General features: G+C 32.7%; 1 protein-coding gene and 1 long non-coding RNA gene across 2 annotated transcripts; both read right to left on the bottom strand.

Moving 5' to 3' along the window:
• Positions 1-24,095: 24,095 nt before the first annotated feature.
• LOC143082145 (uncharacterized) lies at positions 24,096-37,156 on the bottom strand. The gene is made up of 2 exons (XR_012980294.1): positions 37,028-37,156; positions 24,096-26,217 (listed from the first exon to the last, which is right to left on the bottom strand). It is a non-coding gene; the product is annotated as an uncharacterized LOC143082145 (long non-coding RNA).
• Positions 37,157-51,555: 14,399 nt separating this feature from the next.
• LOC143082144 (nucleoporin NUP35-like) lies at positions 51,556-66,509 on the bottom strand. Its single transcript, XM_076257703.1, has 11 exons — positions 66,389-66,509; positions 65,399-65,508; positions 60,278-60,393; positions 59,380-59,485; positions 58,777-58,834; positions 58,325-58,436; positions 56,901-56,954; positions 56,158-56,227; positions 54,922-55,050; positions 54,334-54,492; positions 51,556-52,903 (listed from the first exon to the last, which is right to left on the bottom strand). Exons 1-11 carry the CDS (start codon positions 66,414-66,416, stop codon positions 52,826-52,828), a joined length of 1,020 nt encoding a protein of 339 aa, XP_076113818.1. The 5' UTR covers positions 66,417-66,509; the 3' UTR covers positions 51,556-52,825.
• Between the last annotated feature and the right edge of the window lie 3,631 nt (positions 66,510-70,140).

Raw genomic sequence — 70,140 nt, 5'->3', positions numbered from 1 at the left:
ACTAATGCTGACCTGATAAATAGTTGAAAGCTTTTTTTTATATACCTATATGGAGTTATTTTCTTTCAGAACGACAGGTCATTCTTTTTCAGAATCAACCCGGACGATACCATGTTTCATTGAAATATGCTCAAGGCATAAAATAATGACCTGTGTGAGGTCATTATTTTCCTTGATAAACATGCAATCTATGATTTACTTCAAAACTTAATTCGTCTAATAGTTTTTTGTTGCCGATTTGGAAATTTATTTTTTAAAGTTCAATCGATGATAGGTGTAAAAGAAACCGTCATTGTAGTCCCGCATTTTAATTTTAGAAACAAATAACGTGAAGTACGTGAAGTTTTGTTAATTTATCGCAACAATAAAAAAACGTTATCATATATGTCAGATAAATTTTAATTTAGACTTTCATAAAATAAATCCAGATTTAACATATTCGTGTGTAAGATTTTGAAAATCTTATTAAGTCAAACTGAATAGGTTGATTGATTTTTGGTTGCTTGCTTTACGTCCAGTGGCAAATATTTCATGCATGTTCAGAACGATACACACTGAATAGGAAATCATACTGTGACCTACATATATTTATATTCGTCTTCGTGTCAGTTCTTAACTTTTTAAAATTTATGTTTACCTTTTACTCTATCAAATGATCAACTAATAAAAAAATCTTATATTCTATTGAATAACATTAACGTAACTCACGAAAGGGTCGGGTGCGGACTGGAGGGTATATAATTATATCCTGATTATCTTTTAATAAAGTTGTATTGCTATTCAAAATACAATCTTTCTGAATTTTTCATTCGATTCAAGTAAAATTGTTAAAAAAAATAACCACTTTTCCGAGATAGAAAAAACATAACAAATAGAGAAAAAAAACATACCCATCCCCCTTTTCTATAAGCTAAGTGGTACAATAAATTACTTACAATGTGTCTTGTATTTGTCATACACCGTTGTCGGATGGTAACAATACATTTGTGTCTTACTTCATGCAGTTACAGTAATATTTTTATTGTGTATGGATAATAATTTTTAAAAGGTTTATATCTAAATTATTTAGTGAGTTTTATTTCACATTCTAAATGAGCCGCAGGGCGTATTAAAACCTGAACGCATTAGAAAGGAATATCCCACTTAAGTGTTGTTGGTAAAATAGGATACTAAATTTTACAAATCTTAATAAAATTAATATTTTTTTGACGGTATATAAGTCAGATAATGCATATTTTAAGGTTTTTCTTGTCGTAGAACACACCTCGGGGTGTCAGGATTGTTCAATCCTGACCCACCTCGGTGTGTTCTACGACAAGAAAAACCTTAAAATATGCATTATCTATAACTTATATTTTATGATGACGAGGACAGTGTTTTAACAGTAAACGTTTATCCTTTGGATGTTTAGTCTGTAGATTATATAGTTATTTTGATAGTGAAATCCTGAAGAGTGGATTAATTAAAAAATATTTGATTTCGTTTCCTAGTATATATTGATGGATACTAATTAACAGCAATTAAGGCAATAACAGGGTCTGTAATTTCAAGAAGTATTAAAACATTGTAAGAGTAATCAGAACTATGCTACTTTTAATTTAAAACAAGAGTGCATTTCTTTCTAACACAAACGATGCAAACGGCTGAGCGCGCACATGTTTAATCATTTGTTTCTAATATCCGTTTGACAAACTATGAACTCGCCAAAAATGAGTCTACAGTTTGTCGTTCATCGTTTGTTATGAGAAAATGGGTGAGGGGTACAAGAAATGAAATTACCAGAAACATGAACATCCCATAAATTATTTTTTTTTTAATTTCTTAGATATGGATTTTTCAATCATTTATAACAAAAAAGTTGAAATAATATGCAGTTTGTTCTTAAAACAGAGAAAAACCACAAATTTGCAAAATGACACCATGGTAAATGTGACACAAAAAAGCATCACATATGATCAAACCTTTTTTATATTAACACCTACCTTTAGTTTTTGTAGTCAAATTTATTCAGATTGGTCCACTTCATGTTTATTTAAAATATGAAAAAAGAAATTGTGAAACTGAGATTTTATTTCACCAAAATAGCCAGAAATAGGTAAAAATTTATGAAAACTTTGAAAGGGCCGTTGCAAAAAAAGAAGTACACCCCCATAAGATTTTTTCTTCACCAATTATTTTTTTACAGTCTTATAAACCCAAAAATCAGGTTAAGAAAAAAAGTTTGATTCTAGAAATTGTTGGCTCCTCAGAGGTGTACATCCTTAAATATAATGTAGATATTGCATATGTTCTTCATTATCAATTACCGTGAGTGACTGTCATCCTTTACTGGGTTAACCATAGGTATAGTGTCCGGCTGGGATTGTTTTGTTTTTCTTATGTGTGAATTGGTTCTTGTTATTTGAGTTTGACTTAGTTTTTATCGTGTAATATTTCAGGTGATCAGAACGATGAACTGCAACTTCGCAAGTATAATTGTTTTCTTCATGATTGTTCATCTTATTCTGGATAACTCTTTTGACAATGAACGACACCCAAAGTCATTTTGTCTTAGTAAAAGTTCAGTGTTTTCCATTGTCCGATGGATGATGATCGTTGTTATTTTTCGGTTTACATGTTGTTTTGACTATGATATTATTTTGTCTGGCTGCTAAGTGTTCTTGCATTTGTTTGTGCTGTATTTCTGGTACGTAATGAAGTAATTTTAGTGATATATTCTAACAGAGACATGTATTATCGATGAAATGCGCATCTGGTGTTAAAACTACCATTGGGTCGATGTCTCTGCTGGTGGACTGTTAGTCCCCGAGGGTATCACCAGCCCAGTAGCCAGTACTTCGGTACTGGCATGAAAATACGGATTTTTTGTGTTATTAAAATTTGCTGTTAAAACATGTTAGAAGTTATTATAAATTAAGGAATGTATCTCCCTCGTGCAAAGTTCTGATTCCTTTCACGGATTTGTCTTTACTTTTTTGACCTTTTGGATTATAGCTCTTCATCTTTTATATAAGATTTGGATTTCAAATATTTTGGACACGAGCATCACTGAAGAGACGTGTATTGTCGAAATGCGCATCTGGTGGAGGAAAATTGGTACCGTTACTGTTATAGTCATATAATGGTAAATGGGAGATTGGCTAGTTAGAAAACCATATGCAATACACCATTTGTTCTTTAATTGTTCTGTACCAAATCAGGAATATGACAGTTGTTATCAAATAGTTTTATATATGTTGACGTTTGTTTTTTGTTCTGTTGTCCCGTTGTTGTCTACTTAAAGTTGGTGTGCTTCCCTCGTTTTTAGTTTGTAACCCGGATTTGTGTTTTCTCAGTTAAGACTTTTGAACACTGGTATACTACTGTTGCCTTTATTGACTCTCCATCATATTGGAGGCCACAAACCAAACATTCTAGAAAGTGTAATACATGCATATTACATTTCAAAATGGCACTAGCAACGACAACGTTGACATGTAACAATAATAAAAAAAAGTAATTATTCTTCGATTTACTTGATAAATTATTATAATAGTAATAATGATGAATTCTTAGGATGCGTATGAATCACAACTAAAACAAAATGAAGAATAAAATGTCATAGTTATACAAACGTAGTTCTCAGTAATCAAACCTAGTTAGTTAGCTGTTAATATGTTTTACTGACTTATTTAAAACTCTATATGATATTTTACTTCATTCACTCTCAGTTACTTGATTATTTATAAAGTTTAAAAAATTAATTACTCAAAATCTACTCATTGTAGATACACAATTATTTCACAGAGTTTAGTTTGATTATAACATTTTTAAAAATTCATTGATATTTTCCATCTGTATAACATGTTTCGGCAATATATATCCAGGACGAGATTTCAACGAGACTGAAACGTCGGAAAAATACATCCTTAAGTGATGTGATATAATTATAACTGACAAAAAAGTTACAAAAATTAACGTCTGTGATTATGATTCATTTAAGCATCACAATTCTGCTAAATTAAAAGATATATAATATGCGATATGTATCATGCTGCTTGTATATCTCTTTAGTAAAAGAGGTTCTTCAATCCAAAGCTGCATCAAATAAAACATTTGTAAAATTATAATAAACGATAGTTGATGTTCGATACCAATTTTCGTTCCCAATTTGAGCATTTAAATGAGTGTCTCTCCAGAGACGCTGTAGACCGAAATAGTTTATTCCAAAACTTCTTAAAACGATGACGAGCTGATAAAAAAAACCAAAAAGTATAGACAAAACCGGGCAAATAATCAAAGCAAAGTACTTGTATTTCGATTTGAGCGTCCCTGATGAGTCTTATGTAGACGAAACGCGCGTCTGGCGTACTAAATTATAATCCTGGTACCTTTGATAACTATTTGCAATAGGGAAATATATTCCTAAATCCAAAATGATTTAAAAAAATAAATGTTACAGCAAGTCATTTCAGCTGGATTCTGGCACAGCAGATGCTTTGATTTGGTATTCCATTTCGTTTTTCCGTATGATAATGGTACAACATTTTTATTTGTCTAGTTCTGTTTTGCTCGGTCATATATGCAAACAAATTTGTCTTCGGATTCTTTTAGGAAGTGAAGAAATCGTTTAAACTCCGAATGGTTATACATTATCCTTGAAAGAGTTGCCAATTTGCTTCTTGGTAATTTTGATATTTTTTTTTTAATTTGATTTTTGGTCAATTCTGGGAGACTTTCATCAAATATTTCAATTTGGTCACTTGGGCTTATATTGTGTAAGCAATCTATGATAGTGTCCTCTAAATCTCCTAACTTCCATATAAAGATATGTTTGTCTGATAATTTTTTTGACAATTCTTCGAAACCAGCTGTTTCTTTCAGAAATTCATCGACAGGTTTGTTCAGAAAATATGAGTAATCTCCTTCATCATCCAGATGTGTGTTAAATTTTGTTATCTCTTCTCTGGTTTTGTCCACTATAATATATTTATCCCGATCAAAAAGCCATTTTGCCGACAAACTTGTCTGGTCACAAAACTTCTTAACTGGATTATCAAATGTTTTAGAACCGAGGACTACCAGTTGATGGCTAAGGATGTCATGATTTACATCGTCATCGTAATCTGAATATTTAAAGGTATGATCAAAAAGACCTTCGATTATAATTTTATCTGTTGTGCTTTCCAAAAAAAGTACTTTAGCAGCGAAAATAAGTTTCTTAAGATTATCAACATTAGTTATGTTCCTATTTATGTCGTGGATTGCCTGAATGCCACAGGAAACTTTAGTTGCCCGTTGTTCATTTTTTCGGAAGAATACGTGAGTTGTTTCTGCAGTAATGCTGTTGATCAGGAAAGGGTTATGAGATATTACAATCACCACTTTGTCCTCATGTAAACTCTCTTTTTGAAAGATATCTCGCATCCTCTCTACCATCTGCGGATGCATGCAACGGTCAGGTTCTTCCAGGCAAATTGTGTGGAAAACTTTATGTGCCATCAGTAGCGAGAACTGTTTAGCTTCGATAATACCTTCGGGTGTCTTCAGAAGTGGGAATTCAGCTCCATGTGTTTCCTTAACAAATATTACCTCTTGGTTTTGAGGTTTCCTATATAATTGATACTCAAATGGACCAGTGAGAAATTTAAATATACGTTCCGCTTTCGTTTGATCTACTTTATCGGATTTCATGAGTTCATTTATAATTTCGGCTCTTTCGCATGCTTCTTTATACTTTTCTTTTCTTATAATCTTTTTACTTCTTGTCCATTGTATCGCACCAATTGCTCTCATAGGCATTGTTGCTACGTATGTGGATTCCAAGTATTCAATAAATTTCATTTCTTTTAACTTCTGGCGAAATTCATCGACATTCGATGTCCAATTTACTTGCAGATCTTCGTCTGTTATAGGCGGCATACTGTCTATTGCGCCAAGAATAATTTCAAGGAGATCATTCTTCTGTTTGTTGATTTGTAAACTATTCTGTTCACTTTGTCGTTTAGTGTCCAACAGTTTTTCCATCGCTTCCATTAGTGTTTCTTCCCCGAACGAATTACCTGCATTCACGGTCTTTTGATTTTTTTCTGTAAGTTCTCCATTTTCCTCTGTTTTGTAATAAATAACGTGAACCAATGTCGATGAAGGTGTGCAATTCCCTCCTAGCCATGCAATTTTTAAATATGTCTTATTGGTTGTCTTAACAACGTCTGAACATATTGTAGATATGTTTTTAACAATTTCCGAATTGGTAAGACGAGGGATATCGTATTGACAAAAAGCATACGCATTTTGAGTTTCCTCATATGATGATGATATCGTAGAGTTGATATTGGTTGACATGCATCTTCTGAGTATTTCTAATGTACTTGTCTTTCCAGACGAATTGGCGCCAATGAAAAAATATGGACCATCTTTGAATGATAAACATTGAAAATCTTTGAAGTGTATAAAATTCTTGAATATCATTTTTCGTAACATCTACAAATAAAAAAAAATGAATTATTTAACATTAAAAACATTCCCCAGCTTAATTGATTTGATAAAATAAGCTTCTTAATATAATCCTGGTACTTTTGATAACTACTTAAGATGTACAAAATATGCTCAAACATGATAAATTACATATCTTGTAGAAGTCTGTATTACATATGACTCTTGCACTGTTCAATCTGGAGAGAATCAGAAATTTAGTAAAGGCCTTGATCACAGAAATGTTTTTGAAGAATTTTCATCATGCCAAATATTTTATATTTAGTATTTTATGTTTTTGTCTAATTTGAAAGCAAACCATATGTAACTATGTTTATTTAAACATAAGGACAACAAACAAAAAAATTTCATCGGTCCCATATGCGGCAAATGAATCCCTGAAGTTTATATCAGGGAGATACATAACTTATTCAAAATGATTTCCAAAATTGTATTATTACAACTATTTATTAATTGATATACGCGCGTTCCCGCCAGTACCAAATCTGTTACTATTACTCGTGTCATAGAATTTCCAAAATTTGTTTAATGCGAAAGTAACCAGTACAAAAAGTAAAATAACAGATATACTGAACGGCTAGCTATAGGAAAATTGTCTTGTGGTGGATTGCCTTATTGGCAATCATACCACATCTTATTCATATGAACTGAATCTCTTATATAAATACCATAGGCTGTTCTTTATTTTCTAATACAATTTGGGTATTTATATTATGTACATTCATCCTATGCGGTAAAGACAGCAACTATAATACATGAAGGTCTTAACATCACATTTCAATCAACAACTCATTGTTATCCATGTTATGACGAAAGAAGAAATATTCTCAATAGAATTAAATCTTATTTATTTTATTATTATATATATTTAGATATAAATGTAACGAAGTAATATAAATATATGTTCCTGATGGTAGATATTATTCCAATAATCATGATAACAAACATGAACATTATACAAACAATAACGAAAGTAGAATTTACTATCTGACCTGGTTCCCCAAGTAATTTTCAGGGGTAAACAGTAAGTGTGATGCTGCCTTTATGTTAAGCTGATCTCGTGTTCCAAAGTTATTGGTTGAAATATTCCTGGTGATAATATTCAAAATGATTTACAAAATAGTATTATTACAACTTTTTATAAATCAATATACGCACGTGCACGCCAGTACAAAATTTGTGACGCTTGCTCATGTCATAGAATATCCCAAATTTGTTTAATGTAAAAATAACCGGTGTAAAAAGTAAAATCACAAAAATACTGAACACCGAGGAAAATTCAAAAAAGAAGGTCCCTAATCAAATGTCCAAAATCAAAAGCTAAATCACATCAAACGAATGGATAACAACTGTTATATTCTCTGATGTAGACAATGGTTGATTAAACATGTTTTAAGTTAACCGAACCTCTAATTTGTACGACATATTGCATATTCTAATGAAATCTGATTTCTACATTGCTTCCCAATTTGACACATGCATTTATATGACGTGTTGTTTTTATTTTTTACAAACAGAGTACAATTGAACGGCGTGAAATGATTACATCACGAGTAAGCCGGGTATGTGAAATTTCAATGATGACCCCTCTATATTACCCTTTTCAATCTCATGCATAAGTTAACAATGATACTTAAAATAAAGGACGAAAATTATAATCAAACAAAAATCCGCATACCTTACAAGACACTTGTCCTTTTAGCAATAAACAATTTGCACCATAGCGAAAGTTGATATCGATATACTTATAATGTGCATAATTATATAATTAGATTTAGCGTGTTGTGATAGGTTATATATATAGATTGTTTTCTGATACATGATATCTAATCGAACAACAATCTACATTTAAATCGTTGAAATATGTTCTCAATTGATGTGTTTGAAAGTCTTTTGTCCGAAATAATGTGTGTTTATATCGTCGATCTTTCTATGTTAAGATTTCATAATAAATGAAAACACTGTAACTTTGGGGGGAAATATAATTTCAGGTACTTTTAGTATTATTATCGTTAATTGTATTAAATGTAGTATTCTTTGTATGTCTTAGTATGGTTGCATTTTGGATCATCGCTTTTGATAATTTACCACAAATAATTCCATTGTTTATTCCAGACCTAAATATTGAATAGGAGTCATTAAAATTTTATTCATTTGTTTTCATTTAAAAAGTGACTCGATCTTGTAAGAACAGAACTTCCTCAGTTAAAAAACCTATTTTAAAAGGACAGTCATAAATTTAAATTAGACAAACTACAAACATGACCTTGACCAAAAGAAAAGAAATTAAATTTCATCAAAACATTACACAGACAAAATCAAATATTTAAACAATATGGATCTATCTCAAAACATACACAGGAACGCCACGCAATTCTGCCACCACTGACAGCACCCAGTAAAATAGGAATCCGGGCATTAGTCACAGAATTCAAATAAGGTGAAAATCATAACTGGTAACATGAGAAAGGAATGTGTGTGAGACAAATGGAACAATATATTTATTGCCATTTAGACAATCGATAACCCCCTTAAATGTTCAAAACAATTATTTCACATGGACAAATAAAGGCAACAGTATTATATTTTGTAACATTGTTTTTTGTTCCAAACTTGTATGGTATGTCCCATTTTTAGTTAAGAAATAATTCTTTCATGCAATGCTCTACATTTTCATCTTAACATTTTAGGCATTTTTTTTTGTCAATTTCATTCCATCGAGCTTTAGAAGGTCTAAAATGTTGACAAATATAATGCCCATGTTTAAATTAGCATAGAGCATGGCATGATAGAATCATTTCCATTCTAATAGGGGAAAACATATCTTTTTGTAATTTGAAAAGGACCTATATAATACACATTGAAAAGGCATCCGTTTTGTCTTCTCGAAGCTAAAACGTTATTGGAATCAAAACAAACGTCCATTTTGATTTAATGCCTTGTTCAAAACACAGTTGACATTTCAATTAATAAGTTAATCACGCGCAGGACATGCTTTACTGAAACTTCCAAAGCAAAAGAAGGAAGTTATATTGGAACCAAGATCATAGTGTTTTGATTATATGTATTCTTACAGCCCTTTATATTTTATATGTTCACACCTGACTAACACAGCTCCTAATAAATGAAGACCAAAATATTAAATATTATCTATTAGACCACTTATGCCGAGAAATGCCTATAGTAAATCAGGAATATGACAGTTGTTATCGTTTAGTGTGTTAGAGCTTTTGATTTTACCATTCTATGAGAGACTTTCTACAGATCAACATATGCATTGTTCCTAAAATTTCCTTATCAGTATCAAGGACATATATATATACTTACATTGACCTTAATCACTACATGTTTACTGAGCACTTTCACAGTTTTAGCAAACAAAGCAATTGTTAACTTATTTTTGTTTTAGCAACATAAAGTTTTACGCAAAAAGGAGCAATTTATACACTTTATTATGTCCAATTTACATGTTTACACATTCTCACTATGTAACATGTGTCCTAGTTAAATTAGAAAATTAAAGTAGAAGCATTAAATAAAGTCATATATTAAAGGTCACTATATGGTCTTTAATCAAAGACATGGGTCTTTGGAGATTTCAATCTAAACTAGAACACACCCGTGAAATCGCGGGCATATACAGCTTGTGAACAGTTGTAGGATGATTTTTGTCGAGCCTGCAACTTTTGTTGCAGAAAGCTCGACATAGGGATAGTGATCCGGCGGCGGCGGCGGCGGCTACGGCGGCGGCTACGGCGGCGGCGTTAGCTAACTTCTTAAAAGTTTTATATTTTAGAAGGTGGAAGACCTGGATGCTTCATACTTTGTATATAGATGCCTCATGTTACGAAGTTTCCGTCAGTCACATGTCCAATGTCCTTGACCTCATTTTCATGGTTCAGTGACCACTTGAAAAAAAAGTTAAAGTTTTTTGTAATGTCGAATTCTCTCTTATTATAAGTAATAGGATAACTATATTTGATATGTGCGTACCTTGCAAGGTCCTCATGTCTGTCAGACAGTTTTCACTTGACCTCGACCTCATTTCATGGATCAGTGAACAAGGTTAAGTTTTGGTGGTCAAGTCCATATCTCAGATACTATAAGCAATAGGGCTAGTATATTCGGTGTATGGAAGGACTGTAAGGTGTACATGACCAACTGGCAGGTGTCATCTGACCTTGACCTCATTTTCATGGTTCAGTGGTTATAGTTGAATTTTTGTGTTTTGGTCTGTTGTTCTCATACTATATGCAATAGGTCTACTATATTTGTTGTATGGAATGATTGTAAGGTGTACATGTCTAGCGGGCAGATGTCATGTGACCTTGACCTCATTTTCATGGTTCAGTGGTCAAAGTTAAGTTTTTGAGTTTTGGTCTTTTTATCTAATACTATATGCCATAGGTCAACTATATTTGGTGTATGGAAATATGTAATGATCTTTATGTCAGTCGCGCAGGTTTTATTTGACCGTAACCTCATTTTCACGGTTCATTGCACAGTGTTAAGTTTTTGTGTTTTGGTCTATTTTTCTTAAACTATAAGTAATAGGTCAACTATATATGTTGTATAGAAGCATTGTTATCTGTACATGTCTGCCTGGCATGGTTCATCTGACCTTGACCTCATTTTCAAGGTTCATTGGTCTTTGTTTAGTTATCTTGGTTAATGTTAAGTTTATGGTACAGTTGTTATAAAGCTTAGCTTTTAACTTAGGACTATCAACATAATATCAATGATTAGTATAGAAGGCGAGACATTTCAGCGTGTGCACTCTTGTTTGTAAAAGATATAATGTATGGAGAATTTCATAAATGGTATCAAAAGCCCTCTCCCTTTTCCCAAAGTCAGATATTTTTTTCCTTTCTGTTAAATTCAATTATTTTCGTGTTTCTGGCCTCAGACTACAGTTATTCTCCTTCTCCTTTGCTACAATGTATATTTTGGTAAAAGTCAAATTAAATTAAAAATTTGCACCGCTTCAAACATGAAATAAATGTAACTATTTATATATAGACCATTATAAAATATGCTTCTAGGACAATCCATCAGTGCCTTTTCTTTTGAGAGCCTTATTAGCATGCCAATGGTAGGATATGAATTTTGTATAAATAACTAAGACCGAAGTCGGAGGGGTCCAGATCCCAAAATCCCGGACTTAAAATCATGAAATCCCGAGATGCAGAATTTAAAGAAATTCATATCCCGAAATACCGAAATCGAAAAATATATTTCCGGACCCGTAAGGATCAATCCCCAAATCCGAGCTTACAATCACCCGATCCCGACGTCCGAAAAGGTCCTCTAATCTCTACCCTACTTTCATTTTTGCCAAATCGCTACTTTCACTTTCAACAATAAATTTTTATGCCCCATTTATGGGCATTGCTGATGTTTTCTAGTCAGTGCATCCGTGCGTTCGTTCGTTTGTTCGCCCGACCGTCTGTCCCGCTTTAGGTTGGAGTTTTTGGTCGAGGTAGTATTTGACGAAGTTGAAGTCTAATCAACTCGAAACTTAGTAAATATAGTGCCGATGTGGCATCCGTGTACTATGGAAACATTCTTGTTTCCACATGTTTTACGTATTTTTATATATATGCAACTGGTATGACCCCTTAAATTGTAAACATTTCAAAGAAAACAGTAGACAGAATACAGAGAGTCTCTATATATTAAAGTTGTATAATCGTAGTTTACATGTAGATAAACGCGAAAAATATTTGTCCTCTTTAAGAAAGTATAATAGTTGTGGTTTTTGTGATCTAAACACCATGATATGGAGAACGCTCTGATTGGCTTATTTATTTTTCATTTAAAGTCCTCTAATCTCTACCCTACTTTCATTTTTGCCAAATCACTACTTTCACTTTCAACAATAAATTTTTATGCCCCATTTATGGGTATTACTGATGTTTTCTACATGTAGTCAGTGCATCCGTACGTTCGTTCGTGTGTTCGCCCGACCGTCTGTCCCGCTTTAGGTTGAAGTTTTTGGTCGAGATAGTATTTGACGAAGTTGAAGTCCAATCAACTCGAAACTTAGTAAATATAGTGCCGATGTGGCATCCGTGTACTATGGACACATTCTTGTTTCCACATGTTTTACGTATTTTAATATATATGCAACTGGTATGACCCCTTAAATAGTAAACATTTCAAAGAAAACAGTAGACAGAATACAGAGAGTCTCTATGAATTAAAGTAGTATAATCGTAGTTTACATGTAGATAAACGCGAAAAATAATTGTCTTCTTTAAAGAGGTATAATAGTTGTGGTTTTTGCGATCAGCCTTCTCTTCTAGATTACTCTTATAATTAAAATTAAAACAAACGAATAAGATAACTATAAACATAACAGGAATAAAAAAAAACTATAAAGTTTAACGGAAGTGGAATAAAAGTAATCATATTAACATAAGCATAAATTGCATACCTTGCAACTGAAAATGATCTTTTTACTACAACATGCAAACGCACCATAGCGACAAGATATACAATGGATTTCAATAATTAAGAAATGATATGCAGTTAAAGGTTGCAATATATACACAATTCAAATCACTGCGACGAGACACAATGTGTAGCTCGTATAATTATGTGCATTATTGATCTTTGTATACATTAAGTATATTTAAAGTAAATATTACCCCAGTTATAAAATATAAAATGGCTTTACTGTAAAGACGTCAGGAAAAAAACCATGACGTTCTGCAACGCCAATTAAGATACAAATATTAACAGATTGTAGAGACACGGATGGTCATATTTTTATATGAAAATAATAGTTATTAACCGGATTTTTGTGACAAAAATGTCGGTTATTGATTTGGGGATGTACGGCGGGCGGCCGGGCGGGCGGCAATCAAATGTTGTCCGTGCATTAACTCATGAACCGTTCAACCAAAGCTTTTAAAATTTTAATATGTTATTCCTGACAACTATACGAAGGTCAAGTTCAATAATGGCGATTTTGACTTTTACCGTTCAGGAGTTGATGGTTCTTGAAAGATTGAAAAATGGAGTTGTCCGTGCATTTACGCATGAACTGTTCTACCAAAGCTTCCCAAATTTTAATATGTTGTTACTAATGAAAGAATGGAGGTCAAGTTCAATAATGACGAATTTGACTTTTACCGTTCAGGAGTTATGGTTCTTGAAAGATTGAAAAATGGAGTTTCCAGTCGTGTCCGTGCATTTATGCATGAACTGTTCTACCAAAGCTTCCGAAATTTTAATATGCTGTTACTGATGACAAAATGGAGGTCATGTTCAATAATGACGATTTTGACTTTTACCGTTCAGGAGTTATGGTTCTTGAAAGATTGAAAAATGGTTTTTCCCGTCGTGTCCGTGCATTTTCTCATGAACCATTCAACCAAAGCTTTTGAAATTTTAATATGTTGTTACTGATGACAAAATAGAGGTCAAGTTCAATAATGACGATTTTGACTTTTACCGTTCAGGAGTTATGGTTCTTGAAAGATCGTAAAATGGCGTTTCCATTCAGGTTGTTGCATTTACTCATGAACCATTCAATCTAAGCTTTTCAAAATGTTGATACTGATGACAAAATGGAGGTCAAATTTGATATTGACGATTTTCACTTTCACCATTCATCAGTAATGGTTCTTGTGATATTGCCAGGACACAAATAAATGTTAATAAATCCGGTTTGCTGTCGTTGTGACAGCCTCTTGTTTTTATTTTAGTCTACTGATAACAAAATCTATACTTAAACCAACAAAAGAATTATTCAAGATCTAAATATAATGTTGAATAGGTAACTTTTTAGAATAAATTTATTTAAAGTATCGATAAGGTTACCCGGATCGGTAAACATCTTCTCCGTAAAAAATAGGATTTTTTTTACGTTTAACAGGTACAGGTTGCATTTCTGTAAATATTGACGATGATATTTCGCATAGGAACTCCTTTTACGGCTAAAACTGTACCACTTTTACTATGAAGTTTTGAAAAAAATCTTATCCTAGAATTGAAAGTTCATATGCACTACAATTTTTTTCAAAGGTCAAAATATAAGGCTGTGCGGCATATTTTCAACGTTTATATGCCCTGAACTTTTCAGAGTTTAAACTAACACAAATTTTCTTAACTATCCCCTACCTCGAATGAAGGGTTACCACAGATTTCAATGTAAACATATGCACGTGTATATTTACTGGTAACATTCCCAAGTTATGTCTCTATGAGATGGAACACAGAGAGCATAACTGGGAACCAGTATGTAAACAAAATTAATTGTCTATGAATATTCTAAATCTCCCCAAAAGAGGCAAGGTTTGAGAAACAGCTGTATTTACAAAGAGCAACCTACAACAAAAATTCAAAAAATTATATTTATGGTAGAATTTAGTTAAGATTTTTTAAGTAATGTGTGGTAACGAAAAACTAACTTAATGAATCCCGTAATTGTGCAAAACTTTTTGGAATTGTGAGTCATCAATGCTCTTTAACTATATACTTGTTTTACTTTCTGACTATTTTGATCTGAGCGTTACTGATGAGTCTTGTGTAGATGAAACGCACGTTTGGTGTATTAAATTATAAGCCTGGCACACTTGATAACTATTAGTCTGTCGAAATATTGTTTATTAGTGTATTTTTCTGTCCTGAATATTCTTGCCTTTATTTGTACTATACTCCTGTCATGTTATGTTGTCCTTCTAGTGTTATATCTAACATTGCTATAAAAGCGCGAGGTTTGGCTTGCCACAAAACCAGATTCAATCCAGCATTTCCCCCCTTAAAATAACCTGTACGAAGTCAGGAAAAGGACAGTTGTTATATTATAGTTCAATTCATTGTGTGCTTCATTGTTTGGTTTTTGTTGCACTTTAGTGTTTCTGTTGTTTCGTTGTTTTCCTCTTATTGTTGATGCAGTTTGGGATCGGCGATTTGACTTCAAATGTGGTTTCCTTTTAAAAAATACAGATCCCCAATATCCACCAAAAAGAACCAAACATTCTGGTCAAGCAGATGACAAAAAAATAATTTTGAATCCAGATTTTCCCCATGCCTTATAATGACTGTTAAAATTAATATTGACAAACAATAATTGATTGAAAAAAAAATGAATTAACGGCTAAAAATAAAAAGCCAAACATACAAATAAAAATACAGAAGACACAACATAGAAAACTAAAGACTAAGCAACACGAACCTCACCAAAAACTGGGGGTGATCGCAGGTGCCCCGGAAGGGTAAGCAGATCCTGCTCCACGTGTGGCACCTGTAATAATTGTCATAAATATTAATGTTATTAAAAAACACTTTTTCCTTCAAATATACATGATAAAATTAATGTTCTAAATATCTAGTTTTGTGTACATTTAACCCACAAAAGGCCTACATTTCTATTGACTGCATGTATACAAACCATGATTTAAACTACATGTAAACATTGAGTTTTATCATTGGGAATGTAATTGTGTTTAGTTTACGTGTGAAGTACACTAATACAACAACGAGTTTAGGTCCATGTGAACATGGCCATAGAAAAAGATTTCAGTGGTGTGTCAAACTGTTAAAATATAAACATTAATATATAAGATAAGCCAGGGTAATTTTCACAAAATGTGCATATTTGAGACTTGCAATAAGAAAAATAAACAGTCTAAAATTAAATTTTCATTTAACATACCAAAATGTGTCACTATGAAGAAAATGTGAAATAAAAGAGCCAATAAAATCAACCAGTTCTTAAATATATCAAAAGACTAAAGCAAAACAATTTTACATTCAGCTCATTTGACAAGAACTTCAATGAGAAACTAACAGTTAAAATCAAAATGATGAAATGTATTGATTTTCCAGCGGGTTTTGTAACACTGTCTTAATTTTATTAAATCATTCAAATTTTAAAAACTGCATTCCTTAATAATGATTAAAATGTAAAAAAATATCGCTATACATTTTTAAATTCATAAAGGTAAATGTTTGGATACGTTCATACGTGCATGAATGTATAATGGAGTGAAAAAATAGTGAAATTTTCTGTCGTGCACATACAAGAGTTCATTTTAAAATATATAGACCAAAGAGCAAACTGTCTACCAAATATTAATAACCCTTACTACTATTGTTTTTCTTTTGATAACAGAATCTATAATAATCATTATGTTATTCTACTTGTGTTTTTGTTGATTAATATAAATTAATTATATATTAATATACTACAAGTATAACATTAAGACGAAAACAAATATTAATTTACTATTTGTTAATCTGAAGCAGTTTACAGTTGTCTTTTTGATATTGTTTTACATCCCCCTTTTTCATTATCAACATTGTATTTGAACGTATTTTGCTTAAAACCTTATATGATTGAAAAAGAAAATAAGCTAATGTTTGCTTTGTTTGCGCAGTAAAGTGATCAAGGCCAATGTTATTATGTATATATGTCCTTGTTACTGATAAATCAATTTTAGGTACAATGTACATGCTGATCTGCAATTATAGATCATTTTTAGTGTTTGATCGAGCTGTTTAAATATTGACATATGATAAACATATACTATGCGATTATGAAAATAATTTTAAAGATATACCAATCAAATATCTACCAACAACATAGTAAATAAATGAATAAAACAGGGGAAAAGATAACTATCTTCGCAAAACTGCACCTGTTATTGGTACTTGAACGTTTGCATATTTACTGATGAAGAAATGCATATGTACACAGCTATACCATAGGTCGTGTTGTTTTATTCATTTACATGCAATTTTTACTTTGCAAATTCTAATATGACGTGCGTCTTTAGCTTTGTAAGTTAATCATCCGGTAAAGATGAATATTCATTACCACCCTTGGTGGTTAACGTCCCTCGATGGTTAACTTTAAGTGCCGACCGTTAACAACACTGTGATAAAATTCTCGATAAAATATACTTAGCGCAGACTCAGAGATATACATAATAATGGATGTTACAATATACTTCCCACGTAAATCTACACGTATTTAAACCTATTTGCAGACCCTTAGCTGATTTTATTGTTTTAAAAAGTGCAATTAAAAAAAGACAAAATAACTTTTATTCTAATTCGTAGCTCATTCTTTATCAGCAGATCACCTTGTCTTGCCATTATGATACCATCTACTTCTTTCAGCAAGTCTATTCCAATTAAAGTATCATCTCTTATGGGGGCAATACATATTTGCCAAATTATCTCGGTTTTACCCAGTTGAAGCTTTGCAACAACGTTCATGTCAGCCTCCATTTCTTTCTCATTTTCCGAATTCAATTAGCAAGCTTTAATGCCACAAAACCAGGTTCAACCCACCATTTTGTCCTTAACAAATGTCCTGTACCAAGTCAAGAATATGGCCATTGTTAAATTATTTTTTTTTATAATTTATTTTTTTTTCTTCATGAATTTACAAGTATCAACATATATTTATCTTGTGGCACAATAAGCAAGCAAGTGAAATAAATAAGCATAATAAGCATTCTCTAAACTAACACAACTAATCTATGGATTAAGTATAGTAATAACATTTTCATTCATATAGTAATAGTAGTGCAAGAAATATATCAGCATACATATGGTATGGTATAACAGTATACAAATAAAATTTCAAATGCTCATATACATACATGTTTATATTTAATTAATGACCTTAGCCCAGGGGTTCCAGTACAAGTTGTGTTCTTCCACACTTAAGTATTTTGAAGAAATATGTTTCTCTAAAATCAAGTTTTCTTTTATGTAATTTTGAAGGCCTTTTATATTAGGTTTTATATCTTGCATCTTACATCTGTAAATGAAGTACTTCGTCAGTAAGATAATTTTTTTTTAATAAAATTCAGTTTATAATTTTCATAAAGGCCAAAAAATGACAATTTTCAAATTAATTGGAATTTCGATAAGAACCTTATCGAAAATCCATGAATTTAGATTGTGCCAAATGTCGGCTACAATATGACAACCCCAAAGTAAATGTTCTATAGTTTCAGGTTCTTCCTTGCAAAATGTACACAAATTACAATTAACAAGCTTCATTTTAAAAAGTAAAGCATTTGTCCCTAAAATATAATGAATAATTCTATATTGAAACCAACATAACCTAGTGTTTTTTGAAACCTTGGTAACACACAAGTGTATTTTTTTCCAATTTTCTACAACTTTGTTGAGAATACCTTCCCATTTGTTTTCTGCTACAAAATCTGTAGGTAAAATTCCTTGATTTAAAATAGTATACATGTCCTTTGAGCCTTTTTCGGACTTGAAGAAAATATTAATGTTAAAAGGTATAATAGCCTGATGTTTTTTTTCTCTTTCAGTGTTGATTCCAATGTCTTGTAGCCACTTTTTTAGTGCTAATATAAGTCCATAAAACTGTAGAAACATGGGTTTGAAATTATACATAATTTCAAATTTTTCATACGTTAATATATTTCCATGTTCATCTAACAGGTCATTTACAGTCCATACCCCATGATGTGCCCAATTTTTATAGTAAACGCTGACATTATCAATTTTGATATGTTCGTTATGCCATATAGATGTAGAAATGACTTCCTCAAAATAAAATGGATGTCTGAGTTTTGACATAGTTTTCCAGGCATGAAAAACTTCATCCCAAAATTTGTTTTTTGATTTTTTAATAATTCCAAAATAAGCCAACTCTGTAAAATTTATATTTTGGGTGGAGGTAAATAATTGAATCCATTTAGATTTTGACCTAAATAATCTTCTAACCCAAGTAAGTTTTAACCCTTGTATAAAATTTCTCAAATTAATCATTTTTAGGCCCCCTCGGAAGTATTCCTGACATAGACGATCCCGTTTTATCTTGTCAGGCTTATCATCCCAAATGAATGAATAAATTTTACTATTAAGTTGACTTATCATATTATCATCTGGACCTGGGATGGACAGGAACAGATGATTAAATTTTGATATAATTAATGACTTTATAATTGTTATTTTACCAAACGGGGTAAGTGACTGTTTTGACCATTTTTGTAATATTTTTTCTATTTCTTGTATTCGAGGAGCATAATTTAGATTTAACATTCTATCCATTGTTAAATTATAGTTTGTTTCTGTGTGTGTTACGTTGTGTTTCCGTTGTGTCGTTTGTTTTCTCCTATTTTTGAGTGTGAATTCACATTACTATAAGACGTGTCACGGTACTTATCTATCCCAAATTCATGTATTTGGTTTTGATGTTATATTTTTTATTCTCATAGGATTTTGTCCAATGCTTAGTCCGTTTCTGTGTGTGTGTGTGTGTTGGTGTGTGTGTGTGTGTGTGTAACATTTTAATGTAGTGTCGTTGTTCTCCTCTTATATTTAATGCGTTTCCCTCAGTTTTAATTTGTTACCCCGATTTAGTTTTTTGTCCATGGATCTACGAGTTTTGAACAGCGGTAGACTACTGTTGCCTTTATTTATCCCGGTAGTACTGCTCAAACCAATAAAATTTGCAAATGATCTTGAAAGTACCGTTACATCTGCTCCTGTATCAATTGCAGCATCGACGTAATTGTCATTGACTTGAATTGGAATGAGTAAATGTTTTCCTCTGCCTATTTGATAAACGTATCTCCTTTCACAATCAGCACCAGCATTTGTCTTATTATAGGGCTGGGGAATCGTGATCTTTTTGGACAATCACGTTTGAAATAGCTGTTGTCGCCACAAAAATAGCATCCCGTTGACGGTGCTGTCGAGGTAACTGGTTTGGAATCATTCAGCATGGCCCTTTCTAAACGATCTCTTAGTGCTTTGATTTCATTCTGTAATATTTGATTATCTGGTTTCCGGAATGAATTTACCAACTGCCTAACGCTTTTCATCCTTTCATATTGGCCATTACTGTTTTCCTCTTCATCTCTCGACGTAACAAGTCTGGCCCTTTGTTTTGTATTATAATCAACATCCCTGCCCAACGTAGGATGATAATTGTATTGTAGTTGTACAACAATATCTAGTGCTGAAGATACAGTCTTTGGTTGGCGATTTAAAGCTTCATATGCTATTTTGAGATTCTTATGGCCCTTTAAAAAATGTTCCGCTGCTAGTTCCTCTTGTAACTCGATACTACTTGTTGAGTATGCTCTTGGAACTAATCGTCTTACTTTTTCAGCAAACTCTTATTTTTTTTCATTGTGTTGTCTACTTTTTTTTTGGTGCAGTGGATGGGGGCTCTCTTCGGTTGAACCTTTTTTCCATGTGACGCGACAGGGATTCAAAACTATCTCTCTCCTGTCTAGGTATTGCTGTCATAAATTTACTCGTCTGTCCTCGCAGGCATTCGATGTACCTATCTAACTTTTCCTCTTCTGTCCATTCGTTTCTCCTAGCTGCCCTGTTGAATGGAATAATAAACCCTTCATAATCATCCTTTCCGTCAAATGTTGAAAGTGTTTGATGGGGAACATCATCCTTTGATACTTTCTGTCTTATCTGCTGTGTATTGCTACTACTGTGTATTGCTGCATTCTAACTAGAAAACGAAGGTTGTGTGTTTCTGGTCGACTCCTGTATAATGTTTGTGCTCATAGGAGTTGATCTAGACTCCCATCTTTGTATAGTACTTAATAACGGTCTAAAATGGGAGGTGTTGTTGTGTCCCTTGGTGTTGACGACAACAGTGTGTGTGAACTTACAGTCGGCCTGGGATTGTTCCCGCGACCAGACTACACACTCCCGGTCTGTCTGTCATCATCTAAATTCTGCGACAATGGCCTGGGACTGTTTCCCTGGCCGACTGCGAATATCTGTTTGGTTTATCATTTAAACTGAACAGAATTGGACTGTTCCCAAGACCGATCTCTGAATCTGTTGTCAGCTTATATTTTGATTGAAAGGATGTGGTCGGGGACTGTTCTAACGACCGAGCTGTAAATCGGCTGTCGGGTTTCTATCTTGATTGAAAGGAGGTGGTCGGGACTGTTCCCACGACCGAGCTGTAAATCGGATGTCGGTTTACTATCTTGTTTGGGTGGGAGTGGTCTGGGACTGTTCCCACGACCGAGCTGTGAATCTGAACTCGACTTATTATCTTGATTTAATGAGAATGGTCTGTTACTATTCCCTTGACCAATCTGGAAACTGTCAACTGGTTTGTCTTCACATAAATTAGGATCTAGGTGTTCATCATTGACATCATATAATCCGTACTTTGGGCATGGATAATTTCCTAGACAATCGTCAGCTGTGTAACCGGAAGTACTGATTCCTGTGCTCCTGAGATCCGATTTAATTGTCTCCCGGTTCTGTAAAACGGTATTGTTTAAATCTTCTATAGCTCTACTTTGTAAGTGGAGTAGTTGCATTGTATTGGCAGACATTTCATCCTGTTTCCTTAACATATTAGTCATGGTGTCAGTCTAAGCATTTGTATGCCTAACTGATCACCATTTAGTTGGGAATCTTCGCTGAATTTTCTATCAGAATTCGCCTGGATGACTGTATCAAATTCCGTTTCCCGATCGTCATTCACGTCTACTAAATACTTGAAAGATAAAAGTGTATGTCCGAAAATTTGGTGACGAGGTCGGAGCAACCTGAATTGTTTTTATTTTCAGATGCAAAGTTTTGTAATTATGTTTGGGATGTGATTGACGAGGATCCGCTTCTGGATTACCCAATCGTCGACTCACGTGGTTTTCCAAACTAGCAACTTTCCGATGAATTTCCAAACTTCTCAGTCAGAAAATAACACAATAATCACTACTTCTGACACCAGTGTGATGTCTAAAGCACTTCTTTAGTAACGTGGGTCCTATTTGGCACTACAAATAGCAGAAATCAACAAAAGCTTGGCTATGACAAAAAGACGTCTGCAGTACTTAAATTTTATTGATAGAACGAACAACATAAAAACTAGTATTCAATCCCGAACCCAATAACCGTTACAGTATCAGTGATGATTTTATTAGATAAACCCAACATAGGTACCAATATTGAAAATTCGATGTCAGATGCGCGTTTTGTATCCAAAAGTCTTACCTGTGACGCTGGAGTTTAAAAAGTTAAGAAGGTCAAAGACGGTTAGAAATTTAAGAGCGTTGAGGACCCAAAATTCCGAAAAGATGGTAGTATATCATCAGATGATCACGGATGAGTCTATTGGAATTTTCACTATAGTAGAATTATCCCATTATTAAAAAGATGGTGACGTCAATATCGGTCACAGTATCTGCTCTGTTCCAAAACAAAAAATGGAAATAATACCTTATTAATTTGATCTAGCTTTAAATGACACAGGCCAAAAAAAAAAACAACCAGAAAAAAACTTAAGACACATTGTTACCATAAAACCAGGTTCAACCCATCCATTTTTTTCTTAAAATGTTAACCAAGTTATGAATAGGACAGTTGCTATCAAATAGTCAATTTCTATGTACGTAAGTCTTTGATGTTTTTCCATGTCAATGTTTCTATTGTTCTGTTGTTTTCCTCTTATAGATGATGTTTTTACATCGGTTTTGGTTTTTGACCCGGATTTCTTTTTTTTTTCAATCGATTTATGACTTTTGAACAGCGGTATATTTATAAATATAGTATATTGTCTTTTTTTAAAAGAAGACGACGAAATGCAAAAAGCTGACATCATCAACAGACAATGTAAAAAAGCGTACGACATCAAAACCTTCCTAACAGAAATCCTAACTCACATTTTGTTATAAGACTGCAAGAAATGTTTTGAACAGTATTGTTTCCATTTTGTTTACCCTTGTATTTATATATAACCTCACTCGTAATTATTTCAACAGGGTTTTCGGTTTCACAAACTAGTCAAAACATCTACTAAATTTTATCATCGGTACAAGCACATCATTTGTAAATATAAATGAAAATGCAGACATCTTATACATTTAGGCATTTTTCACCCAATCTTTTATGGTAATATTCTTTACAAAGCACAAAAATGTCTCATTCACCCCAAAAGCTAACCAAACCTTTAAGCAGACTTATTCAATAGGGATATAGTTACAATACTGTTGTCATGTGATTACAGATGGCATATTATAATATTAATATTGATTCACTCATAGGGTTTTTGCATCGGAAATTAACACATTTATTCTAAAACCAATTGTTGATATGACACGGATTATATTCTGCTCATACTTTTTATGATGGTATGATACTCTCCCCCTAACAGAAGGGATATTTTTTGATTTTCATATGACGAAGACATACTCTTATAATCAGTATAATTGAGGTCTGTAGCTGACAGTAAATGTCAGTAACTGATAGCAGTCCTTTGTTAAATTATGTGTCATCGTCATTTTGATTAGTTTCTTTTATTACCTATTTTGATATCGATCTCGGGCTTCTTTAAAAACGAGTTTACCGTGCGTATTGCTATGCATTTTTTAAATTCTATATTGGCTAGAGGTTTAGGGGTGTGTTGAGATCTCACAAAACATGTTTAACCCCGCCGCATTTTTGCGCCTGTTCTAAATAAGAAACCTCTGGTTGATTTTAATTATAGTTCATTTATATGCTTTGAAGATTAGTGTGACGTCCATTATCACTGAACTAGTAAACCTTTTTGTTTATGAGCTAACTGAAGTACGCCTCCTTGTGCTGGATTTTCTCGCTGTGTTAAAGACCTGAAAAGGAATATGGTGGGGTTATAATAATTCAATATGTTTTATTTCTTCAATAATTAGCGAAAGCATTGATTTTTATTAAAACATATTAAAATTATACGAATCTATGTTGTTCGCTCCCATTGTTAACAAAACTTATTTTACAATTTTTACATGTGAAAATTGCTACTTCAAGTAACTGCAACTTCTTTAAAACGATTGCTGAAACTGTGAGTTATATATTGGGTGTTCTTTATTCCAATTTCAAAAATTCGAAGAATCGTTTAACTTCGTTCGATTGTTGGCTATGATACATTTCTTTTGCCAAGGTTGCTAATTTGCGTCTTTCCATATGAGTAAGTTTATATTTGATCGTCTTTTTAAATTCTTGTGTGGCTTCAATTGCCTCTTTGGTTGTTTTATCAGACAGGTTTGGTGCAATTACATCGAATATTTGTTGTTGCTTGACTGCATTTAAGGAATCTATGATGGTGTCTTCCAAATCCCCGAATTTCCAAATAAATATTCCTTTGTGAGATAATTTGTCAGACAATTTGTCAAATCCATTTTTATCTTGTAAAAAGTCTTCGATCGGTCTATCCTCAAATTGTGAGTAGTTTCCATAAGAATCTTTAAGTGATTTAAATCCCGCTATCTTGTTTTGGGTTTCGTCCAACGTAATATATTTGTCGCGATCAAAGAGCCATTTTGCAGACAAACCTGTCTTTTCACAAAAGTCGAAAATAGGAGTATCAAATGTTTTTGAACCAAGGACTATCAGTTGATGGCTTATGATACTATGCCTCTCATCGCGTGGTAAATATGTAGAACCAACAATATAATCAAACAGACCCTCAAAAAGAATCTTATCTGATATCCCTTCTATGCAAAGTATTTTAGCTGCAAAAATGAGTTTCTTTAGAGTGTCAACATCCGTTATGCGTCTGTTTATATCACAGATTGCATGAATACCACAGGAAACTTTGGATGAATATTTATGGTTTTTCTTTCGGAAGAATACGTGTGTTTTCTCTGCCGTGATACTGTTCATCAGGAATGGGTTGTGTGATATTACAATCACTACTTTGTCCCTACTTTCGCTTCGAAAGATATCTCGCATCCTTTCAACCATTTGCGGATGCATGCATCGGTCAGGTTCTTCTAGGCAAATTGTGTTGAAATTCTTATGTGCCATAATTAGTGAGAACTGTTTAGCTTCGATTATACCCTCTGGTGTTTTCAAAAGATCGAATTTAGAACCATATTTCTCTTTTACAAATATTTTGTTCGGATTTTGTGTTGGTTCGAATTCATATTCGAATGGATTAGTCAGAAATTTGAATATACTATCCGCTTTTTCATGATCTACATCTTCTGATGTCAGTAGCAAGTTTATAATTTCGGCTCTTTTACACGCCTCAATATAATTGTCATCCTTACAGGCAAATTTCGTACTCCTAGTCCATTGCAAAGGACCAATTGCTCTCATGGGCATTGTTGCAACATACGTTGATTCCAAATCTTTTAGAAACTGCATATGTTTTAAATTATATTTAAAATTCTCAGCAGTTATATCCTCATTTGTCCAATGTCTTTGTATTTCATCGTCTGTTATAGACGGAAATGTATCTCTAGATTCCAAAACGCATTGGATAAAGTGTTGATCGAAATTAGTTTGTACATCTGATGTTGAAGCAGACGAAAGGCTTGCAAGAATCTCAGTAAGCCTTTGAGATGTTTCAGCATTTGTTGTCACTCGATATTGCTCTGTAAGTGTGTCATTTTTTATATTATCATAATAGAACATTTGAAGCACTGACAATGGTGATTCGCGCTTTTTAAGGCATATGAATTTGACAAATGTTTTATTTGGTCCAGGTGTTTTTATCACTCCTGAATATACACTAGATATGTTTTTAAAGTTTCTTATTGTGGTGCTCACTTTGATATGAAATTTACAAAAGGCATAAGCATTTCTACTTTCGTCATAGGATGATGATATCGTAGTGTTGATATCAGGTGACATACATCTTCTGAGTATTTCTAATGCACTTGACTTTCCTGAGGAATTAGCACCAATGAAAAAATGAGAACCTTTTTCGACGGTCAAGCATTGAAAATCCTCGAAATGGATAAAATTCTTGAAAACCATTTGCCGTAACATCTACAATAAATGAATTTTTATATTTAGTGGGATATTCTTATCTTAAGGCTGTGCTACAAAAACAAGTAAAATAACTAAAAAGTAAAACCACAAAAATACTGAACTGCGAGGAAAATTTAATTGTAAAGAAACTTATCAAATGACAAAATCAAATGATAAAGCACATAAAAAGGAATGGACAACAACTATCATACTCCCGACTTGGTACAGGCATTTTCCAATGTATATGACAGTCGCATCAAATTCCGTTATATTAACAACGATGCGTGAACAAAACAGACATAATAAACAAAAGTCAACATTTGGGTACAGCAGTCATCACTGTGTTACAATCTTAAAACAAACAGTCATTTGCAAAAAGGCACAAAAGCATCTATCAAATTTAAAAAATATATGTATTGCTTCACGTGTCTGAAGTCAGAAAATGTAAATGTCACATAGGATAAAAAAAAATTTGTCGTTCAATGTTTATTCAAAACAGTTATAATTTCACGTTGGAAATGGTGGTATACAGGGTTAAAAATCAAAAGCTATGAATTTCAGACATAGACCGAGATTTAAAATTTACTAGAAGTTCTTAAGAATTTTTAAGAATTCAAATATGGTTAATACCTTTACGCGAGTAAAATAATTTTGTCGTTTGTCGTTCAAAGTATTTTCAAATTGATAATAGAACAAGAACATAATGACGGTATCCTTTAAAGTACCGAGTCATGTTTTAAGAACCAAAATAACAAAAAGTCGCATATACAAAACACGCCAGCAAAATGAATAATACAAAGACATTGACGGGAAGTATAAGTACCGAGCCACGTCAAATGGAACGTCACAGAACGTCACAGAAAGCAAACCAAACAGTACAAGTAATATAAATAATAGAACAAAAACAAACGAAAGAACAAAACAACACATCGTTAAGATGATAAACAACGTCAGTACGCAGAATCTATACACCAAGACCATCATGTATTATTGTTGAAGTTGATACGGAATAATCAACAAGGTCTTGGTACCTTCCGATGAACTTTTTTAGAAAAACGACGAGACGTTCCTTGACATACCCCTGGTTCATCATCTTTCTGCTCAGACACTGGTGACGTTTATTTTTACTAAGTCTGAGTAAAAGCTGCAAGCTCTTGAATTTCGAATAAAGTGAGAAATGTATATCACATTTGCAGATGAAGTCGGTATATTAATGCTAAGGTGTGGGAAATTTATAATTTCAACATCAAAGTCGTCTCGTTTGTCATAGATTCTGGTACTGAGTTGACTGTGTATATCAAATTCGAGATATAAGTCTAAATATGAGGCGGAAGAAGCAGTGTCTGTTGGTTTTTTTTAATTTCTAGTTCTGAGGGATATATTAATGGAAATACCGAATCCAAGGAAATTCACAACGGAAAGCCTTTTATCAAATGACACAATATAAAACTTCAACACAATACACAAATAGATAACAACTGTCATATGCTTTAATAATCACAGGCATTTCATTATGTAGAAAATGGTTGATTAAAAGTGAATTGATAGCAAGCTTAAAATCTCATTTGTATAACAGTCAAAATATAGTTCCATTAAATTGACAACTATTTATGAGCAAAACAAACAGACTTAACAGAAAAATATGTAAAAAAATTGGGGGGTTGGGGGAGCAGTAGTCCATATTGTGTTATAAAATTAAAAAAAACATTTCAACAAAGAAAAAAAGAAAATGGCATATAGACACTAAAAAGAAAAAGTACGTAAGCTAAACTAAAAGACAAAAATACAAAAATGTGCATGGCACAATACCAAAATGACGGGATGTATGAGTACCAAAAGTACATGACAGCAAAACATACAACGTATTATTCGTAATTAGGATGATTAACATCGTCTTGTTTAGTATTAAGTTCAGTGTATTTAAAAATATTTCTGCTTCAAAAATATTTTTGCATTGTCTCTAAATCTTTGAATTTTCAAATTAAGATAGCAGGTTTTGTAAGAATGCGAGCGGAAAAGATGTAATGGTAGATAGGCTTACCATGAGAATTTTAAAACAAGTTTTACCTATTATTTATGTTGGTTTTCACACATCGTTGTAAATATAATAAATTTGATGTGACTGTTAAACAAGTGAGAGGCTAAGCTAGCTTCAAAATTAGGTTTAATCCAAAATTTTATACACAAGAAAATGCCTGTACCAAGTCAAGAATATGACGGTTGTTAGTCATTCGTTTGATGTGTTTGAGCTTTTGATTTTGACATTTAGGGACTTTCCTTTTTTAATTTTCCTCGGAGTCCAGTATTTTTGTGATTTGTAGCTGGCAGAATATGTATTGGCACTAGAGAATTTTGTATATCTTAAAAGAATAAATAAAAAAACATCCTTAAACATGGAATCACACAGGTATGGTAAAAATGTAAATTATTCACGCCTTTTTTGCAACTTTTTCGAATACTCTTACAATTAAAATTAACACAGACGGAATCAGAAAACAAACTATTAACACAAGCGGAATATAAAAACTATGAAATTTAACATAAACGTAATTACAGAAGTATAATAATAAGTAAAAATTGCATACCTTGAGGGTGAAACCGATCTATTTACGTAAACATATACACTTACCATAGAGACAAGATATACAACGGGTACTAACAATTAAGACATTTTGTATAGTTAAAGGTTGTATTATTTTTTTTACAATTTTAAATCACTACGACAAAGAGGAAATGTGTTTGCACGTATAATTTATGCATTTATGATCTAAGTATACACTAAGTACAATTAAAGTAAATATAACCCTGTAATAAAATATCTTAATATTTTGATTTTGTTAAGATACATTCATCATAGATACCAGGATTAATTTTTTTATTTACGTCAGACGCGCGTTTCGTCTACAAAAGACTCATCGGTGACGCTCGAATCCAAAAAGGGTAAAAGGGCCAAATTAAGTACGATGTTGAAGAGCATTGAGGACCAAAATTCCTAAAGGTTTTGCCGACTACAGCTAAAGTAATCTATTCCTGAGAAAGAAAAGCTTTAGTATTTCCAAAGATTCAAATGTTTTGTAAACAGTTAATTTATAAATATGACCATATCAATGATAATTCATGTCAGCACAGAAGTGCTGACCTCTGGGCTGGTTAAAAATACAGTTGTTACATAAAGCATCATATATATTTGGTATTGAAAAACCTAATAATTATAAAAGCGTTGTGGTATGATTACCAATGAGACAACTCTCCACAAGGGACCAAATGCCACATCAATTTACAAATATATATCACCGTATAATCTTCAATAAAGAACAAAAACCATGCTACATACTCACATTTAAAGGCTCCGGAATAACAAATGTAAAACAGTTCTCACTAACGGAAAACGAACGGTCTGATTTATGTACAAAATAATAAAGAAAAACAAATATGATACACAGAAACAACAGACAATCACTGAAATGCTGACTCCAAACCTCGAACAGGCGCATGCAGATTTTCCGGGATAAACTAGTTTAAAAGCACCAACCCTTCCCATATACCAAACAAATATGGTAGAGAGCAACCGCATGTTACGTACGATATGGTTTTACAAGATCTGCAAATATGAATGAAACATAATTAATGTGCATACCTTGCTCGTTTTGTATCTTCACTTTAATAGCTATAATATGAATAAGCTAACATATGCTTTTTTTTAGTAACACTGAGGATAGAAGAAGTGCAGATGTATATGTAATAATAGACAGATGTTTAAATATGCGTCTTTGTCTCTGATAATGAAATTATTGATTACAATGTACATGTATGTATGTATTATAGATTAGGATTTAAGTGGTGTGTCAAACTTAAAATATTGACAAAAGATAAGCCAGGTAATTGTTTTTTAAAATGTGCATATTTGAGACTTAAAACAGAAAAATAAACAGTCTTAGCTTAAAATTTTCATTCAACATACCAACATTTATGATCATAAAGAAAATGTGAAAAAAAGCGAATGCAACAATAACAAAAAGGGCCTGTTAAAATCCATAAGTTTTTCAATATATTAACACACTAAAGCAAAGCAATTTTGCATTCAGCTCGGTTGACAATAAATACAATGAGGAACTAATAGCTAAATCAAAATACTGAAAAGTATTAATTTTCTAAAGTTTTCGTAACACTGTCTTTTATGCTCACAGGGTAGCTATTAAACCATGAATTCCAAATGGTGAAGTTGAAATCATCCCTTCGTAAATTTTACGGACGCCATCACGAGTTGGTTGACTGTTATGGAATAACCGTTTCACAAATGATATCGGATATGTTCCTTACGTCGCCACTACCACCCCCTTCCCTTTCATGGATGTGGCGTACCGAATTAGACTATTTACCGGATTTGTTATAACATGAGCAACAGGTAGCAATACACAGTTAGGAGTTTAGTTTCGCATTTTTGCTCCGGTGGATTGTTCAAATATGAAAGTTATATAGTTTACAAAAAAATGAGACGAAAGACATATGATTTTCATTGGATTACCTGAAAGATATATGTAAACAGCTTCAGAAAAGGTACTACTTCAAGCGATTGAAATTCTACTTTCATCCAAATTTTGGGGAAATATGTGACATCTTTTCCCCCCTTTTTGCAATATTTATAGCAAATAAATGCAGTTTGTTGCCATGGATACACCCAAAAGAAACTATTTTTTACCATTTTATATACTAGATATAAAATCTATGGAAGATGCTGATTCCATACATATGACACAAATAGTAAGCTTAATATTGCAAGAAAGCAATGAAAAGGGGATGGTAAAATTAATGAGGGCAAATTTTGATATTTTTTCCTAACTGTTTTTTGCTACCACACGACGGGTGCCACATGTGGATTAGGATCCGCTTACCCTTCCGCAGCACCTGCGATCTATCACCCCTTAGGTTTTGGTGGGGTTTGTGTTGCTTATTCTTTAGTTTTCTATGTTGTGTCAAATTCTTAACAATTTAAAAAACGTATAATTCTATACATTTTTATATTTATAAAGGAAAATGTTTAGATACGTTTATACCTGTATGAGAGTATTACTAATATGGAGTAAAAAAACAGTGAAATTTTCTGTCGGGGACAAACAAGATTTCATTTTAAAATGCATAGACCAATGAACGAAACAAAATTAGCATGTTGTCTACCAAATATGAATAATTTTTATGACGACAGAATCGTTAATCTGAAGTAGTTTACAGTTGTCTTTTCAACATTATTTTACATCCCCTTTTTGGTTTATTGATATTGTATTTTATATTATGTCATAGATCAAATTTCTTTTTTCTGTGTATGTTTACTTCTTTTTTGTCATATGTCTTTTTGATCGAGTTAAGCAATTTCAATTGATGTTTCATTGTGTGGCTTTCTTATTGTAATTGTTATTGTAATGTTACATTAGGGCAAAGGTTGGAGCCTGTAAAAACGTTTAAACATGCTGCATTTGTTTGCTCCGGTTGAATCCCTTGTTTAGTGATTTAATAGTTGTTGTAGTTTGTTGATGTGTTTCTCGTTTTTGTTTGGTATGAGCCAAGGCTAAGTTTTTAATGTCTAACTTTGAACTATAGATGTTTACTTTTTACACATTGAGTCTTGTATATACAGCTGTCTTAAAGGCATTCATACCACATCTTCTAATTTCTAGTGAAGAAGTGAATATATTATTTTTTTCTATCTTTATTATAATGAAGACGAATGTTTCAGTCTAGAATTTTCGGTATTTTTATTATTTTACTTTTTATAAAACAAGGAGTTAAAAGTTTTAGAATCTAATCCATTTTCGTCGTGTTATGATTCTTGAATAATGGGCTTATCAAAGTTTTGCAGTCTTCAAAAGACTTGGATTTTATTACAGGTTTTAGTTGTCAGACCTCTATATTTGTGTGGTGTTAGAAGACACTCTCTACGTCTTATTTCAATATTAAACAAGGAAACATGTTATACATTGACGAATGTGCAAACATATAAATTAGACATAACGAATTGCATAAATTGCTCCTTTTTGCCTCAAACTTATATTGCTAAAAAAGAAAATAAGCTTAAGTTTGCTTTGTTTACAAAAACTGTGAAGGTGCGCAATAAACATGTAATGATCAAAGCCAAGGTTATTTATATGTGTATATGTATATATGTCATTGTTACTGATAATGCAATTTTAGGTACAATGTGCATGTTGATCTGCAATTATAGATCATTTTAGGTGTTTGTTTCAAGCTGTTTAAATGTTGACATATGATATACATATACTTTACGATTAGAAAAATAATCTAAATGATAGATATGTCAATCAAATGTCGAGTAACAACAAATGTATAAAACAAGAAGAAAGATAACCAACAAATCTTCCAAACACTGCTCATTGATAGGTTGTATAACTTAATTTCATCCAAAACAAACATGCGACCACAAACTTCTACTTCAACATAAAGATCGACATGCTTCATCCTCTTCATAAATTTCTTTGATTGGTTTTAGATTTTATCAATCAAGCAAGAGAGTATATAAAGGCAACATTTTAGACGCAAGGCAACGACTACGTTCTTTATTTTTTTCATGGAAACATTAGAAAAGTCACGTATAATAGATCACCATATAGTCTTTATGAAGACAAGGGTCTTTACCATATTTAAGATCTGATTTTCTGAAAAGATGAACATGGGGGGGGGGGGGGGCACATATTTCTACTTCCTTTCCCCTTTTACAAATTTATTCTACGGACCCTGCGACAAAAAAAACAGTCTTAGAAGCGTGTCTATCACAATCCTATTGGTTGATTCATCGTCTTCTTACAGTTCCCACTCCCTCTGCCCTTGATCTCTTGATTCAAATTTTCATCTCTTCTCCGTGTTTATTATACAGCAAAGAATTTATATATTACTTCATATAATCATTATTTGTTTTAATATAAACAATACATTAAAGGGGCACTAGCTACGAGATACATAACAAATCAAAAGTATGATTGTTTGTTCAATCATTAATGAAAGTGAAATAGTGAAATAATTATTTGCTTTTTTCAGCTAAAATGGTTCAGTTGTCAAATAAAGCTAATAAACATTGATAATGAGTTATTCACTTGCAAGTGAATAAGTCGACCTCATTAAATCTGTATTCATTTAAACTCCAATTAAACTCCGTAGAAAGAGATAGAATAACGGATGCATTGTCCGTATACGGGTATTTAAAGGAAAAGAATGTCAACATTGAAAGTGTCACTGGGTAAATAACTTGATTAACTGATTCGATCCGCACAAAATCATTCTTAGGTAAAAACGACGATAAACATATTTTTTTTTTATCTATAATACAAATTAAACAGACCTATAAAATCCAATAGTACGAGTTGCTTGATCTATTTATATCTATGTTTATGTTTACATCGCGTATATGGTCATAGGAGGTCAACTCGATAGTTAATTAGATGGCGTCTTGGCTAAAATTCACACGAAACGAAGCTACATCTTATTGCGACCATGTCCTGTAAATTGTTTATTTCATACTTTTGATAGTTTGGAAAAATGTTTAACACTGTTATAAATAAAATATGAGAATTTGAGTCGAATCGGTGAACATAAATTTGGCAGCTTATAGTGCCCCTTTAAAATAAGAATATTTTATCACACAAATAATCATTATTTTTTTGTTTGTTTGTGTAATATAACTATACATATTATCTAAGTTGTACCATATAAAACATATTTTCGTATTGTTTTTATGGTTTTTACCTGTATGAGAAATAATTTACATGTGAAATTTTTCAACTAATTTCAAATCAAAGTCAACAAAATACAGCGATTATCCTCATACGTTTCTCTTAGAATGAAGGAGCAAAGCGTTGAATCAGGCAGAAACTGTGCAAAGTATGTTGACGTTACTGTGAGTACTCTTATGAACAGTACTTTGTGTTTGTCTTTATATTTGTACAACCCAATTAATCAAGAACGGATATGGTAGACAGCAACTAATAAAACCACTACATGACAGGTATTTTGTTTAAACAGGTACACATTCATTTTGTAAAAGAGGGACGAAAGATACCAGAGGGACAGTCAAATACATAAATCAAAAATTAACTGACAACGCCATGGCTTAAAAATGAAAAAAAGACAAACAGACAGCTGTGATTGCTCAATATTACCCTTACCTGTAACAGTGGGTATAATTAAACATCACAACTTCAGAACAAACCGTACAAATCAGCCTATTTGATGAAGAAGTGCATTTCCTTTGCTGTATTTGGCAAACTTTAATAAATTTCTGGTCCTCAATGCTTTCAACTTAGTACTTTATTTGGTCTTTTAACATTTTTGATTCGAGTGTCACTGATAAGTATTTGATAGACAAAACGCGCGTCTGGGACAAAATCTATTTTTTTCCTGGTATCTATGATGACTTTGTTTGCATCACTAGTGAATAGTTGTTTGATACACCATAATACTATATTTCTTAAGTTTTATATTCAATCACCAGATCAAACAAATATATTGGATTTTCGTTTTTAACCCATTTCTCTGACGTCAGTCTATTGTTCTAACAGTGGATTATTTTTCAAGAATCCACTGGCCACCATGTTAACTTAAGATAACTTATATCATAACTTTAAACTTTTAACTTACGGCATGTGATATTCTCAAAAACGAGTGACAAATGAAAGATTTGAACTCGCGCGTATTTTCGTCAGTAAAGTCTGTAGTCTATGCATGATACCACTAGACCACGAGTGCCGATATAAATTACTAATTAAATATCACTCTTATATCGTATATCTGTCAACGCATGTCAATATACTGTATTTCAGTCTTTTTGTCATCTAATAAAATATCTACACAGGTGATTTTTAAATCAATGAATTGTAAATATTACTTATTAGTACAATTCCGTAATAAAAATAAACATCCAGGTACACATTACACTTATCACTTTTAATGTACAAGGCCTTTCCCTTTTCATCATGGCAAATGCTTAATTTTGGTTTTAGTATTAAAATGATATCCTACCATGATCACTTAGTTTTTCTTTGTTTGATTATATGAATCAACATCTTACTGACTCTAATTTTAATAAAGAGTGATAAGCTTTGACTATAAAACTACTTCTTTGGCGGCAAACCTAGATACAAAGTCGTCAACTTTATAGTAAAAATGAAATAAAGATACCCCTAAGATTAAAAACAATATTATGGACTTTCCGAATTGATTTCTCTGAGTTCAGTATTTTTGTGTTTTTACTTTTAGTAGAGAAAAATATTGCAAAAAACTAGGCTTGAACTTGGCACTGTTGGTATCACAATATTTTTTTTTACCATGCCAACGACTAGACGATCACGGCTATGAACAGCTTACATGATACTCTGCAAAATTGAATACTTTATATATTGTACATTTGTAATAAGAGCAAGTCTGCTTGGGTTTCAGAATGAGTACCACAAATAATACTAGTTCATTAACTGATTGTCGATGGATGCCAAATGAAATAATGTTACAATAATCAAAAGACAATGAAAGGGAACCATTTTACACAAAATTTATATATAATTTTTTAAATAAGACTAATCACTTGTATCTATCTTATCATCAACTAGTTTCTAGAGAAGTGATGTTACTGTGACATTTTCACTTCAAGAAGATTTAAAATGTTTAAGTCATTTTTAATGTGTGTTGTAAACCTAATCAATTGGGAGATATTGACGACATTAACTGCTCATTCCGTTGCTAAATACTATATATGTAAATATTAAATGTTGGTAGTCAAATTTTTTCAACTTTCAAAAAAAGATTTAAAAAATTACGTCTATTAATTATATGTCTTTTGAATGAATTATAAATACTAAAATCTAATCAATATAGATTATTTGTAATGCTTAAACCTAGAATGAAATAATTATTTACAAATATAAAATCTGGTAATAAAAAGGGAAGATAACAACACATTTAAGTTAAATTTAACTTATATTAAGTTATATAAAAATGTGAACCGTGTGGATCTAATCATTTCCAGCTATCAGAGAATAAAAAAGACAAAATACGAAGTTATGTTCATGAAATTCCGTTGATTCATTCTCAGATCATGAAACAGATAGTCGTTTTACTAGAAATGGGTTAAGCTAGAGAATTGATAAGAAGTAGTGGATTCGAAAACGATAATCAACTCGCGACTAAAGTCGCTCGTTGATTATCGTTTACGAATCCACTACTTCTTATCAATTCTCTACTACATCTTTTGTTTTAGTTTATATCAGGTTAGTTTCTCAACTCTTTTGAATAGACAACTTTCGAGTTCGATGCAATTCCGTCAAAAACTCTGGTTTTAGTGAACATCATTCGTGCGTTTATGTGCGTCGTCACTTCCGTTCCAATGTTGAGCGAGCGGTTAGAAAAATATAATTCTACATTGTACGAATTATTCGGCAAATTGAATTCTCATAATTGATAATCAGCACTGCTGTCATAAGGGAATTGTGATTAAGTACCTAAAAAACACCATTATTTCCAGTTTATCCTGCACAATGACGATCACTAAGACGCTTGATGAACCGTAATAGTGTAGGGATACACGCGACCCCCTCTATCTGGTAAATGACGCGCATAATTGACGAGTTCTTTTCCGGTGACGGATGAACTCGAAAGTGGTCTATTATTTCACATGTTGTATATACAGGTCAATAAATATCCTACTTAAAGTTGTCTCATTAGTTGTTTTACTGCTAATATAACTTCTTGTTTTTATATTCTACAAAACATACTGTAAAATTGCGAACATTGGAAACAATAAATTTCAACGAAACAAAAGTAAAATGCATACCTTGCTTCTTTCGAATGTTCAATGGAATTGCTATACAAGAATAAACTAACGTATGCTTTGTTAAGTAACAATACGCATAGTAGAAGTTCAGATGTACATGTAATGAAAAGACAGATGTTTAAATATGCATCCTTGTATCTGATAATGAAATGTTTAGTACAATGTACATATATACGTATGCATTATAGATAAGCTACACAGGGAAGTGTCAAAATGGTAAACTATTGATTAAAGATAATGCTAATTTTCAAAAAGTGTGAAAATTTCAGATTTGCTAACTGACAAAATATAGTCTTGGATTAGAATTTAATTTTGACTTAACAAAATGTGTGACCATAAAAATAGTTGCAAAATTAAAGCAGAGATAACATAAAAAAAACCATACGTTTTAAGATCAAATAATGTTTGAATACATTGACACATTTAAAAAAAAAGGAGTTCTGCTTTCAGCTCGGTCTACAAATAACTTTCGATGGGGAACTAACAGTAATAATTACACCTGATATCAGACTGATGGATTTTGATTGGTTGGTAGCCAGTGAATTTTCGCGTATTCTAACATTTGTTTCTCATTTAAAACGATTTTTTCCGAGTTTTTTCTACCACTGCCGATGATTCTACCTCAATTCTCTTTCTATGTTAGTGTATTTGCCAATATATTTGTTAAACAAAGACAGCGCTTATGCATATACGAACATATATAATTACTGCGGTACTTTGATAGCCTCTACTAATCCTGAAAAGAATGCATAGTCATGTTTATTGATTTCAGCTTACTACTAAAAAAAAAGATTTCCTCTCACCATTGTTCACTTGTACAGACAGTTTCAATCAAAATATATACGGTGTAATTACACAGATATAACATGTTATGGTGGGGTATGTCCTTGACTGTTTTTTTCCACAAATATCCCTCAATTACATTATATATTTGTTCAAAACCAAAATAATGAACAAAATAGTTTTTCACAATCTTATGCTTTGCTCACTCACAGTTGTAACGCGCGTCTGACGTAAGTACAAAATTTAATCCTGGTATCTTTGATGATAAAATTGAGAATGGGTTTATTATACAACCACTGGGTCGATGCTACTGCTGGTGGAGTTTTAATTCCCCGGGGTATCATAAGCCAGTAATCAGTTCTTCTGTGCTGACATGAATAATCATTGATTATGTCATATTTATAAATTATAAAACTTTTGAAATAGTAAGGCTTTTTTCTCTCAGGAATATATTACATTGGCTATATTTGGCAAAACTTTTAGGAATTTTGGTCCTCAATGCCCTTCAACTTCGTACTTTATTTGGCCTTTTTGGATTCGAGCAATAAATTGTAGATCTATAATAGAGATTGTTTTGAAAAAGGTGTCGTATTAAGTATGTATCAATGTATAATGCCAATGTCAGATTTTCTATCTTATAATGCTACATGAAGTTAATTTGAGATCTTAACTCTACCTTTCGAATACGTCAAAGTAAATTCCACATAGCAATGCAGTAGATATTGCTATAAAACCTTTTTGTAGTGAATTTTGACGTTTTAAGAACAGATTAGTTTCTCTTTCTTTATTATTCTATAATAATTGAGTATTTGTTGTTTCTGTGATCTCTATGTAATTGTTGTATACTATACAGTGGCGAATGTGTAAACATTTTGGACATATTTAAGTTGATCCTTTTTGCATAAACCTTCTATTGCTAAAAAGAAAATAAGCTAACATTTGCCTTGTTTACTAAAACTGTGAAATGCGCAGTCAACATGAAGTGATCAATGTCAATGTTAATATAAACAAGTCCTTGGTTTTAATTATGAAATATGGGGTACAATGTACATGTTGATCTGAAATATAGATCACTGATATATTTTTGGTATCAAGCTGTTTAAATATTGACAAATATTACTTTACGGTAATGCAAATAATTTAAACGAAAGATATACCAATCAAATATCGACCAACTTCTTCTTCTTCTTCTTCTTCTTCTTCTTCTTCTTCTTCTTCTTCTTCACGTGTTACATTCCAATTATGGAACCACTTCTCATTTGAATTATTTCGGATTGAGGAGTTATAATAAGGTTTGTGTATTCTGGTAAACGTGTGTTTAAAAAAAAGTCAAATCAAAGTTATCACTTGACTTCCAATATGCAATAAATAACAAAGAAAGGATTGCGCAATGTTCTAAACTCTATGCTTAAAGCTTTCTAAAACTATGTGGAACTAAACGCTATAAAATCTAAAAGATTATTATTCGTGTGAAAATAGGTGCGTCTCTTGTGCTGTACAGCTGAGGTTCAAACAAATGAATAAAACAGGAAGATAGTATAATAAAGCAAAATGTAATACACAATGCAAAGACTATGTATACATATACATATACATATTTATTTGTTTAAATATAAACAACATATAAAAATAAGAATATCTATCACACAAATTATCATTATTTTCTTGTTTGTAAGGTAATATAACTATCAGACAGAAAATACTGCAAAGTATGTTGACATAACTGCGAGTACTCTTATGAACAGTACTTTGTGTTCATGTTTATATTTGTACAACCCATTTAATTAAAAACAAATATGTCAGACAGCAACTAATAAAACCACTACATGCCATGTACTTGTTTTAAAGTCACATATATATAAAGTATGATGGGGTTTAATATGGTTATGATTGCTCGACATAACCCTCACTTGGTACAGTGGGTACAAAGAACATACCACAACTTTAGAACAAAGTGTGAAAAAATTCAAAAGAGTATAAAAACAAACTTTATTTAACTATAAAAATAAACGAAAAACAAATAATGTTGATTGATCTGTTGACTGAATTTAAAAAATTAAGAAATTTATCATTATGGTCAATAAAACCACTTTCACCAGAGATGTAACTAAATCCACGAACTTCCTCATTTCGGTTGATTTTAACAGTTTGTACTGAAGTTGTGGTGTACCTGTCTGATTTGGTTTGATACATACAGGCATTGCTTATGTAGAAAACGGTGAATTACACCTGCTATTATAGATAGCTAAACCTCTCATATGTGCTAGAGTCGCCAATACTGTGTGAAAAAATCAAACCTCTTTTAAAACGTACTTGCTAGTGGATGTACCAATCTTCAGTCAATTATCAATAGCAAATATAAGATAGTAGTAAGGGGCGTACGCTCCCTTTCAACGCACAAAATATATTTAATTTCTGATGATACGTCTTCGGTAATATTATCAAAGTGGGTTTAAAAGACTTTTTTTATCTGATTAAAACTGGACAAAAATCATAAAGGAAATATAATCCTCATTCATATCGACTTGAAAGTTTGTTTCAATATCATTACAAGATTCATATAAGTAAACTGCTGGATCATGGGCACAGAAGATATTTTTTACTAAATGGGACATATTCATTACAACAGTCAGTTATGGGTACACTGTGGGCATGATTGCAAGTAACAGCACATTATATTTACTAGTAAATATAATCATTTACTAATAAGCCGATAATGAGAAAAAATAAAAAAAAAAAATACTCCTGCATTTTCATTTACACGAATTGTGATAAAAAGTTTAAAATTCGTTTTATATCCCTTTCCACAACAACTCTTACAAGTTTGTCATACTCCATTGAACAATATGTACTTCGAGTATATATTTGTCTCTTTGATACAATCCCCATTTCCAGTCTCAATTTTATTAACGCTGTGATATAACAATCTCAATTAACTTTATCTACAAATATCACAATTGTTTGGTTTGGGTTTAAATCAGCTCTACCTTGCTCATTGATACATGTCACCTATTTTGAGGACTTGTTGCACAATTTGGACGAATTCTTGTCCCAATAATGATTGAAATACTGCGTACGTTTATCTTTAGTTCTAATTGATTAAAGTTTTAGAAATTTTGAAAACCTGATACCTTCCTTACTCTCTATATCTGCATTCGCGAGAATTTCCAATTTGTCGCCTGTGATGTTTAATAGTTTCTTTTTATTTTTTGTTTGGTCAATCCTGGGAAACTTTCATCAAATATATGGCTTTGTTTCTCTGGAGTTACTTTGGATAAGACATCCATGATAGTGTCCTCCAAATCGGCAAATTTCCAAAAGAAAATCTCCTTTTTGTATAATTCTTCTGACAATTGATGGAAACCATTTGAATGATGAAGAAGCTCTTGAATCGGTTTGTTAAAAAATCTTGAGTAGTCTTCGTCAGCATCCCCATATAGGAGAATTTTAACTAGTTTGGTCTGGTTTTTGCCGTGGCTCAATTGGACATAGTTGTCCCGATCAAAATCGAATTGACAAGGCAAACTTTTTTGTTTGCAAAACTTCCTGACAGGATAATCGGACGTTTTAGACCCAGTGTCTATCAGTTGATGGCTAATCATATCATGTTTTTCATTGGGTATGTAATTTAACTTTTTAGAAATAAGGTCAAATAAACCTTCAATTAGTGTTTTGTCTGTTTTGCCTTCTACGCACAACACTTTAGTTGCGAATAATAATTTCTTTAGATTATCCACATCAGTTATTTGCCTACTTATATCTTCAATTGACATAATACCACATTGAACTTGAGATGGCGTTTGTTGGCTTTTTCGGAAGGACACACGAGTATTTTTTGCTGAAATGCTGTTTATAAGGAAAGGATTATGGGATATAAATATTACTCACTCTCACTTTCACTTTGGAATGTATCTCGCATCCTTTCGACCATCTGTGGATGCATGCATCGATCAAGTTCTTCTAGGCAAATTGTGTGGAAAACGTTATAAGCCATAATAAGCGAGAACTGTTTAGCTTCGATAATACCTTTAGGGGTTTTCAGGAGAGGAAATTCAAATTTAGAATATTTTTCTCTTATAGTTATAAGTCCTGTAGGCATAAGAGTAAACATGTATTGAAATGGATGAGTGAGGAAACTAAATATACGCTTTTCTTTTTCTTTACCGTTATCTTTTGACGTCATTAGTTCTTTAAGAATTTCGGCCTTTTTACATGTCTCCCGATAATTTTCGTCTTTGTTTTGAATTTGACCACTCTTCGTCCATTGCAGAGGACCAATGGCTCTCATAGCCATTGTAGCAACATAAGTTGATTCTATATCTTTTAGAAACTGCATACATGCCAAATTCTTTTTGAATTTCCTTACAGTATTAAATATTTCCTTCTGTCCAATATCTTTTTATTTCCTCGTCTGTTATTGACGATAGTTTCTCTCCGGACCCAAAAATTATTTTGATAAAGTTTTGTTCAAAATAAGTTTGGTTATTTGTTGTCGAAGATGAGAAAATGCTTGTTAGAATTTCATTCAGTTTTTTCGATGTTTCCGCATTGGTTTTCACTTGGTATATTTCTGTAAGCTTGTCATTGTCCCCGATAATATGAGCGATAACTTTAATAACGGACCTCTGGAACTTTTGCTTTTTGAGGCATATTATTTTGACATAACTTTTATCTGTTGTTTTAACCACACCTGAGTGGACGCTGGATATGTTTTTAAAGTTTTCTATTTTTGTAGAAGATGGTACATCAAATTTACAAAAAGCATAAGCATTTTTATTTTCGTTATATGACGATGATATTGAAGTGTTGATATCGGATGACATGCATCTTCTGATTATTTCTAATGGACTTGTTCTTCCAGAAGAATTAGCCCCATTGAAAAAATGTGAACCATTCTTAAAAGTTAACAATTGAAATTCTTTGAAGTGGATAAAATTCTTAAACAGCATTTGCCTTTACATCTACAATATATAAATAATTTATATTATTAGTCTTATTTTTTCAGTCTTTGCGGCTTTGGTTCAGATTGCATGTTATATTTTACTCTTTCTTTTCCTTAACCATCCAAAATTTATGTTTTACACTTTCCTATTCGAGGCACTAAATATTATTAGTAACATAGTGTTCTTGTGATCTAATACGATACAAAAGGGGTTAGTAAATTTCATATAAGATGAGATCGAAGTTTACTAACCCCCATACATGTCGTATTAGTTAACTAGTACACTATGTAACGAGCTTCTATTATCGACATTCTAAACAGGTGGCACGAAGACTAGTGGCTTATCGCAGTGACAAGGTCTTCAATACTAAGAACTTACTGCCTTTGTTATATGCTTAATAGATACATTAATGACATTCTTTTTAAGTCCTAGTTTTTTCCTTTAAAAAAATAATAGAGGTCTGACGCTGACATGTAAGCTACTGTCAGTAGTCTCCTAATATTTATATTGATCATTGTCATTTTGCTCACTCTTTCGTTTTGCCTATTCTTACATCGGACTTTGATTTTATTTTATAGGGATTTACTGTGTGTATTGCTGTGCTTTTTGGTTGTTCCACATTGGCTAGAAGTGAGGAGGGAGGGTTGAGATCTCACAAACTATGTTTAAACCTGGCACATACTTTTTATTTAACCTAACTTAGGAACTATGAGTCTTTGTTAGCTGTTGTCTGCTCTATGGTCGGGTTGTTGTCTCTTTGAAACATTCCCCATTTCCATTCTCAATTTTATTGTGTATCTTTTTAAATGGTTCATATTTATGTTTCGGAGATAAGTGTGATGACCAATAAGCGAAATTGTATATATAGATGTTAAAGGACCAACTGAAGGCCGCCTCCGTGTCAGGAATTTTTGCACTACGTTGAAGAACCATTAGTGGCATTGGGTTGTTTTTGAGTGGGTTATCTCTTTATTCTAACATCGGACTTTAATTTAATTTTTATTGGGATTTACTGTCTGTTTTTGTTTGTTCCGAATTTGCTAGATGTGAGGAGAGAGGGTTGAGATCTCACAAACTATGTTTAACCCAGACACACACTTATTATCTAACCTAAGTTAGGACTCATGAGTCTTTGTTAGACTTGTGTATTTTTTCTAAATGGTTCATACATATGTTTCGGAAATAAGTGTAATGACTAATAAGCGAATTTGTATACATGTATATAGATGTTAAGGGACCAACTGAAAGCCACCTCCGGATGAGGAATTTTCTCTCTGTGTTGAAGAGCCATTAGTGGCATTTGGGTTGTTTTTTATCAGGTTGTTATCTCTTTGACACATTCTCCCTTTCCACTCTCCATTCTATTTTACCTTCAGATGGCTTGTTCAAATATTTGAAGGATACACACTTTAACCAATTTACCAACACTCAAAGATCAATCATTTCATACAATATAACACAGTAATATTATCCTACGATAAACGGTTTAATCAAGGAGTCTCGATGAAAACCCAAATTATGAAGGCGCTTTTGCAATTCATTGAATGAATTGAGAAAACTATAATATATATGTCGTGTACAAGTTGCGATTTTGTACAGGTTATAACATGTACAAAAATATTATACATGTTATAACTTGTATAATGCAAAAATACAAGTTATAACATGTACAAAAGTACCTCATACATGTTATAACCTGTACAAAATATTGCTTAAAAATGGTTTTAACTTGTACAAAATTTAAAATAAATCTTAATGAAGTAAAATATACATTTAAATTCACCAATGCATAACATGCATAAAGAACAACAATAAATAGGCCAGAACGTGTCTTTTTCTGTAGAGGACAATGATCACAAAGTTTCAGAAATATATGTTTCATGACTTATGTTGGCAACATGTGTTTTCATGTAATTGTATGTTTTATGCAGTCCATCATGGCTCAAATAAGTGTGACACTATTTACTAAAAGCTTGCATTCCTCAATGACAATTACATTAGATACTAGTAACTAAATTCTTCCAAAAAATTTAAGAACGATTCCTAATAATTTTGGGAAATACTCCTCCCTCTCAATTTTATAGCATGCAAAGACTAAAACAATGTCTTATATGCTTACTCTGTAAAAGCAAGAGAGAGCTGAAATAGTTTTCATTGGACCACGCTTCATTATCAATATCTTTGGATCTACTCTTCAACATTTTGGCCTTCAGCATGACTTATGTACATTTATAACTCAATTTTTGTTTATAATCTATAAGATCATTGCATGAGGCGAATGTCATTTTGATGTTTTACATAAAATATATCCTCTACTTTGAAAGCATGTATTTGTGGCCTTTGGATGTTGTCTGCTCCATGGTCGGGTTGTTGTCTTTTAGACACATACCCCATTTCAATTCCCAATTTTATTTGTAGACACATCTATCCTGGCTATCCTCATGTCTTTGAGTGTCAACTAGAATGAAAGTATTTTACTCTAGCCTTCAAAGTGGACACTCACAATTATAATTCATCAAATAAAGATATGTAATAAAATTGAGAATGGAAATGGGGAATGTGCCAAAGAGACAACAACCCGACCATAGAAAAAAAAAACAACAAAAAACTGCAGGTCACCAACAGGTCTTCAATGAAGCGAGAAATTCCCGCACCCGGAGGCGTCCTTCAGCTGGCCCCTAAACAAATATATACTAGTTCAGTGATAATGAACGCCATACTAATTTCCAAATTGTACACAAGAAACTAAAATTAAAATAATACAAGACTAACAAAGGCCATACGCTCCTGACTTGGGACAGACGCAAAAATGCGGCGGGGTTAAACATGTTTTTGAGATCTCAACCCTCCCCTATACCTCTAGCCAATGTAGAAAAGTAAACGCATAACAATACGCACATTAAAATTCAGTCTAAGAGAAGTCCGAGTCTGATGTCAGAAGATGTAACCAAAGAAAATAAACAAAAAAGACAATAATACATAAATAACAACAGACTACTAGCAGTTAACTGACATGCCAGCTCCAGACTTCAATTAAACTGACTGAAAGATTATGATTTCATCATATGAACATCAGGCACAATCCTTCCCGTCCATAGATAGTCATAAGAGGATCATAAGACATGTCCTAAGATATATCTTATGACAGGTCTTAGGCATGCTTCGTAATACCGACCCCTGGACATTAATTGTATCAAAAAAGGACAAAACACACTAACATGAAGGAATAATGAAAACAGTTATGAAAATGTTATTGAGGTCAATATCATCTGTTGCGATTATAGAAAACATCCTTATTTTTCAATTTTGTACAAGTTAAAACCATTTTTAAGCAATATTTTGTACAGGTTATAACATGTATGAGGTACTTTTGTACATGTTATAACTTGTATTTTTGCATTATACAAGTTATAACATGTATAATATTTTTGTACATGTTATAACCTGTACAAAATCGCAACTTGTACACGACATATATATATATAGCATACTTTGCAAACAACTTTCTCTATTATCTTTCAAAATATAAACGCCCCATATCGCATAGAGACACTATATACAATGATTAAAATAATTAATAAAATGTACAGTTGTATAATTGATTTAAATAGATATGATATAAGCCCAATGAACAGCCTGAATAGAGAAGGGCATAATTGATCTTTGTGTTGAATAATTACATTTAACAGTTGTATGAACCCAGTCTTTCTTTGGATATAAATGTAATAAACACATCTTGTTTTGATATAATTGTTCATTTTTTAATTGTAAGAAAAGTGACATATTTTGTAGATCTGGTGCTGCTTTTGTGTGCTGTCCTATGTTGTTTTACGTGTTCATTTTTATTCTGTGGTTAGCATGTTGAAATGAACTATTGTGTTGTTTATTTGTGTAATTCTCAGACCTGAATGTTCTTGTATTTATTTGTACTGAATTCTTGTCATGAAATGTTGTAATTTTAGTGTTATAACATTGCAATAAAAGTGCCGTTTTTTCTTAAAATGTCATGTACCTAGTCAGAAAAATGCATAAGACACAAGGAGAAACGACAAGGCAAATGCTGTTTCAGAATTTTTTAAAAACATTCAAAAACTCACATCTAATATTCACCAACGGTCTTTAGACGAAAATATGAGGCTTTACCAAGTGACAAGCTCCGACTTGTCTTGTGTACAAACCATCACTATGTTCGCTATGCCCGTGTCTGTTGTGACGTTTTTGATTTTAACGAACGCAACCTATGTATTACTGGTAAATGATTAAACCAGGGATATCGTTACCATAAATTACTTAAAACTTTTACTAAATTTTTCCATCGATATAAAGATTTGGTTTTGAAGTTTGGTTGTACCTGTAAAAACGTATTTCAAACGGGATAGCACAACCTTATTTTTACGGGAATGTTGATAACCGCGCCCGGAAATTTAGAAATGATCCATGTAAACTTGTCGCTCCTTTAAATAAACTTATTCTAAAAGGTTACCTATTCAACACTGTTATAAGATAATTAAATATTGTTTTTATTGGTATAAATATTGATTTTGTTATCAGTAAATTAAAAGCTAACTAAATATACATATGCATGGAACTACAATCTGTCGATACCTGTAACTTGGCATTGCACAAGGTCATGTTTTTCTCTGGCTGTTTATGACGTCTTTACACTAAATTCATTGGATGTTGGATGTGTACGGATTGATAGTTTCGTCTTAGTTGATTTTTTTTTATTAGTTGTTAGTGGCTTTGAACTAGCTGTCAGATAACTGCGAGTACAGATCTGTTTATTGTGTCTTTTTGTGTCGGGATGTATAAGTACCTGGCCACGTCCAGGCACTGTATTTTTGTCCATCTGATGAGTTAAGCCTTTTTCAACTGATTTTTATAGTTCGTTCTTATGTTGTACAGTTATACCACAGTCCCAGGTTAGGGGGAGGGTTGGGATCCCGCTAACATGTTTAACCCCGCCACATTATTTATGTATGTGCCTGTCCTAAGTCAGGAGCCTGTAATTCAATGGTTGTCGTTTGTTTATGTGTTACATATTTGTTTTTCGGTCATTTTTTTACATAAATAAGGCCGTTAGTTTTCTTGTTTCAATTGTTTTACATTGTCTTATCGGGGCCTTTTATAGCTCACTATGCGGTATGGGCTTTGCTCATTGTTGAAGGCCGTATTGTGACCTATAGTTGTTAATGTCTGTGTTATTTTGGTCTTTTGTGGATAGTTGTCTCATTGGCAATCATACTACACCTTCTTTTTTCTACGTCATCAAAGTTAATCAAAGCACTGTAAGCGCTGTAGGCATTTAACCAATAAACAGCTGCATCATGATACGCCCGACGTCTTGTGTGGACGTTTTATGCAATAATCATAAATAGTTTCTAAGAAAGTTTAAAGCAATACTCATATATTCTTTTTGAGACACGGCGGGACATGTGAAATCCCCACACCTTGTTTTTTTTATTTTTTTAACAAAAACCTAAATATCACTAAAATAAAATTTTGAATCAAAACCAAAAAGTATACAGATCTTACGATTAATATAACAAAGAAGTGTGTAAAGTTTTAAGCAATAATCATAAATCGTTTTTGAGATATGGCGCGACATGTAAAATCTCCCTCCCCCTTTTTTACAAAATACTCAATAACTCAAAAATGTAACTTTGAATCATCTCCAAAAAATATACAGATATTAAGATTAATATAACTAAGAAGTGTTTTAAGTTTTAAGCCATAATCAAGAATCGTTTTTGAGATACGGTGCGACATGTGAAAAAAACACCCCCCTGTTTTAGTTACTAAGTGCCGTAACTCAAAAAGTATTAATCTTATTTTCACCAAAAAGTATACAGATCATTTGACCATCATAAGAAACAACTATATTAAGTTTCATGAAATTTGGATAAGTCGTGCTCAAGTTACGGTGCGACATGTTTACGCCGGACAGACAGATGGACGGACACCGGACATTTGTATACCATAATACAACGATTCAACGAACATTTAAGGTTTTTCTAAATAATAACAATGGCACCTATTTCAGCATTTATTGGGTAGAACACAAATCTAGGGTTCTCGCATAAGGTAACTTAACTGGCTAATGATGTAAACAAATAATAGAAGAACCAAATCCTTGGTCTTTTGATCTTGAACTGCTATCTCCCTGATATATTAAAAACATCTCTTTCTTTATATATAAGTTGCTTAAAAAGTATAAAAAAATAAAATAAAACAAGAAGTAATTGTAACAGAATGCTGTTACGAAGTATCCCAAACAAAGCTCCCATAACTCGACAGTCCTATCGTCCCATCCATTTACAAGTATTCAAACAGGAGGGGTTGGTGGTGACCACCAGGGACTTTGATTTGTTTTACTGTCCGATACAAGAATATATATGGTTTAGGGGTGGGGATCTCAACCATTTAAAAGTTTTTCATACATGTGGGGCGGGGGGACTCCCATGGACTCTCCCAATATTTCATTTGATGTGTTTTATTCTTCCGTACAAGAATATATATGGTTTAGGGGTAGGGTGACTCCCATAGACTCTCCCTATATTTCATTTGATGTGTTTTATTCTTCCGTACAAGAATAAATATGATTAAGGGGTGGGGATCTTGACCGTTAACAAGTTTTAAAACAAGAGGGGGGTGGGGCGACCCCCTAAAGACTTCCCTTTTATTTTATTTTATTTGTTTTATCATTCCCTACAAGAATATATATGGTTTAGGGGTGGGGATCTGGACCGTTTAAAAGATAATAGCACATTCTCAAATTGAACAGGTCGGGGGTGACCCGAGGGACTTACCTTGAATTTCATTTCATTAGTTTTATTGTCCCCTACAAGAAAATATAAGGTTTAAGGGTGCGGATCTGAACTGTTTACAAAATGATAGCACATTCTCAAACTGAACCGGGTGGGGTGACCCCCAGGGACTTCCCTTTAATTTCATTCGATTCCATTCAAGAATATATATGGTTTAGGGGTGGGGATCTGGACCGTTTTACAAGTTTTCAAACAAGAGAGGGTGGGGTGACCCCCTAGGGATTTCCCTTTTAATTCATTTAGTTTGTTGTATTGTCCCCTACAAGAAAATACATGGTTTAGGGGTGCGGATCTGGACCGTTTACAAGTTAATAGCACATTCTCAAACTGAACGGGGTGGGGTGACCCCCAGGGACTACCTTTTTATTTCATTTGATTTGTTTTATTGTCCCCTACAAGAATATATATGGTTTAGGGTTGGGGATCTGGACCGTTTACAAGATAATAGCATATTCTCAAATTGAACGGGGTGAGGGTGTCCCCCAGGGACTTCCCTTCAATTTCGTTTGATTTGTTTTATCATCCCATTCAAAAATATATATGGTTTAGGGGTGGGGGATCTAGACCGTTTACAAGATAATATAATATTCTCAAATTGAAGGGGGTGGGATGACCCTCCAGGGACTCATCCTATATTTCATGTGATTTGTTTTATTGTCCTATGAACATTGCTGAAGATTGCGTGTGTTTATCAATTAAACAGTTTTCAAGTTATATTCATTTGAAAATTTTAGAAAATAAAATCCCAGAGGGTTCTATAGTAAACCCCTCCCTCCTTTCTGCCCCCCCAAAATACCACTTAATAGACCCAAATGCTGCGGACAAGCTCATTTTTAAAAGTGGTGGAAGAAAAAGAAGAAAAAGAAAAAGAATAATAATAAAAATAATAAGAACTAAGCAAAAACAATAAGTCTCCAAACTTTGTTTGGGAGACTTAATAAATCGAAAATGGTATTGCTGCTTTTCCTTTATACTAATGACATTAACAAGGAGTAGAGGAAAGTCTTGATGACCTAGAATTAAAAACACTACTTTTCGGAGTAAATAGATTCAGTTGATATCGAAGCTTGATCTTGGAAGAAGAAAATGTTGCCTTAGGGAAAGTTTCAATCCTTCTAAGAATAATGAGAAAAATAACAACAATAGCCAAATTCTACACATAAAACTAAATATTGAACAGTATGAACCTAGCAAAAAACAGATGTGATGTCTGATCACTTGAAGAGTCAGCAGTTCATGATCCACTAAGACACATCTGTTGTGTTACTCTTGATCAAAACTATCCGATATCTTACAAGAGGATTTGGATATGACAATAGACAAGTTTCCTGACGTAGATCATGTACATAAACCTGCATGTTCTTAGAGATCTCAATCTAATTAACAGTAAAATAGATAATTTAGACCACAGAATAAAAGAAACAATACTGGTACTTATCATCATAGGTATCAACAGATGTTTGCAGTATCAACAGATGTTTGCAGTATACTGAAGTATGGTATTGTTTTATCGCATTTGAATACACTGATGAGGTGTAAGGCTCAGAATTAATAAAGAATTTGAATGTATTGTGAATATTGTCATCAGTTACTCAGAATTAGCTCTTCAATTCTCAATATCATCCTGTAACGCCAATTCATTACACTTACACCCCAACAAAAATCAGTCTAAGAAATATTTACAGCACATTATAATTACCAATGAAAAATTTCAAATGTACCGCGAATCCCGAAACAAAGAAATATATAAGAGCGTCCTGTATCCAGGTAACAAATTGACCAATCAAAATAAGGAATACTCGGAACAATTTCTTCCGAGTAAATGTAAACAGTGATTCACGTGGTAATTATCCATTTTTATAAAATCAAAAATTACACCATTATTTACACATATTCTTCTCCTGATTTCCCTCTCCTTATTGTGTTTGCTACACAGCCATAACTATGAACATTCAAAGAGATATATTACTTCATATACCGGGTAATCATTTATTTGTTCAAATATATACAATACATTAAAACATAAAAGAATATTTTATCACAAATAATCATTATTTCCTTGTATAGTAATATAGCTATATATATACTATCTAAGCCAGCATAAATTTAAAGTTTTATAAGATAAAAATTATTTTCTTGTTATATGGTTTTTACCTGTAGTAAATATCACTTACTGGTGATTTACCCATAAATTTTAGCAAAGTATAAAAACTGTTAAGCAACAGTTGGGAAAGTCATACATAAATTACACAATTTTCCAAGGAAATTAACCTCAATATGAGATGAACTAAGGATGAATGATAAATATATTAAGTCATATTTAACATCAACAAATACGTAAACTTGGGTGAAATATACATGATTTAATAATATAAAATATTAAATTAGGAGGCAAAAAGAATGTAGATGTTTTATTTTCCATGAGCCAACCCTGATTTATGTATACCATACATCTGGTTTTATTTGTACATCTTACAGTGTTACGAACATATTAGTCAGGGAAAAATGAAAAAAGTTTAAAATAACCTATTATAATTTGAATGCTTAAAACATAAAGAGATGTGGTATGTTTGCCAAAGACACAACTGTCCTATAAAAGAAAAGAAAATTCTCAATAAGTAAAATTGAGAATGAAAATGGGGAATGTGCCAAAGGGGCAAGGTGTAACCCCTTGCAAGTTCCAATTAAGTAACAGCTCAGTGTCTGACATTAATCTATAAGAGTTACCCTAGCATGAAATATATATCAAATTGACCTAGTTTTTACATGGACTGTAGCTTCTTTACAATATATGCAAAACTTAATGAGTATGTGTGAACATACGAAAGGTCAGTAAACAGAAGAGTTGTCAATATACTCAGCCTCCAACTCTTACATACACCCATGATGATCGATGATGCACATAGCAAAAAACAGCATACAGCATTAAAGTTCTGACAAAGGATGTGTCCATCAATCAATACTTATATAATTGTAATGTTTACATTAATACATTATTACTTGTTTCATTTGATCTTATTCAACTAAACATAATTTACATCATCTTTGATACATGGTTAGTCCTACTCTAGCAATACATGAAAGCCCTTTATTAACTCCTCATACTTTTGATTGATTTACATGATAATATATAATCTCAGCTGACATTTTTCACTACAATACAAAGTTTGCAGATCAAGGTGTTTTCGATGTAAACTTTTCCCCATTGCACAGAACCCTGTGAAAATGTCACCGTGTTATCTTCGTCACCAACCAAACATATACTCCATAGCCTTGGAGGCAAATGTATTGGACTTCTGAGGAACTTGGTTGTTTCTTACTACCTGCAAAAAATAAAGAAAGATTTTGAAATAATCTTGCAGGTCTTAAAACTCATATTCATTAACCTGAAATATATAAAATAAACAAAAGGCTCTAAAGAGCCTGTAACTCTCACTTTGGTCTATGAGCATATCATAAACGATTAAAAAATTTACAAAATTTACAAAATTTATGAAAATTGTTTAAAATTGACTATAAAGGGCAATAACTCCTTAAAGGGTCAACTGACCATTTTGATCATGTTGACTTATTTGTAGGTCTTACTTTGCTGTACATTATTGCTGTTTACAGTTTTTCTGTATCTATAATAATATTTAAGATAATAACCAAAATCTGCAAAATTTTCTGAGAATTACCAATTCTAGGGCAGCAACCCAACAACAGGATGCCTAATTGGTCTGAAAATTTAAGGGCAGATAGACTTTGACCTAATGAACAAATTAATCTTGTCAGATTTGCTTTAAATGCTTTGGTTTCTGAGATTTTAGTCAAAAACTGCATTTTACCCTATGTACTATTTTTAGCCATGTCGGCCATCTTGGTTTGCAGGTAGGGTCATCGGACACATTTTAAAAACTACATACCTTAATGATGATGTGGACCAGTTTGGTTAAATTTGTCTTAGTAGTTTCAGAGGAGTAGATTTTTGTACAAGATAACTCATTAAGGGGTCAACTGACCATTTTGGTCATGTTGACTTATTTGTAGATCTTACTTTGCTGAATATTATTGCTGTTTACAGTTTACCTCTATCTATAATAGTATTCAAGATAATAACCAAAAACCACATAATTTCCTTAAAACTACAAGTCTGAGGCAGCAACCCAACAACTGGTTGTCTGAAAATTGTAGGGCAGATACATTTAAACCTGATGAACAATTTTCCCCATGTCAGATTTGCTCTAAATGCTTTAGTTTCAGAGATATAAGCCAAAAACTGCATTTTACCCCTATGTTCTATTTTTAGCTTTGGCGGCCATCTTGGTTGGTTGGCCAGGTCACCGGACACATTTTTAAAACTAGATACCCCAATGATGATTGTGGCCAAGTTTCGTTAAATTTGGCCCAGTATTTTCAGAGGAGAAGATTTTTGTAAAAGTTAACGACGCAGGACGACGACGGACGCCAAGTGATGAGAAAAGCTCACTTGGCCGTTTGGGCCAGGAGAGCTAAAAAAGGTTTTGGCACATCTTGAAATATATATATATATAATTTTTGTTTATCTATTTACACTTGAGAGTATATTGATGAAGATAAATATCAACAAGAAAAGCAGTTTCTTTGTAAAAATTTAAAAGAAGAAGCTGCACAACCATTGAATATTCAGTGATTTGATTTTTTCTCAAACAATTGATTTCTAATCTAAATAAATATCTTTTTAATTCAAAATATTAATGGAACTGAATTCAAATGCCAAAAAACCAATAGTTACATCATTTTCACTCCTTGCTGATTTATAAGCAGCTGTCAATGGTCTGATAGGTGTTCCCTTTGATGTCCCAGGTGTTCCTTTTGATGTTACAGGTGTATCCATTAATCCTAATACAGGTGTTCCAGAGAAAGAAGGATTCTCCTTATCTTCCATCACAGACTGAAATTAAACAAGTTAGGTTTTATACTAAATATATAATGTGTTCCTAATAAATGGAAACATCTTGATATGAATTAAGATATATAAGAAGGAATGCTTTCCCTTAGATTGTGATATAAAATTAGATACTACATACACAAGGTGTTTTCTTTGTATATTTGGTTCAATCAATCTGACTTGATACTTTATACATGTATTTAAATGTATAACAAGGATAACAAAAGAGCCTAGGGTTGAAATACATGAAACATCTGCAGATTTTTTTTAATCTTAAATGAAGCATCATCACGATTTTTTCTGAATAATTGCCTAATTGGCAATCATACCACATCTCCCTATTTTTATAATGGGTTTTTCATTTTGGTTAACTGAGATTGACTTTTCTCTTTATTTGGAGCCCCCAAGTAGTTTTGATGATAATACACTTACTTTATCAATGCAAGGAGTAACGCCAACCATTATATTACCAGCAAACATTCTACCATTTTTACTTAGAGCTTTTTTTGCCTGTAACTTGGACTGGTAATGTAAATGCATCCAATTTCCTTCAGTAGCTATCTGCAAATCAAGAATTAAAATGTAAATACATAACAATATGTGTTAATAAATAATACTTGAAAATAACAATTAAAATCAGTAATAAACAAATAGTGCACACCCTCAAAAGTCTCGCCTACTTAACTGACCATGATTGATTTTATTCTGAAATTCTTAAGAATAAAATTTGTAAGGGTTCCACGGAACCTGGTGTCTCGCCTACTTTTGCTGTAAATCACAGGCTCAACAAAAGTGAGGAAAAAAATCAATAAAAATATTCCTCTTGATACTATCTTTTGATTGTAATAAGCTTCTGTCCAAGTTTGGTAAAAATCCAGGATAGTTTTTGAATCTAATAAATGTTTTAAAAACTTTAACTGCAGACTGTATGTAATGTTAACTGGAAGAAAATCTAAGTCCATTTATAAGTAAAATACGGAAAAAATGGATTTAATTTTTTACAAAATTTACTTCTGGATACTATCTTATGATCATAAACAAGCTTCTGTCCAAGTTTGGTACAAACCAAGGATAGTTTAAGAAAGTTATTAAGATTTTAAAAACTTTAACCACAGAGTGAATGTAAAGTTTCCCCGCAGAAAAACTAAGTCCATTTTAAAAAAAATACGGAGAAAATGGATTTATTTTTTTACAAAATTTACTTCTGGATACTATCTTATGATCGTAAACAAGCTTCTGTCTAAGTTTGGTACAAACCCAGGATAGTTTAAGAAAGTTATTAAGATTTTAAAAACTTTAACCACAGAGTGAATGTAATGTTTCCCTGCAGAAAAACTAAGTCCATTTATAAGTAAAATACGGAAAAAATGGAATTTCATTTTTACAAAATTTACTTCTGGATACTATCTTATGATCATAAACAAGCTTCTTTCCAAGCTTGGTAGAAATCCAGTATAGTTTAAGAAAGTTATTAAAATTTCAAAAACTTTTAACCACAGAGTGAATATTTGTGGACGACGCCAACGACGACGGAATGTAGGATCGCTTAGTCTCGCTTTTTCGACTAAAGTCGAAGGCTCGACAAAAATGGAAATCAAAGGTTAAGATATTCACAAACACTTTTGTAAGTTAATCAAACTATTTTGAGCATTATTATTCATCACTTACCACATGTTTGACAATGTTTCCATACTGAGAAAACTGCTGGAGTATAAAGGATGCTGCTGCTGGTGGAAAACTGAAACAAAATAATTATCTCCCTGTTAAAACTATCCAGGCTTTATAGCTCAGAAAACAGATATTTAAATGTATACAACATGTACAAAAGAGAATTCTGCTGCTATCAAAATACAGAAAAGATAAATTAGCTTCCCTGTTAAGCTTCTCTTATCACTAGAAGAATGCCTATTTTTATACCAGACAATTCTGCTTCTATCAATACATTAAAAAGATAAATCTACTCCCCTGATATTGTGCTCTTTACACAAATATATAAATTAACAAACAAAAAATCAGATATAAAAAACATACCTTTGATAAATTTTCAATACTTTCTGTATTAATTTAGTCGGCTATATAACCTACACAATGGACTTGATGGTAACAAATGCTCAACAAACCACAAAGAAAAAGGGAAGAAAAACAAAGAATGATTAGCTTGAAGTGACAACAATTTGTCAAAACACAATCAAATATGTCCATGTGAACTGTCACTTTGTGACCTAGCATTCTGTAAATCTGACTTAATTTGTCAAGTTGACAGACCTTATGTCAAAGCTAAGGATGAAATACAGAAAGTTGTTGAGTTTTAGCTAAAAAATCACATAATATCAAAAAATGGTAAGCTATTATCATTATTATCGGTGTTTTAGATAATATTTTCGTTAAACATTAATCACAATTTAACATACCCAAAAACTGTAATCCAGGTTTCATCTAAAATATCTTCTGATGTCAAACTTTCCCTTTAAAACAAATAAATATAAAAATTATAAATCATGTTTATGGCTTGTGTAGAAGCAAGAATTTGTAGCAGGATTTTCTGATATTTCAGTAAGTATAACCACAGACCATTTGATTTTAGATACCATAAAGAATGGTTACAAAATTGAAGTGATACATGTAAATAAACAGATAATGCCCCTGCTTGCATATAATATAAAGTTATAAAGGGACAAAACTGACAAACGGTAAAAGTGACACTTCTCAAATTTGTACTTGATCTGAGTTTTGTGGTAATAGGCATTGTTTATAAGTTTCATAACATTTGGTTGAGGTAAACATACTTTAAGTTAGAGAATGGAAACAAAAAATTCAGCAATTTTTACATTTGAAAAGGGGCATAACTCTAGAACGTTTAAAGTGACACCACCAAAAGATCTGTGTTTTGTTGTATTGAGTATAAGTTGCATAACATTTGGGCGAGGCAAACGAAAGTTAGAGAACGGAAACCAACTTTGGGATGTATGTACCTATAGACAAGGGTAAAACTTAATGCTCCATCCACACGGCGGGGGTATAAAAACTTAATCCATTCTGAAAATTAAAAATTCTTTATTTAATGAAGAGCAGAAACTTTTGCGTGAAAGTAGCATTGATTAATCTTTTGATTGATTGTTGGTTGCTTAACGTCCAGTGGCAAATATTTCATGCATATTCAGAACGAGAACAAGTTCACAATAAATACAATAGGTAGGTCTTGAAATAATAGAGGCCATCTGGGATGATGGTTGGGAAAATTTGGACTGCCACTGGCAAATGAGGGTATATTGGATAGGAACAGAAATTTTCCCTTGCAACAGGCCACCTATGGACCCCTCAAAGAGTTGTTGCAAGGGTTCTTAACGTGCAAAGAGCGTGGCACTCTCCTAACACGAGGCATCGGATTTAACGTCCCTAATCTGACCGGACGTGACTGCGAACTTGATATATCCCTCACAGCCAAACAGACGCCCCACTTCGACAAGCGTTTACTGCCGGTCGGAAGAAGACCAAGTGACCATATTTCTATTCCCCAGTCACCCTTAGGGGTGATTAATCTTTTGATAAATCTGACCAGTTTATTTCTAATATGAAGTAATTTATATGTTTTGAAGTTTGGTGTGAAATCCATTTTCATTGAACTAGTACACATTTAAATAAGGGACCAGCTAAAGCCAACCCCTGGGTAAAGGATTTTCTTGCTGTGTTGAAGATCCAATGGTAGCTTTTGGCTGTTTTTCTGGGCTTCAGCTGTTCTGATTTTTTATCAGGTTGTTGTCTCTTTGACACATTCACCATTAAGGTTAATTTACCCCTGATTATAGAATGAATCCATCTAAGCAGGTTTACCTACCCCTGAGTATAGAATGGGTCCATCTGAGCAGGAGATGGGGGTAGTTTAGTATTTGCTGCCAAATGGAACTGTGACGTGTCATTCATATTTTCCATTATACTGGAGGAAAGACCTGAAATTAATAATATCAATAGAATAATTATTCTTTTAAGATATAACAAAAAAAATCATTCATGTAGCCCTGACTTTGAAACTATGTCAAGGCAACCTGATGTTATGGTATTTTTCAGATTAGCACAATAATTCTATAAAACATCTAAATAAAAAATAAACTGACCTACTAACCTTTATTCTTATCCTACTACAATGTATAACAAACAATTATATTTGTGCATAAAGTTATATATGATATATACTAACTTTAACTTCACTTTAATCATGATAATAGGAAGGTCAGGTTTACAATACAAAAATAGAATTCCAAAGAATGTGCTACATTAAATAAAGTATACCTGATAGTGGTGGGGCACAAGCACTTGTCCCAGGTGTATGGAATCCTCGTGAAGGTGTCTGAAAATAAAATGTAGCAATATGTCAGATCATGTACACAATCAGCATAATATTATCTTAAAGTTAATAAGGATCAATTGTTCCAATACTTCAGGTTTTGTATAAAATCAAATTAAGAATGAGGAATTCCATCAGAAAACTACATCATGCCATGCATACCAGTACATTATAATTTAGTGGTTGTCATTGATTCATGTCTGTCATATTTTTTTTGGTAAATTGTGTATTGTAATAAATTAAACTATCAGTTTTCTTGTTTTTCTTTTTCTAACTATTAGGTATTGGTTTTTCTCATTCTTAAAGGCTGTATGCTTTTATCATATATTTTTTTTTAATTGTACTGTGAGAAATTCTGTGTTTTGATTCAAGATAGTCTTAGTTGAATTCTCTCATCTATTTTTTTTATACTGAGGATGTTTTATAACTTGACATATTGTCTATTGCCATGATTGTTGGAGTCCTTACAAGATGTCTTTTTTCTATTTTGTATGACACAGCCTTGGGTTGCTTCTTACCCCACACTTTTTGTTATTGATAATAATTACCTGATGGAATGAAGTAGCGAATGGACTAGCTGTGGATGGACTGCTATATGACATCAAACTCTTTGTAGGTGGTGCACCAGGTCTCTCTTTTGGTCTGATTGTCTCTCTACAATTATTATGATTATATCATTAATTACTGGGGTTAAATCACACTTTCTAATCAGTCATATCTACATGTAATATGTCTACATGGTCTATTCTTGATGTTGTAAGGTTGCGGTCTCATTGATGTTAACCTCAGTCTTTTATGATGGATGGCTGATGAACATTTAATGGCAAGCTAATTCATATAAATTCAGGTGGATATGATGATGTCATTTGGAAATGAACCCTCCTTTTCTAAAATGACATGCAGTGCCATATTTTTAACTTGCTAGTTCAAACGTACCATTCTCCTTGACACATAACTTGAATAGTCTGGTATTCATAGTATTAGGTTGTAGTGTTTCAGTTGAGTATAATACATTTTTTACACTTTTTTAAAACTTTTTAAAAAGTTTTATTGGTATCTTTTATGTCTTCAGGTCATTTAAATCCTGACCAATGTCAGGTAAGAACCAGGTAAGAAAGGCACAGAATATTTTATAGCAGGCTATAGAAGAAGAAGTAATAAAAGCTTTGTTCCTATTTCAACGTGTAAGTCATGAAGATAGTGCATCATATAACTTTCTTTTTCAAATATTACACCCTAAAAGTATCCCTTGGTCATGCAGCAATACAAAACACGAAAAAAGGACAAAATTACATTTTACCTGTATTCCAAAGTGTTGGTGACTATCAGATTATGACTTGTCTGCCATGGTCTTTCTGACATTAAACAACTAGAACTTACATAATTATTTTATTGCACATGGATATTATCTAGCTATACCAAGAGAGGGGTCAAGTCATGTCTTACCTGGGTCCTGGTGATGTGATATAACTGGCACTCAATGGTGAAGTTATATTGCTACCTCTGTGTGCTGACTTAGGAGGACTTGGGCTTGTAACTGCTGACCATAAACGTGTACTAGGCTGTAAATAAAAGTATACACGATCATGTTATATTCATTTACAAATTGTATACTCATATTATTTCAATCTAATTAATCAAAGAGCTGAAAGCTCTGAAGAAAAATGACGCCACTGTCTCTAATATTGGGATAGTTTTTATGCAAGTCTTGATTTTCACATACCGTAATTAGTTTAACAATGCAACATGTCTCGTAAGCATATAATTGATATTCGTATATATGTGTGTGTGTGAAGTGAAGGTGACAACTGGCTGTTTTTTTAAGACAAATGAATAGGTCAAGACTACCTGATTTGTACAAATAAATACCGTAGAAAGGCTTGTATATTTCTCACTGGTACATAGTCTGAATCCGGGTCCGTTCGCGCCCACTCATGTTCGCCCCCTTTCACTTTCACACCCTAAATGTTCGCACCCAATCTTAATTGGTTTTGTGTTTAATAACTCTGTAAGCAAGTGTTTTCTTATAAGTATAATTGTTGTCATTGTCTCAAAATAAAGTGAGACAGCATTTTTATTTGTGTTGAATAAATCTTAATCATGTTTTGGATAGCGTATTGTTAAAAATAATAATAATCCTTTCTAATTAAAGTGGTATTTTGTCAACGTTTTATTTTGTGTTGAATAACTCTTAATCATGTTTTGGTTAGTGTATTGCTATAACTTTGTTTCATTGACTTCTTTCAAAATGAAGTGAGATTCTGACTATGTTTTTTTCTGTGTGTTGAATAGATTTTATCATGTTTTGGTTATAATAGTGGATTGCTATATTTTGGTTCCTATATTTTATTGTTTCGTTGTTTCAGATCAAAGGGACCAAGCTGTTAAAAACAATTATCTTTTGTGTTTTTCCTTTAAAATCTTCAATGTTTTACTCATACCAAGCTATAAATACATTCAGTATTTACACCAAAGCAATTTAAAACAACAATCATGATTTTCCAATTATTCAACTTGAATTTGAATTAAAATTGAGCGCGAATGAGTAGAGTGCGAACGGACCTTGGGTGCGAACGTGCGAGGTGCGAACCTGCAAGGTGCGAAAGTGTATTGGGTGCAAACAGACCTGATACCACAAAATATTAAGTAAATAATCTTTTTGTTATTGTTATCAAAGGTCTAATGAAACTCAGGTAATTTCAAACATTTGTCAACGAATTCTAGTCAAACCGGCACCTGGTTAAATTGGCACCTGGACAAATCAGCACCTGGTTAAATCGACACCTGATATAGTCAATTCGTCACCCATGTTAAATATATATTTTAACAGTATTTTAAGCAAAAAGAGTAAAAATAAGTAAGGGGTTGCCAGAATTTTTTTCAGTATTTAAGCAAAAAGAGTTAAATACTAACTTTCACATTTTTGGGTGTTCATTGTACATTTTGTATATATTTATTTTTCTCAACTAAATGACATTTTTGGTGTATTTTTAATGATATATATATGAGTAGTCAAAATAATTATTACGTCTGGCAAGGCTTTTTTAATTTTATTCTGGGACACCTTTCTATGACCGCAAGGCTATGTTAATTTATTTCTGGGACGCCTTCCTAAGAAAGCCTTCCTACGAACTTCGTAGAAAGACGTCACAGAAAAAAAATAAAATAGCCTTGCCAGACGTCATAATTATTTGGACTAATACATGAGATATTGGATATTTTTATGCATTATTTAAACCAGTTGAGCATTTTACAGGATTGTTTGTTTAATGCTTTTTAAACTTTACTGAAAAAAAAACACCTTACATTTGCTTATTATTTGGCATGAAAGTTTGATTTATTGAAAGGGACTCATAGTTTTCCATTTTTTTTTAATAATTGTCTAATTGTTAAAACAACAGCTTGGGTAAGGGCTTCGTTGTTTACCTTTATACACAACAACATAATTTCACTTTGGTTTCGTTGTTTACCTAAATACACAACAACATATTCACTATGTACTTGGTAACAGTTATTAATTAATTGAATAGAAAATATTATAACAAATATTATTGGATGCCGAACTGACGTCAAATAGGTGCCGATTTGACTAGATGCCAATTTAACCAGGTGCCGACTTGACTTGTACGTTTCAATTCCTCTGCGATCGTTTGCGGTATTTTCTTGAGAAAAACCTATTTTCCATCATCAAAGAGAAGAAGAAACTGCTTGAAAATGATTCTGGAACGCTTCATGATTGTTAAAATAAGTTAAATTCACTCAAAAACAATTTTAAAACTTGCGATGTTTAAACAGGAAGTTTCAAAAGCACGGGTAAAAAAAGAAATTAACCGGTGAGAGTGGAAATCCGTACATAACAGATATCACTATAGTACGACTTTGAAAGCAAAACAGTTCCATCCTTTTGTAAAACAGTCTTTAATATACCTATCACATTAATGTTTGAAGGGTCTTAAGCTTATTCAAACCATAAAAGTCGGTATGAAACACCAAAACGGAATGAACAATAACCGATTACGTTTTGTAGTTTACAAATTCTAAACTGGTTCCCGTCAAACTACAACACTTTGTCCGAGTGTAGTGGAATACAAGCAGAAACCAGTTAGTTTGTAAACTGGTTCCTGGCTGATTACTACACAATGACCTCTCATGCATAATTAATGATAACACAAGCAGATTCCAGTTTGTATAGAAAATAGTAAATACGAAACCAAGCGCGATAGGCAGAGAAATGTAATGAAGTTCAGGTCGCCAGTAATGGAACAATGACTGCGTCATTTTCCAAAAACCGATCTCTCATCGCTCCTGTTTCTGATATGTCGCGTGGGAGATCTAACGAAACCGGCTTTGAGGTCAAATGTGAGTGAACTAAAAGTCATGAATTTATAAAGATATGCAAATGAGTTGACGACCTATTAATAAGCCAATCAAAACAGTTTATGAATTATTATGACTGACGATTTCGTCGTAAATAAAATGAGTTACATCCCTTTGCCTTACGTTAAACTTCCAAGATCGTGGAAGACTCAATTTCATTGGTCGAAAAAGACACACCTACGAGGTCACTCACATGTGACCTCAAAGCGGGTTTCGTTAGATCTCCCACGCGACATATCAGAAACAGGAGCGATGAGAGATCGGTTTTTAATTAGATTGATATTATTTAGTACAAAAATAACAATATATCAGTTCTCTTGTATTGAAGGCTATCATAATATTGAGCTCATCTCCTCATTTTCATTTATCAATGTTTACACAAGAAAAAAACATGATAGTTGTTTACTTCTATGTCATTTGGTATCTGTTGCCATGCTGGAGAGCTGTCTCATTGGAAATCATACCACATCTCTTATTTTTAAATTGTAGTTTAAATTTAAAAACCATGCTAAAATGTACATGTACATGGTTAGCAACAACTATCAAATTCAATGCAGTCATAATGGTATTTGTTTCTAATTCATCGTATCAATAGAAAAAAGAAAAACATTTAATTTAACAAAACCACAGACTGAGATGACAACTGCGTTCTGATGATACTGAAAAGTATGCATGTCGTTTCGTAACCTGATAGTTTCGTAACTTCATCGATTTGTAACTGAGACGTTTCGTACCTGGTGTAGTTATATATGGTTATAAAGTGTTAGTTTAAATGAAACAGTTAAAGTTATTATTTATGAATGATCAAATTGTTCATCTAATAATAACAATATTGTAATGCCACTTGTGCCTTGACAGTTGATGGAATTGTAACCACTGAACCAGGTGTAGAAGGATGATTATGTTGTAGTTTGCCTGGAACAAAGTTGTCACCTATTTGGCTAACTGCTGCTGGACACCTGTTATTTTTACCTCGTACACTCAGTTATGACTCTAGGTGGTGGTCGGCGTCTAACAATATACTGAATCTGAGTCACTGTCACTGAAAAGGTTTGGTCTGCCAATAAGTACAAATGTATATCTGGCGAGCTTAACACCTGACCTGTGTCAAAGTCACTGAAAAGGTTTGGTCTGCCAAAAAGTATATCTGGCGAGTTTAACACCTGACCTGTGTCGAAGTCACTGTCACTGAAAAGGTTTGGTCTGCCATTAAGTATATCTGGCGAGCTTAACACCTGACCTGTTTCAAAGTCACTGAAAAGGTTTGGTCTGCCAATAAGTATCTGGCGAGCTTAACACCTGACCTGTGTCGGAGTCACAGTCACTGAAAATGTTTGGTCTACCAATAAGTATATCTGGCGAGCTTAACACCTGACCTGTGTCAAAGTCACTGAAAATGTTTGGTCTGCCAAATATTATATCTGGCAAGCTTAACATCAAACCTGTGTCTGAGTCGTTGAAATGGGCTACAGGTGTGGCTGGTCTCTGTGAGACAAAATCATGATCTGATTCTGAATCACTGTATGCTACAAGACTTAGTGGTCTAGGTTGTTGTTCAGTTGGTAAGGGTTGGTCTACAATAATGCATTTAGAGATTGTACAACTTGCAAAAGATGTCAAGAGCTTAGGTGTTCCTTCTGTAGTTATAGGCTCCAATATCGTCAGACTAAAAACAAGAAACATGAAAGAAAGAACATATGATCAAAAAAAAAAAAGATTAATAAAGAACTCAGCAACATAAAGATGAGTGGTGTCAAGTATTAGAGACATCAAAGCACGTGACAGAAGACTAAATACTTTGATAAAGACTGGGTACATCTAAATGATGATGGCCAATTCAAATTCTTCTGTTCTATTCGCATGTGTGCAAAACTGTACTTGTAAATGCAATCAATTATTTAATAAATAAAATTATATAGATATATATGTACATCAATAGGTCTTTTTATTATTTTTTAAGTATAACCTACGACTCATATTATTATTATATATTGATATATACGGTTACAAAACGTCTCAGGTACGACCTAGTAAGTTACGAATCGACTAGTTACGAAACGACCAGGTTACGAAACGACCTGCACCCACTGAAAACTGATCCTGGGCTTATATCTATTGCTTAAAAAAAATGATGTACAATCACTTAAATCAGTCAATGTATGTTTAATATCATGATTATAGGATAATTACTGATCCAGCGTGTTGTGAGGTTTCACCCAGAAGAAAACCTGGCAGGAACTGTGATTGGTGGGGACTAGCTGGACTATTAGGAGATCCCATCATCATAGGACTGGATTCTCCTGCAAATATATCAAAATGTAAAACAATAAAGGATAAACATGATCATGAAGTACAAATGTATGTTTAAATTTGTCTTTTTCTTGATGTCATAATTTGAATTATTCAAGTGATCTTGAAATCACTGCCCCTGACTGACACATGATTGATTAATACATTGTACGGCTGACTAAGTGTCTACTAGTGAAGGGAAGCAATCCAGTCACACTTCCCCCCACCTCTAGTGGCATCATACATGTATCATTATGACTCGTAAACACATACCACAGCTTAAATTTCTCTCTAACAACTGAGGGTTTTTCAGTTGGGCCCCAATGTAACTGGAAAAGCATGAATTTCATTATTACCAAATTGCTCGTCTCCACCAGGACTCATGATAATATCTGTGTTACAAGGCAGCACTTGAACCTCCTGAGCTAAAGAAGTACTTCCTTAACTTGACCGTTAACAGCTGACTAAGTATCTACTAGATAAGGGTAGCAATGCCGTCACAGACCAATGTAGTTGTCAATTTTGAATGGGGACATATGGTTGAACCCTCTTTTTTATCTTTAATTCTTGGTTTGGGAACCCATTTTAAAATGGGTTCAACCGCTCAGTACCAGTATGTTTAGTATCTAGTAAACCATATAATGACTTTACATCACTACATGTCTTTTCATGGGATGTAGTTAGCTGCGGAACCATATGGTCCGCAAAAAGTCAAAAAATAACATAAGGACCTAAGAGCTACGGTTCCGCAGCTAGGGATGTAGTGTGCATAAATTGTTGACTTAATGATTGACAGCCAAACATTCTGTCTCTGACAGTGCAGTGCCTGTTTGGTGTTGTCCGATATATCACAAAGTAAATAAAAAATCAATTTGTCTATGTTTTTTTTACCATAACTGTCAAAAGTATGACTCATCATTTCCTTATTAATAAGCAATCCAAAGAAATAATAAAGTTATTTTCTTTTGAACTTTCAATTTTCGATCAGAAATTTGTGCGCATGCGGAGGAAATGAAATCTGTAAAAAATATGTCGGTATGGAGATGCAAAATTATCCGGATTATTTTCTGACCATTTGTATTGCAATTTCCTAGTTAATTATTGACCATTGATTTACATAACTAGGAGTAGTCCTAAGTTGAAAGTGATCTTTAAATACTCATCGTGTATAAATGTTTATACAACAGAAATAAGTAAATGCTTTCCAAAAAGCTTGTCTGACTTTAGCATGTTTAGAATCTATTTTTTATGAACTAATCTATTAATCTATTTTTTAAGTACTAATCTTATCTATTAAATTAAAAGTCTGATACCTTTGATAACTAACTCCTTTTTGAATCCCCGCCTCTTTGGAGAGTATATCCATTATTTCGATATGTCAGTAGAACAGGTCATAGCCAGAAATTAGTAGTGGTTTTGCTAATTAATATTCATAATATGTAAATGAGAATTGTACCACGTGATAGTACTTTGAACTGGACTGGCTTGATAGGCTTGATATCATTAAAATCTTTAAAACACGGATATTATAAGTTGCCCGTCACAGAGTCCTTATTTACAATCACTTTGATATTTCCGTAAAGTTGTCAGGCGGTCAAAATCAAAACAATGAACGCGAATTTAGTAAATTTTTCGTGCTTTCGTGAGTTTATTCTTCTTGAAATAGTGACATTTTAATTTTACGTGGGAACCTAGAGTTTAACGACTACACATACAAGGTTTGAACTTGCTTATTCTTTGGAAATTCAAGTTTCATATTTCACCCCGGCAACCACAGGCACTTGTTTCTATCCATACGAAGGTCGACTATCCATATAAATAGAAGAAGGTGGCTAACGAATTTTTTTTTAGGTCACGACAGTCTCCGCTTGGGACGCTTTTTCTACCCTTCAACTTAATGCTAAAAATCCCTACCTTATATGAATCGATTCAGTAAATATTTTCCTTTAACACTAAACTAATTTCATAATCCCCACAGTGTTCCTCTTCACGGTAATCTACTCTCAATTCACTAAACCATGTCCAAAAGTTCAACTACCATCTTTCCAATGTATCTACTTCCGGTTGACATCGCAGTAAATTTATTTTGTTTTCATTGACTCAGTTTCTTTCCCCTAATTCTGATACGTTTTTTACCTCCAAAATAAAAGATCGATGAAATTCTTTAGAGTTACCATATACATTCGGAATTCTCTAGTATTATCGAATTCATTCAAATTAGTTTCTGACTTTCTGATTTTTTTAATAACAACAATAAATGTACTTATTTCGGTGAAATTTCATCTTTAAAAATATATTGATAATGAAAATAATAAACTGGTAATTTTACAGAATCATTTCGTTTTTAAAAAGATAGCATTCTGCCCACAACCGGAAGTAGATACATTGGAAAGATGGTAGTTGAACTTTTGGACATGGTTTAGTGAATTGAGAGTAGATTACCGTGAAGAGGAACACTGTGGGGATTATGAAATTAGTTTAGTGTTAAAGGAAAATATTCACTGAATCGATTCATATAAGGTAGGGATTTTTAGCATTAAGTTGAAGGGTAGAAAAAGCGTCCCAAGCGGAGACTGTCGTGACCTAAAAAAAAATTCGTTAGCCACCTTCTTCTATTTATATGGATAGTCGACCTTCGTATGGATAGAAACAAGTGCCTGTGCCGGCAACCTGTTTTTGTAATGACCTTGTAAGCCAATTTTCAACACGAAGTTTGCAAATTTGACGTTTCAGCCATTTTAGCCTGTATTTTACACTGCAATGTTAAAAGCCTCTCGCTTCGATTTTTAAAATAGCTCAGGAACCTGTATTTTTGCAACAACAGTCATTATGTTTCGTTTAAATGGTGTATATTGTTGTGTATATTCATTTTCTGCCCCGGCAACCTGTCTATCACTAATAAATTAAAATTAAAACAGACATTTTTTCAAAATTCCCTATCATTTTAATGTAATTTCCGAGACCCGTATCCGATTTCTTGAGTATAATATTCAAATAAGCAAAGTGGTGTTCATTTCTGGATATGTGCTATCTAAATTTCCGAAGTTCTTTAAGTTTCTAGCGATCCTTCCGAATTATTGAAGATTACTGATTCATAGAGAATGAAATCAAGAGTGTGTTATAAGGGCGGAACAAGATAGTCTAAAAGAGTTATCAAGGCAACAGTACAAGGAAGACATTTCACTCAAAACTCTTTTTTTTTTAAACTCATGACTCACGCAATTTAATTTTTAAGAATTTCCGGCAATTTTACAAAATGACAAGGTGTATGATTAGACGTGATAGCTAAAACGCTTTATATATCTGTCTAGAGACGATTTGATGTGTTGTGGAAATGACTATAGAATATATATATGGATCGATATGTCCAATAACTCAATTGAGTAAATAAATACATCATCTGCTTGAAGTTGGTCAAATGTTGGTATACTTTTTATGTGCACATAATACGTTGTATCTTATTTCCAAAGAAAACATTTAAGACATCTTTAACTTTGATTTTGACAGATTTTGAGAGAGATAGATGTAATAAGATGTGGTATGAGTGCCAATGAGACAACTCTCCATTCAAGTCAATTATAAAAGTAAACCATTATAGGTCAAGGTACGGTCTTCAACACGGAGCCTTGGCTTACACCGTACAGCAAGCTATAAAGCCCCCCCCCCCAAAATAAAAACCAACAACAAACAAACAAAAAAAAAACCCGGGAAAACCAACGGTCTAATCTATAAATAAAAAAACGAGAAACGAGAAACGAGAAACGAGGAACATGTATGAACTACATCAACATACGACAACTACTGAACATCAGATTCCTGACTTACAATTGCAAACGTTTTAATGGTACCAAACCTTGAAGCTTCTCCCTTATCTGTAACATCACAACATAGAAAGACACACTATACAATATCAATAGGAATGGCTTAACTCAATCATAAACTATTTACACAAATGAACATAGTACACTGAACGAATAAATTTGATCTATGATAAAATGTAAATACAAAGTAAATAAAAACAAGTTTTAGCTAGACAGCAATTTTACTGTTGTGATTGCATGACAACAGCATCATGGCCTAGTGTTGATCAAAACCAAACTCAATACCACGGGTTATAGAAATTGAGATGTTTAATAAGTCTAGCAAACTTCACCTGCGACACCGAAAGAAGAAATGAAACAGCAGATCAGTGGCGGATCAAGAATTTTTACAAGTCATGCGTGCGGACACAATAGGACATACAATAGTTTACATATAATTAGCATTAAATAGATATAATGAATTGATTGTTTTTTTGCATTTTAATGCCACTTTTTAGCACCGCATTTAGGATTGGAATCGAGTGCACCCGAACGAGCGATGTTCGAACGGAGTCGAACTCACAACCTCAGTGTTGACTGGCTAGTGGTTACAGTCGTAACTACTTAGACCACTCGGCCACCGAGGCCTCTTAAATAGATAGATATAAGAATATGCATATGTCACAAGTGGTATGAGTGACAATGAGGCATTTCTCAACCCAAGTCACAATTTGTAAAAAGTAAACCCTATATGAGTATAGGTTAAAGTACGGCATTCATCACGGAGTCTGGGCTCACACTGAACAGCAACCTTTAAATGAAAACAAATGGATTAAACATTTT

The sequence above is a fragment of the Mytilus galloprovincialis genome, chromosome 7 (genome assembly GCF_965363235.1).
Source record: "Mytilus galloprovincialis chromosome 7, xbMytGall1.hap1.1, whole genome shotgun sequence".
Taxonomy (NCBI): domain Eukaryota; kingdom Metazoa; phylum Mollusca; class Bivalvia; order Mytilida; family Mytilidae; genus Mytilus; species Mytilus galloprovincialis.
The sequence above is the reverse complement of the archived record's forward strand: the minus strand, read 5'-3'. Positions and strand labels throughout refer to the sequence as shown.

Coding starts and splice junctions, on each gene's coding strand:
- LOC143082144 (XM_076257703.1), bottom strand. CDS start 66,416: ATGATGAGTCATACTTTTGACAGTTATG. Junction 58,835..59,379: donor TCGCTACTTCATTCCATCAG/GTAATTATTATC, acceptor TTTTATTTTCAG/ACACCTTCACGAGGATTCCA. Junction 54,493..54,921: donor TTACTCCTTGCATTGATAAA/GTAAGTGTATTA, acceptor GTTTAATTTCAG/TCTGTGATGGAAGATAAGGA.